Source organism: Cryptomeria japonica, chromosome 2 (genome assembly GCF_030272615.1).
Source record: "Cryptomeria japonica chromosome 2, Sugi_1.0, whole genome shotgun sequence".
NCBI classification, from domain to species: Eukaryota; Viridiplantae; Streptophyta; class Pinopsida; order Cupressales; family Cupressaceae; genus Cryptomeria; species Cryptomeria japonica.
The window spans coordinates 533,594,532-533,666,620 of record NC_081406.1 but is presented as its reverse complement, the minus strand read 5'-3'; the positions used below and the strand labels follow the sequence as shown (position 1 = coordinate 533,666,620).

At 36.1% G+C, this 72,089-nt stretch overlaps 1 protein-coding gene across 3 annotated transcripts; it reads right to left on the bottom strand.

Annotated features, from left to right (window-relative positions):
* Positions 1-15,203: 15,203 nt before the first annotated feature.
* LOC131052163 (exportin-T) lies at positions 15,204-52,786 on the bottom strand. Of its 3 annotated transcripts, XM_057986769.2 has the most exons (15): positions 50,536-52,783; positions 50,313-50,408; positions 50,120-50,209; positions 49,761-49,856; positions 49,556-49,615; positions 47,850-47,912; positions 47,666-47,761; positions 34,516-34,680; positions 24,102-24,275; positions 23,918-23,983; positions 23,586-23,684; positions 16,691-16,837; positions 16,199-16,556; positions 16,035-16,090; positions 15,204-15,909 (listed from the first exon to the last, which is right to left on the bottom strand). In XM_057986769.2, the coding sequence occupies exons 1-13, from the start codon at positions 52,255-52,257 to the stop codon at positions 16,467-16,469; spliced, it is 2,964 nt and encodes a 987-aa protein (XP_057842752.2). In that variant the 5' UTR covers positions 52,258-52,783; the 3' UTR covers positions 15,204-15,909; positions 16,035-16,090; positions 16,199-16,466. The 3 variants fall into 3 exon arrangements, with proteins under 3 accessions (XP_057842752.2, XP_057842753.2, XP_057842751.2); XM_057986770.2 differs by having other exon boundaries at positions 15,204-16,090; positions 16,691-16,804; positions 50,536-52,786; XM_057986768.2 differs by having other exon boundaries at positions 15,204-16,090.
* Between the last annotated feature and the right edge of the window lie 19,303 nt (positions 52,787-72,089).

The following is a 72,089-nucleotide window of genomic DNA, read 5'->3' as shown; positions in this document are numbered from 1 at the left end:
AATTCACTCAATCAAAGTACCCCCCCCCCCAAAGTGATGATTTTGGCACTTTATACTTAGTGCGATTACAATGAGCCACTTGCAAAACAAGGCAAAGTGGACTTATGATGCAAATTTTACAACTTCTCAAATGAGATACAAGAGACTTCAATCAATAGTGCAATGAATCTAACTGAGATTCAAGCAAATATACAAGTATCAAGAGAGCCAAAAATGGCCAAAATCTGAAAGTACAATTTCTACTTACAATGGCATCAATCTGATAGCATCATGTGAAAGTAGACGAAAAAATACGCACTTTCAAAAAAAAACAGCACCTGAAAAGGAGGTCATATGACACTAAACAAAGCCTCTGAAGTTGCAAAAACTGGGATTACTCAGGTACAGTCACCAAAAACTACATTTTCTGAAATATCAGTGCATCAAAATCAAAAAATATCTTCACCACTGCGGAGAGCACGAAATTCTAGCCCATTTCAAAAAAAAATTGCTCGAAAAAAGGAGCAAAAATGAGCAAGATATCATCGTCTGAAGTTGAACTGAAAAATCACAAATGCAAATGAGAGGGGCCTGCAAAAATTTTGAAAAATGATGACGTGGTGCTGACGTCAGCAAGTCACTGTGTTAAATTTGACGGTCGTATGACCATCGCAAAAACTTCGCCTCCCTGCTGACTGGGCGTCTGTACTGTACGGACTGCTGACTGGGCAGATGACTGGTCGTACGGATATGACAGTGTGGCGCAAGTGACATGGCAGTCAACTACGCTGTCGTACGGAGCTGACGTGTCAGACAGAGGTGGCCATGGGCCAGTGGCCTCCTGCCACGTGGCGGACGTGGATCGCCAGTTTAAAATGTTTGTCGGCGGAAGGAGGCGCTGTCGGCGGCGGTAGAGACTGGCGGGCCCAGTGCCAAGAGGGCCGACGGCGGACTGGGAACCGAGGACGGGGGCCGGTGTCGGGAGGAGCCAGCGTGGCGGCGGTGGGTACAGGCGTGGGCGACGACGGGATGATCTGTTGCAGACCTACAAGGTACAGGCGGCGCCTGCAACACCTGCGACACGCAGGTACAGTGTACGGGGGGCTCTACGGACCCCCCAAAAAACCAGATATTCTTTTTTTTTTTTTTTTTGATTTTTTTTTTTCGAAAAGTTTTTTTGATTTTTTTTTTCGAAAAAATTAATAAAAAAAATTCGAAATCCGTACAATAATAGCAAAATTGGCGAAAAAAATTTTCTCACCAAAATAGGCCGACTTTATAACCAAAATTCATGGAAACAGCCTTCTGGACGCAATGGCGGGGTCAAATATGGTCTAGGACGCCTCCAAAAGATGTTGCTCCTCAGATCTGCCTCTTGATGTTGCAATAATGCCTCTTCAAGACGAATCAATGAAGCCCCAATAGCTCTGATACCATGTGAGATTTTGCCAAGATCAAGAGCTCAATGATTTAATGTACAAAATAGAGACACAATATAGGACAAGAATAAACTGTATTCTCATCAATAGAAAATGATCAATAATATCAATTACATACAATGTAGATGAGCTTGCTTATATAGGCAAGGCTAGGGACATGTGAGCACACAAACATGACATGTGGCTCAATAAGGAACAAGGGTAGGTAGGAAATAGGTGTGGGTAGGTAGGAGAAATAATATAATAGTCCACATGAGGTGGATCACCCACTGAATGTGGAGTGTAACAACAAGATCAACACCATAAAAGGTGGAATTTCTCCTACACACTATTCCAATGTGGCACAAATACCCAAGTGTCTCATACCCAAACTACTATGAAATGCATTTCCCAAGTAAACTTAAGTAAGTGTAATAATATCCAAGATGAATAATTATTTACACCAACAATTTGGCGTGGTGGACCCAGAATAGGTCTAGTGCCTATCTAGGTTATGGATCGGTATCATGCTAACGTGTACTTTGCACGTTACCGGGATATCTCGAGATGATTTATAGATTTGTTATTATTGTTTTGGCCCTAAGCCGACATGGCATATCATTGTAATAAGGAATTATGTAATGATCTTATTGTAATATCTTTAGGTGGTTGATCGAATTGGTTTTAGGCCTTGGGGTTTGTATAAATAAGAGGTAGAAACTCTTTGTAGGGTAGAATGGTTATTGGAAAGGTCATGGTCAAGGAATGTAATGTGTGAATATTGTAATCTCATTTAGGTAGAGGAGTTGGTCGATCATTGGTGATCGAATCAGATTCAGAAGAGGATTTATTCCTCTGGCATTAAGCTTAACCGAGACTGTAATCAGGCATGGTAGATGCTATCTCTGGTAGTTCACTCTATTGAATTTTTGTCCATTTATCCTAAGATGGTTGTAGCCTCTCTGTAGTCAGTGAGACTCTTTTGTAATGAGCAGTACGCTCTAGGCAGTGTGCCTTCCTGCAAGTGCGGGCCCCTCATTGTAACACATACTTTCTACAGAAGTATCATCTGACTGTGGGTAGGCTTCCCATTGTGGTTTTTCCCTTTCTGGGTTTTCCACATACAAATCATGGTGTTTTGTGGTATGGTTGCTTTGCATTGATTATCTGGTTAATTGTTAAGTTGTATTGTTTACAGGTATATGTTCCTACTGGCATCTGTATGTGCTTTACCAATACTTGATTTGTTTAAGGTTGTATTGTGGATTAAAAGTTATAATATGTTAGCAACTGATTCACCCCCCCTCTCAGTTGTTCATTGGTTATCCTAATAATTGGTATCATATCTTTGGTCCTCTTTTGTAGAAGTTTAACTGCTTGAGGTAGATCCTATGGCAACTAACACTTCTAATCCACCGGCAACTATTTTCAGAAGAGAAATCCCTAAGCTTGATGGAACAAATTATGGGATATGGGAAATTCGAATGGAGACTCATCTTAGATGTCTTGGCAAGGATATTTAAGAGATCATTGAGAAAGGATACACACCTTATGATCTGGCATCTAGGAATCCTGCTCCTGCAGACTTGGATAAGAATATTGAAAATGATTGCAGAGCTAGAGAAGCCCTCTTGTGTGCCCTTAATGATCAGCAGATCATGGGATTAACTGATAAATCATTAGCTAAGGTTATGTGGGACAAATTGTAAACTCTGAATGAAGGTGACCCTACTGTCAAAATTGTTAAACTTGATGGTTACCAGGTAAGATATGAAAACTTGAAAATGGAAGATAATGAAAGAATTGTTGTGTTTATGGAAAGAGTAAATGAGATTGTTATGGGAATTCAATGTTGTGGAGGATTTCTAGGTGAAGATGAAATAGTTTTCAAAGTCTTGAGAGCCCTTTCACCGGATTACAAGATGAAGGCAACTGCAATTAAAGAGTTAAGAACAATGGCAAACACTTCAGTTAACATAGACATTCTGATCAGGAAATTATCTGCTTTTGAGCTTGAAGAATTTGGATCTTCTGGAGTTGTAAAGTCTGAACCTACCTTTCATGCATCATCATCAACATCTATCGGCAAAATTGATTGGAAAACCCTATATGCAAAAGAATTGGAAGACATGAGAAAAGAAGATGAAGAACTTGAGCAACTTGAAGCCTTATTTGCTAGAAGAGTACCTAAAGGACCAACTGGAAGTACGTATGAAGGAAAAGCACCTTTTAAATGTTTTGCATGTAATAAGATTGGTCATTTTGCATCTAGATGTCCTGAAAGGAATGCAAGGTTTGAGGAAAGAGTCAAGAAATATTTTAAGCCTAACCAAAACAGATATAGATTCAAGAAAAGCAAACAATGCTACATAGCAGATGAGGAAGGAGTAACTGATGACTCTGGAGATGAACTGGCAAAAGACTCTGCTAGTGGATCCAGCAATGGAAAGGAATGGGTGTTCTATGCTTTGAAGGAAGATGAACCAGAACCAGCTATCAAGGATGAAGAGAAGGCCCTATCAACAAAAGTTGAAGATAAGGATGAATGGGTAATTGCTAGTGGATGCTCACATCATATGACTGGAGATAAAGGGAAATTTTTGTCCCTGCAAGAATACAATAGCGGTCAAGTCAGATTTGAAGATGACAAGGCATGTATGATCAAAGGTAGAGGTATTATTTCTTTGGATGGAAAGCTTAATACTGATAATGTCTATTATGTAGAAGGTTTAAATCATAATCTTTTGAGTGTTGGTCAATTGGTTGATAAGGGTTTTAAACTTCAGTTTAAAGATAGAAAATGCAAAATCATTAACAAGATTGGTTTGGAGATTGCAACTGGAATTCAGACAGGAAGTAATATCTTTCACTTGAACACTGGTAATAAGACATGTTTGATTGCTCATATTGATGAGAATTGGCTATGGCATAAGAGGTTGTGTCATGTTAATTTTGATTGTATTGTTAAGATCAGTTCAACTAAGGCAATTAGAGATATACCTAAGATTATGAAGCCTCACAATCTGGTATGTAAGGAATGTCAATTGGGTAAGCAAGTTAGAAGTTCTTATAAGAACATACATGATAAATCTAATGATGTACTTGATTTGATTCACATTGACTTATGTGGTCCAACAAGGGCTAGAAGCTTTCAAGGTGATAGGTATTTCATGCTGATTATTGATGACTATTCTAGAATGATGTGGGTGACTTTTCTAAGGGAGAAGTCTGAAGCATTTGACAAATTCAAAATCTTTAAAGCGAAGGTTGAAATAGAAACTGGATTGAAAATCAAATGTCTAAGATCAAATCATGGCGGTGAGTTCACTTCTCATGAATTTAACAGTTATTGTGAGACAAATGGAATCAGGAAACAAATATCTGCACCTAGGACTCCTCAGCAAAATGGGCTAGTTGAAAGAAAGAATAGAACCATTTTGGATGCAGTTAGATCTATGATGATGGAAGCCAAATTGCCTCATATCTACATGAGAGAAGCAGTGAGTACAGTAGTATGCACATTCAATAGAGTTCACATCAAAGGTGAAACCGGTAAGACCCCTTATGAACTATGGTTTGGACATACACCTACTGTTAAGTATTTCAGAATTTTTGGAAGTAAATTCTATATCAAAAGAGATGATTCAATTGGAAAGTTTTATCCTAAATGTGATGAAGGGATATTTCTTAGTTATTCAATTTAGAGAAAAACATATAGATGTTATAACAAAAGATTGCAAAGAATTGTGGAGAGTGCTAATGTGAAAGTGGATAAACAGTACATAAATCATTCTATATCATATGGCAGGGAACCAGCAATGGAAATGATCATAACTGAACTGGAAATGCCTCAACCGATACAAGAAGCTAAGACAGTTACACTGGCACAATCAGAAAATCAAATTGTGACTAATGATCAGAGCAATGAACCTGAAGTTCAAAAGACACCAAGGTATGTAAGATTAAATCATTCTGAAGATCAAATTATTGGAGATAGAAACAAGGGAGTTATGACAAGAAGAAAACTGGCAAATGAAGAGGTGTGTCTTATTTTTCAAGTTGAACTAGCAACTGTTATTGAAGCTTATAAGGATAAACATTGGTTAAAGGCTATGGAAGATGAATTAGATCAGATAAAGAAGAATGAAACTTGGTCTTTAGTTCCCCGGCCTAAAAATAAGAATGTTATTAGAACTAAATGGGTTTATAGGAATAAACTGAATGAGGATGGTCAAGATGTAAGGAACAAGGCTAGATTGGTTTGTAAAGGATATTCTCAAATGGAAGGAATTGATTATGGTGAGCCATTTGCCCTTGTAGCTAAAATTCAAGTTGTTAGACTATTTCTTGCCTATGCAGCTTATAAGAACTATAAGGTTTATCAAATGGATGTTAAATGTGCATTTTTTAATGGTGAGCTTGAGGAAGAAGTTTACATTGAGCAACCTGATGGATTTTCACTGACAGATGATAAAGATATGGTTTGCAGATTGAAGAAAGCTTTATATGGTTTGAAATAGGCTCCTAGAGCTTCGTATGCAAGGTTGGATAAATATCTTTTGAAGCTTGGTTTTACTAAAGGCAATGTTGATAGTAATCTATATTATAAGATCATTGGTAACGATATTCTGATTATTGAAGCTTTTGTTGATGATATCATTTTTGGAGGAGAAGATAAATTGCGCATGGAATTTGCTAACAACATGAAAAATGAATTTGAAATGTCCATGATTGGTGAGATGAAATTTTTCTTAGGTTTGCAGATTACTCAAACTTACAAAGGGATTTTCATCTGTCAAACTAAGTATCTGAGGGAATTGTTGAAGAAGTTTGGTATGGAGAATTTCAAACCGGTAAGTACTCCTATGGCTACAAGTGAGAAATTATCTATCAAGGATACTTCTACACCGGTAAATCCGACAAGGTATAAGTCTATGATCGGTTTTCTATTATATCTAACTCATACTAGACTTGATATTATGAATGTAGTAAGTATTGTTTCAAAATATCAAATTAATCCTAAAGAAAATCATGAATGTGCATTAAAGAGGATATTTCGGTATTTGCAAGGAACAACAAAATATGGTTTATGGTATTCCAGAAATGATGATTTCACTTTATGTCCATATACTGACTTAGTTGGGCAGGTGATATTGATGATAGGAAGAGCACTTCTAGTGGAGCTTTCTTTCTTGGAAAGAAACTGGTTTCATGGATCAACAAAAAATAGTCATGCATTTCTTTATCTACTGCAGAAGCTGAGTATGTAGCAGCAACAACTAATTGCACTCAAGTCTTGTGGATGAAGCAAATGTTGAAGGATATCAGGGTAAATTGTAGTGAACCGGTAGTTATCTACTATGATAACTCTGTAGCTATTGACATGTCTAAGAATCCGGTATTTCACTCTAAGACTAAGCATATTTCAATAAAGTATAACTTTCTGAAGGATAAGGTAGAAGCAAAGGAAGTCAAATTGGTTTATGTGAACACTAAAGAACAGATTGCAAACATATTCACTAAACTGATGTCTAAGGAATCATTTGAGTATTTAAGAGACAAGTTAGGGGTTTCTGCCCCTCCGACAGAGACTTGATTGATGAAGTTTGTCATCAGTCTGGCATGCATTATCAGAGACATTATTCATTCTGGCATTGATGAGTGGTACTACTACTCAGGGGGAGTAGTCAGCATTGAGATTCAAAGGTTTGTATCATTGCTTTGATATTTTTGTCATATTTATGGCATTGATGTCAAAGGGGGAGTGATAGTAATGTGAAAAATCATTCAAAACCTTATAGAGATATCATTCACAGGGGGAGAGCTATTGATATTCAAGAGATTGTTGGTTGTCTTCCACAAGGGGAGACTTGTTTGGCACTTCTTGGTACTTAGATGTTTTTCACATCTAGTGTTGCTATCAATGCCAAAGGGGGAGATTGTTGGCATTATGGATGAATTGATTATGTGTTGCATTGATGTTTTGTCATTGATGTCGACACTAGTTGTTATGATTGGTTATCGACATACAAGTTTTGGTTACTGGTAGAAGATCTAGTGTTATCGACAGAAGAGACTATATGTTGGACACTTCCAGCATGTTTGGACAGTGAAGCATGTTTGATTTCATGTGTTATATGCTCCATGACCATGTTTTGGTCAGTTGGTATTGGCTTGGTAATCAAATGCTATCTATCATACACTCTGGTAAACCCTTACCGGCACTGGTTTAAGGCTTTACCGATAGAGCTTTCATTGAGGAATCGTGACAGGATGCATAATTGGTGTTGGTGTAGCTTCTTCATGGATTTCAGGATGTTGAAGATGTTCTTTGATCGTACTTCAACTTCTTGAAGACATTGCTTTGGCATGGTGGACCCATAATAGGTCTGGTACCTATCTAGGTTATGGACCGGTATCATGCTAACATGTACTCTACACGTTATTGGGATGTCTCGAGATGATTTATGGATTTGTTATTATTGTTTTGGTCTTAAGCCGACGTGGCATATCATTGTAATAAGGAATTATGTAATGATCTTATTGTAATATCTTTAGGTGGCCGACCTAATTGGTTTTAGGCCTTAGGGTCTGTATAAATAAGAGGTAAAAACTCTTTGTAGGGTAGAATGGTTATTGGAAAGGTCATGGTCAAGGAATGTAATGTACAAATATTGTAATATCATTTAGGCAGAGGAGTTGGTCAATCATTGGTGATCGAATCGGATTCAAAAGAGGATTTAGTCCTTTGGCATTGAGCTTAACAGGGACTGTAATCAGGCATGATAGATGTTATATCTGGCAGTTCACTCTATTGGATTGTTGTCCATTTATCTTGAGATGGTTGTACCCTCTCTGTAGTCAACGAGACTCTTTTGTAATGAGCAGTACGCTTTAGGCAGTGTGCCTTCCTGCAAGTGCAGGCCCCTCATTGTAACATATACTTTCTGCAGAAGTATCATCTAACTATGGGTAGGCTTCCCACTGTGGTTTTTCTCTTTCCGAGTTTTCCACGTACAAATCATGGTGTTTTGTGGTATGGTTTCTTTGCATTGATTATCTAGTTAATTGTTAAGTTTTATTGTTTACCAGTATATGTTCCTACAGGCATCTATATGTGCTTCACCTATAATCAATTTGTTTAAGTTGATTCACCCCCCCTCCCTCTCAGTTGTTCACCGGTTATCCTAACAGATGGAACACAAAAAGTTTGCAGAGATGGTGCTACAGATGATGTTGTCCCTTGGTTTAGTGTGAATCTTGGCAGTGATCCTGATGTTGACACTCATCAGAAGGAGATAGGCAATGAACCTATTGGTAGTGTTTATCAAATTGATGCAGATGCTCGTGATCAAACTGAGTTCAGTTATGATACCAGAAATTCTTGGGGTTGTTAATATTATGGACAATCATATGATGTTTATAACCATTTTTGTATATGTTTCAAAATGTATATGGGTTATAATTGTAAAATGTGACTATAGGTAAGCCAAATCTTATAAATGTAATTAAAGTTGATATGTAAGATGTAATAAGATACCAATGTAGGACTTCAGACTGAGATGTATCCTCTAAGAGTATCTAATTTTACATGTACCAATCTTTTTGAACTATCTTAATAGAAAAAAAGTGATTCCTCCTAATAATTCTATATTATTGATTTGTTCTATATCACACCTCCCTTCCAAGAGAGGCTTTGGTTCTACAAACTCTTATTGAAACATTGAGTGTGGAAAGAGTTTTCCTGCCATCTTCAAGTGTCATGTAGTTCCCCTTTGTATCTTCTCCTTATGTCTAACTTTCTAAGACTCAATGTTTCCTCTAATATTTTTCTATAGCACCACATCTTCTCAAGGTATTTCTTGATCCCTTATTACCAAATTCTTTGTGGAATGCAGTAGTTGTTTTCACCTTCTACATAGTGTACTTGGAAATGAGTTTTATCCAAGTCTTTTAGGTTGGTGGTGATTACCCTCCATGTGGTGTGGGTATGAAGACCTCTGAGATAATTAATAAGTGCATCCTTATCCTCCAATTGCATGCCCAATAACATGGCATGTCTTCTAAACTCTAGGGTGTAATATTGCACATTATGTTGTTTATCTTGGTTGAGATACAACTACTTAATTTTCAAATTGGTCTTGTATGCAATTTCTTATATTCTTCCCACCTACATAACCATTTTCTTTTTAAGAAAAAAAGATGGCAAATTACTCTTCCACCATATAAGAGAATGTCAACATTTTGAGACTACAAAAGTATCTTTTATGTCTCACTAACATTATGTACACTAATATAAAATTCAATTTTCTTGATCCAAGTATCTACCATTTGAGTAAAATTATTCTCTTTTTTGTTTCAATTTTAGATGGGATATATGTTGATTTTATCTAAGTTTTTATTTCTTGTTTTTCCTCCTAGAAGGTTTATTTTTCCTCTACATTCTCATTGGCATCTCTAATGTTAGATGTCTTAGTAGGAATCCTTACTACAAACATGTAGAAGATTGATCTTGACCTATGCCATCATGTTAGTTCATGTATTCTTGTTTTTGCCTCATTCATATTTGTTATCGCTATCTTTATGTTAATCTTAGGGGTACTGCCCACTTCTAACAGGTGGACATGGATACAAAAACACAAATATTTTTTGAAGAATCCACACTGCTAATTTAACAAGGACATATATAGAGGTTACCCAAGATGTAATACTATTGATCACACTACAAATTTGATATCCAAGAAAAGTCAATGTTAAGATTGTAAATCTACCTTCATCTCTTTTCACACTAGCAATGTAAATAAACACTATGAGAAGTAGATGACTATTTTTTTCACAAACCCTTTTAGAGAAATGAATGTATATTACTTTTGATACAAATGCTTATTAATTTATTCCTTACTAAGATACTAATTCTATACATTAATAAGAATTACCCAAGTTTGGATATAATGGTAAATGAAGAGTTGTCCTACCATGCATTTTATTTATTAACAATTATAAAAACTAATATGATTATATTTTATCACGGTTAGACACTTGATAATTAACTAGTACCATGTGTATATGTATATGTTTATACCAAATATAATGTATTATATGTTATCTATTATATTTTAGTGATTAACTAATATGATTGATTATAAGTATGTTTTTTATATTAAAAGCACCAAAGAAAGGGTGTTGAACTTGTATACAAATAGGTCATAGGTAGCATAAAAGAATAGGTAGCAAAACAAGGTTGTTGACCCTATACAAACTCAGGTCAAATAGGCCATTAACAACAGGTCACAAGACCATTGTTAACAGCCAAATAGACCATCAATAGCACACTAGTAGAAAGCTAGGATCCCAACTCAAGGAAGAGTTTGGGAGGGAGAAGAATTACCTTTTTGCCTACGACAAACAATGGTCCAAACAATACTTTTATTAGGAACATCATTACAAGCGAGGTCAAGGGGGAAAACCCACTTAAAAGGCCTGTCAGCAATTGGAGCAAACTGTAGACCAACCGTCAAAGGTTGTTGTAGAACAGGAGCAATAGGAGTAGAGACCTCAGGGCTAGAGGAGGCCATACCAGCAGCAATAGGAGGAGTAGGATCTAGGGGGCAAAGGAGGCCATAATAGTAGGAGGCACAACCTCATCCCAAGAGGAGTCATCATCATCATTTGAAGAGTCATCAAAATTGGGAGCATCGACAATTAAATGATCAGCACTAGCATCTTTCCACTAAGTAGTTGTACCTTTACAGTGTGAGAGAACAATCTAAAGCTAAGTGGCTAGTTGAGAAGCATCTACGACAATGAAAGGGGAGGCCCTCATAATCCAATGATTAAGTCCATGGCCTATCACCAACCATAAAAACCACATCCCCAAGGAGAGGCATAGAGATGTCAATGTCGATTAAAGCCCGAGCAAAAGTAGAATGATCATTTTTCTTCAAGAAGCAGCCAATGGCTTCATAACAAGAATGATCCCAAAAATGAAGAGGGAGATTGGGAAGGCGAACCCACATCGTATGCACATTGAGTGGTTCAATAAGAGGGTTAAAAAAAGCTATTCAGGATTTGACTGAGAGAGAGTTAACTCCCCAGGCCCAGAACTTACCCAGCACTAAGTCGCGATCATTAAAAGAAGCAAAGGAAGTAATGAAAAACCCTTAGCACAAGGGGAAAGCTCAATGTTACCAGCAACCAAAGGCTTCCAAGGATCACTCACCCAATAATGTAGATCAAGGAGAGAAGACTAGAACCCAACAAATCTACAAACCAACCCACAACATTAGTAGAAAGCAACACTTTCTACCACATCGTGGCCATAAACCACAACAGGGGAGCTCTTGACAGAAGGAAGAGGACTAGACTTCCCTTTGGGAGGATGAGTAATAGCAAATTTGGTTGCACAAGAAAATCTCTACCCACTAGCAATAGAAAAAGGTTTGAGAGGGGAGAAACCAACACCCACCTAAGCCCTAATCAAACCACCATCATCAACAACAACAAACCCACGCACAACCAAAGGTGAGGGTGGAGAGGTAAGTGCAGGAGGAGTTGCAGGGCAAGGCAAGCTTGCAAAGTGAGCAATCGTTTCTCCCATTCGATTTTGAAACAAGCGGGATAGTCATTGAACCAGCGATAACAAGGGCAACATAAGCGGCAGCAACAGTCATTGTGGAAGATTGTTAGCCTTAATTATAAGTATGTTAATATATTACTTTGTTTGGTTTATAGATGATTGATAATAATCTATTGGTTTATTTAGAATTATGATTAGCTTGTTTTTTAGGTTATCCATTGTCACTACTTTATTCCACATTCAATTAAAGATATTTGGATTGCAAGGTAATAGTTTTATATTTTTTGTATACCTAATCCATGTCATACAAAAATCACTCTTTTCAACAAAAATTCAAGGTTAGTAAACTACTAAATACCAAATAGATTTGTAATTTTGTCAAAGCATGTAGAAGAAATTAAAGATCAATTTGCCAAAACATGTTGTAGAAATTAAGGATCAATAAAATATAATATGCTATTTATATTCAAAATAAATGATAGTCAAGTAAAAAGAATATTATTCAAGAGAAGTCAACATAAAGATTTTTTCCTAGAAAGCCTTCAAAGAAAAAAGAAAAAAAAACAAAACAAAACTAACTCTTATTACAAATGGAGTTCTACTTTTTAGTTATGTACAATACATCAAATATGCTTCCCATCATGGAATCTAACTTTATTTTGTTTGAAAATAAATGTTGGGATGTCCTTATTGCATTGAGAGGGCCCAAAAGGATAAATGTTGGACTATTCATTGGGATAAAACTAAGTTTTTAATAATCAAGAATTAAAAAATCACTATCTCAATTTTAAAATTGTCCATATTGAAAACCAATGGTTTCAATATCTTATTTTTAAGAGTTTTGACTGCTAAAATGATTAATAAATTTTGATTGTATTATTTGCATTAGGAGCGTGATCTGATTAATAAATTTTGATTGTATTATCCGCATTAAAAGTGTGGTCCCATAAAAGATAGCTTTCTAAAAAATACTAAAAAATAGAGCTAGAGCTACTGAGAGTTTTTTAAGAATATTTTAAGTTGTTGGTCCCTTGAATTTTGTTGTACAATTCATTTTTAAAAAAATTAATGACAAACGGCAAATTGCATTCCCAATTGCCCCTCCCCATTTTCAATTGCTTAAAGCCTAAAAAAATAGGAGCTCCTAATTTTTAGGAACGGATTCCAAATAATCCCATAGCAAATTTTTAGCTCCTAATTTTTAGAAAAAAATTGCAAATAATCCCAAATGTTTTGAAAAAATAGAAGCTTAGGATGTTGGGAGTCTCATCTTAAGTTTAAACTCTTAAATTTAGATTTCTCTATAAAATTATATACCTAAAAAGTAGGGGATCCTGTTTGGAAAAAGATTCCAAATAATCCCACAGCAGAAAAATAATTACTTCATGTCTTAAACCCCTCCATGAAACCACAACCTAAGTCTCACATACCAAGTTTGGAATTTCATAATGCCTTGATGAAAACTTACCACTCTCCCCTCAAAATGAAGTTACTTTGTGTCATCTATCTTTTAAATTTTTTTATTTTTTTTAATCTTCTCTTTTTTTTAAATTTCTTCTATAAATCCTACTCAAGAAGAAAGTTCAGTGACAAAACCCCTCAATACCCAAGTCAAGTACCGACTTGTGTTCCGTTTTGAACTTCCTACCTTATTTTGACTGTCCTTGTCATATAAGCACTTGTTTCTAAATCTTAAATCTTAATTTTCTTCTAATCCCCTCCTTTCACAGCCTAATGAAACTTTCATATTCAATCATTCAACTTCCTTGTATTTTCATAATATTTTGATTCCTGTATTTTACTCTTTCCAGAAGCCCCATTTCTGAATATAATAATGATATAACCTTTTATCTGAACTTACTGGTGAGCCTCTACCCTTTGTTTTTCTATCAAGGGTTTTTTTTATATAGATTTTTCACCATCCCAAGGAAGCGCGCATTATTTATACCTTCTGTGATCGGCCTTGACAAATGGATCATAATATATTCCATCATAAAATAGTTCTCTTTTATATATACTATACTTAGTCTCGTGGACATTAAAATTATTTTTCTTTCTACTAGAAAAAACACATGGAAACACATGGATGAAGAAGCTTTCCTCCCAATAATTTGGCACGAGTTCGAAGAGGCTAATCTCTAACTTCTTGCATTTCCAATATTTCCATGTTTGACTAATGGCGACCAATGTCTAAGATATAGTAACGTGACTCTTGCTCATTTCTTCTACATATAGTAACGTGACGTATAAAATAACTTCAGCCAAAATCTTCCTTCCAATCTCTAGGACGCCTATTCTTAATCATATAAGCACACTAGCGAACAAGCGAGAAAGACAGAAGCGAGAGGAACAAAAGTCAGGTTTACAGTGGAACTATTGCCTTGCCCCTTTCCAGATTACCAGGAAGGGAAGAGAGCTCGATCGATTAAACCGACAGATAACCAAGCAAGGGTGGTCGTAGATCAGAAGAGATTGCCAGCCCATGATTGCATAAAAAGTCCTTACTCTATTCTATTTGAAAAAATCAAGAAGTCCTTCACTCTTAAATGAAAGGAAAGGACAGACCAGACCTTAGCCTCATGAACTCATGAAAGAAGGAAGACCCGAAGCGCCTGCTGCTGCCATCCCTAATACAAACCAAACATCAATTTGTGATTTTCTTTTAGCAACAGTCCGTTTTCACATCCCAATGGTAATTACACTTTTTTGACATTCACAAAATTTCAGAGCAATAATCCACTAGATACAAGAACACTTGCACACTATGTCAAATTTGAAAAGGGCATTCTTTTTAGAGTTTTGAGGTCAAAAATTATTTTTAATGGTTTCAATTTACCCCAATTTTTTTGAACTTGGCTGCTTCTTTCTAATGCTCTAATTCGCTTCCAGCTTTGATTGATTAAAAAGCTTATGCTTTTGCCTTAATTAATTGATCATGCTATCAACTTACCAAAATTGTAGCACCCATGTTTCTAGTTGGCAACTACTAACGAAAGAGCCCACTGTTAATTGTTTTACAATGTAAAAATATGTTGCTGCTCTAGTGTGATTGAAATGGATAAGTAAATGTGCAGTTACTGTTTTAATTTGCATGCTAGTATCTAGTTTTAATCCATTCATCCAATTATCATGAATGCGAATATCATTTTCTAACTATATTCAGACTCGAAAAAAATCATGTATGGCAAATTGTCGATTCATCCCCAACTCAATCCTCAGCAGCCCAAAAATAATGAATAAACAGTTTTACTGAATATTATATTGTTTTCCAGATCAACAAAGTCTGGAGAACTAAACCAAGAAACTGCACCGCCAGCATATATACAAAATGCCACCAAACAGAAAAAGAGAACTCCCCACTACGAGCAGTATAAAAAAACTAGATCTCTCAGAAGCAACATTTTCTGAAGCTCCACACTCATCATACACTCACTGCAATAACTGTAAATACACAAACCGCCTCTATCTCAAGTACTAAGCCACAATTCAGATCAAAGAATATAGACATATCTATAATTTAATACATCCATCCCACTGAATGGGGGCACCTTCGATACAGATAAGTAGGCTAAAACAACTATTAGCTGTTTTGGCCCAAATGCAAAATATCTGGAATGAATTCTCGCCCAAATTCAGGCAGAATTATTAATAAATATTTTAAAAGGGCATATTTGAATTGGTAATAGTCTTGACTGATTCTGGAGCAACCCTCAATGTGAAAAAAATCTGTAACAGATTCGCCACTGTACTGAATACAACTTTGAAAAAACCAAAATTTCAAACTCTGCCCTCCTCGAATTCACTAGGTATTAATGATCCTTGGAATTATTGATATACTGCTTGAACATGATTCCTTCCAAAAAAGATATGTACAGGTATATGCTTTAAACGAAGTGGAGAAACTTGAGCATCTCATTGGATATTGTTTTAATGTACCTGTAGAAAGATCGAAGGGGCATTTTTTAAGGAATAAAAGAACATAGGACAACACTAAAGCTAATTCGTCAAAGAGGCATGCCCATCATACAGCAAAATGGTCTCAAAAAATCGGATGCAGCTACCTCCAGCTAAAAGCCTTGGAAACCATCATCTAGAAGTCTGCTCTTAGCCGTGCTATCTGCAAATGCACAAAATTGGCCTTAGAGCTATAAGTTGCATTGACCACAAGCTTGATTTATATTATCATGAAATTAGCAGCAAATTAAAAGTTGATTTAGACACCTACCATTGGTAATCAGATTCTTTGAACAGATACACAATTGAGTTTCTGTTGTCTCTTCGACCATATCTTTGGGTAAGAAACAGAACACACTCACGATCCTAAATATATTTAGGCAAGAAAAGGTAGTTTGGACCCTCCAGGCATATGTCGATTAGCTAAACAAACATTCATAACAAAGAAGTCAACGCAAAAGCCATCCGATGTCAAAAATTGTGTTAGCTGGATCAGTCCTAAATGTACTTAATCATTTCCCACTTTAGCAATGCCACTGCTATCTAAAGGCCATGCTACCATTCCGCAGCACTCTCAACCTTTCAACAAGCGACTTGTAAATGTCTTTAAGAGCCTTCACATCACTACGCTGCAAAGACAGTTGTGAGAAAAAATCAACATATGTTACCCTTTCGGGCAATTAAAAGTCTACTTGTACACCAAATGACAATAGAAGGCTAAAAATCTTTCAAAATTTTGAAAAGTACAATACTCTCTTGTTACCTGTAGCTCCATGCAGTACTGCTCAGCTAGATCTCGAGGGCATTGAGTAGATGGGAATATATTCATTGCTAGGTGAACCAAAAAATCATTCCCACATTTTTCATAAATTACCTTCTGTGCAACAACAATTTCACCAAATAGAGTCATCTGCCACATTGATAATAGATTAATAAGTAATATAACCTTACCTGAGGCAAATCAGCAAAAAAAAATAAAGATCATACATAAAACTTAAAAACAAAAAAAATGAATATCTGCAAACCAAAGTTTTGGTCACCACAAAAACAAGCTTATAATAAAAACCAGGAGAGTCCATGTGAAGATTGAAAAATGAGCATAATTTGTATTGAATTGGTATTTCATGGACACCTCGCGTCATTTTATCATTTTGAAGGAATTTTATATGTCACTTACATAGTGATAGGATAAATATTAAATTTGAATGAAACCGTATTTCTTAAATGTTATGTCCTTGTCAATTAAATATGTTTAAATATGTTTTTTTCTGAAAAATCCAGAAGGACAAAAATACCATATTCTGAAAGATAAATTGAAGCAGCATTCACAACTGGGTCAAACAGCAGAATGGAAGTAGTTGAAACACTACTCAGGCTAACAGCTTGACGACTAATTATTTTTAGGGCCTATCCCTGCTCAAGTTACTGTCCAGGAGAACAGGAATGGGGATGCACAAAAAAGCCATTTCTTTCTGTTCTTTCTACACACTTTTCAAGATCATACTCATAGCCCATCAAAGAGAATAAATATCAGATTTTGCTAAGCCAAACTGGACAATTAAAGAAGATATTGCAGACGAACATGGAACAATGAAAATCGGAGTTTAGGTTGCTGATTATCAGTTCAATGGTTCTCCAACTTTTTTGGCCCAGGATCAATATGGCTGGGTACAGCCATACTTGACATATTAAATAACTATTATTGCTGATAATTTATAATTTATGTCAAATGTTGAAAGCAAATCAAAAGTGGTTTATGCTAGTGCAAATGCATGTAGAAAACCAATACAAATTATCATTGTGAGTTTCAACATCATCAGCTAGTTCATTTGGACCACGAGCAGTGCTTACGCCATTCCCACTAGCTGTGCTATGCATAGAAACATAAATCATGAGAATATCAAGTGATCATGAACTGCCACTGTCAGGATTTTCACAAAATCGGCCCACACAATTTTTACCTTTTTTCACCAATTTCCACACAATTGACTTTATTGGAAGATCTTTTATCATAAAAAAGGTTTTCAATTTCTTAATTTGTTTGCACTGGCTACTTTTTACGTTTGTTTGCACAGAAGCTATTTTTAGACCTCAACAATTTTGGTGCTAAAGTGATAGTTATGAAGTACAATGTACAAGTGAGCATCCCCTTTTTTTCTAACTTTAATTACCAGTTTACCACCCTCGAGAAGTTTAGGAAATTTTTTTGCATACCCATGCATGTTTTCTGCATAAACCAAGATGTTGAAGATGTCCTCAGTTCTAACTTCTCCAAGGACATCAATGAACATCCCAAACTGCCAAATATGTTATAATGACCCCCCAGATATATAGAGATGTCCCCAGCAGGTTGTGAATTTCCCTAAACCAGTAATTTGACATCTTGAAAAACAGAAAAAGGAATCGATAGATGAAGAGGTAACAAGAGACAGCAATGGAAGAACTTTACAGCAGAGGAGAGTTTGCAGGACATTGGAAGCAACTTTAACAAGCTATGTGCATTTAAAAATATTCCATTTTCATTAGTATTTGTTAAATGTTGTTTTTCATTTCCATTATAGTATTTTGTTTCAATATTTTCAAGCAATAGGCAATGTACAAGATTAATTTTTAGCAATGACGAGTGATAAGAGCAAGCCTAGTTCCACCCCCTCCCAACAAAAACCAGGCATTTTTGAACGGCAATATCTCAGGGACAGGGAGATTTGGAGGAAACAAACCCTGCCATATCACCACCACCACCACGTACCTGGGGATGTTTTTAATGTCTCCCCCAAGGAGGGGGCATATCGCAATTACCGCAATCACAAAAAACTTATAAATAGGTATCCAAATCGCAATTCCAAATCACTCCCAAGTTTTAGAAATAGTAAGGACTTAGTGTTACTGAAAACAAAGTGATAAATTTGTAGTGTGTCGCAAAGGTTTGTGTGATTTTGAAGGCCTTAATTTGTACTTGGTGGACGGCTCCATCACCTACCAACCTTGCAAGGCGCACTGCCCCTCTACCCCCACTAGAGGCTCCATCCCCAATCAGTCACCCACCAACACCTCACCACTGTCCCTTGCCATCTGCTAAGATATTTAAGGGATTTTCTTGCATAAGCTAAGAGATCAAATTTTCTTAGGATTTGTAGAGATGTTCCAACCAGCTAGGTACATCATAACATCCTTCCATTAAAAGTGTGTTGTCTCCAACAGATTGTGAAGATCCCTTAAATAATTAGCAAACGAATCTTAAATTATGTAAAAGCAAATTGGGAGCCCACTAGGGCCCCCTTAATACTACTCCCCCAAACCCTAAAATCGGTAAATTGACAATTTGAATGAAATATGAAAAGGAAGGTATGAAGAAAGAGAAAAGAGATGCAACAGCAGAAAAATATTGCAGTCAAGGAGTGCTTGCAGCATACTGGAAGCAAGTTAGCAAAGCATGTGCATGAAAAATTGTGCCATTTTAGCCTTTTTATCAGTATTTGTTAAATGTTTTCTTCTTGCCATTGGAGCTATTTGTTCCAAAAAAAATTCAATAATAGCCTAAAAACAAGATAAGTTTTCAGCAAGTTCAACTTGTGCTCTTGAAAGAGAGGTCACAAGTTCAAATCCCACAGGGGGTTAAGGTATGTATGCCTTGATTGTAGTGCAGTTAGGTACCTCCCGCAAGGAGTACGGGGTAGTCCCATATTGCTCTAACCTATCTGTAGACCCATATACAGATTGTTGGCATTGTGGACTATAAAAGATCCTTTCCTTTCCTTTCCTTTCCTTTCCAGCAAAAAAAATATGGGGATGGAAATGAGAGAAATGAAATACAGGAGTGAAAAAGGGAAGAAAGAAGGTGGCACTAACACACATTGAAACTTCAGTTGGGATGCTGCACAGCTTGATTCCCACCAAGGAGCATGAAAAAGGGAAGAAAGAAGGTGGCGCTAATACACATTGAAACTTCAGTTGGGATAATGCACGGCATGATTCCCACCAAGGAGCATTCAATGCAAAAAAGTCATTGCTTCAGTTTTGCACAAATTCTTGAAAAAAGGGTCAAGCAATTCAAGAAGAGTTGCCATTGCAAATGTAATTTCTACAGATTGATTAGAAAGGCAGCATCATCAGAGTTAACTTGGTGTTTGCAAAGTTGCATGGACACGGATATAGATACAAATACGAATATGGTATCGGATACAGATACAGCCATTTTTTTAAGACCCCCAATATGGATAGAGCTAGATAGGGCATTCATAAAAAACACACATATATTTAACCCAATTTTCTAAGTTATTAGAGGAGATTTCCATTACTTCAAAAGCAATATAGCCACATAATTGCTACATAAACAATTATAAGTTGATTTAACAATTTACAATATGCAAAAATAGTAGAGTTGCATTGGAAGATAACCCAAAGATATGGGTTGCTGAAATAGAAAAACATTTCAAATGTCTTTCTCATTTGGTGTAGGTTTTGTTTATACCATTTTTTTTTAAATTCCATGGATGAAGTTTTTAATTAAATTTAAGAAGATTTACGTCAAATTTTGAAAAAATCAAATCACATAGTATTTGGCACAGTTGGAAATCAATGTTTTTTGGGCATGCGTGGGTACAGTAGCCGACGTGCATCCGGCCTGTATCAGATACATATCAGTTTCCGATACGAGGATACGCACTCCCAGGGAGGGACATAGGAGTTTTTGGCTACTCTGGGTGTTTGTAATAAACTTACACATAAGCAGAGGACTGAAATACAGAGGTTGCATAGCTTGGACCATTCTACTCACATTGCACTTAGTATCATCACATCATCAGCTTGGACTTCTTCTAAAAATGCTTCTAGGAAATCCTTCCCCACCTCTTAGGGTTTCAACTTTTCAATTTAATTCAATGGAAAGAGCATTCAATGGGGCAAAAAGGCAACAAGTTCAGGCCCAATTATCTAAACCTTTAATGCCATAGTTACCTAGAAACTTAAGGGCACATGCACAGGGACCCCATTCAAATTAGGGTACATGAGTAAATGAACAAGGATACAGCCATATATACATTTAGTCAACAGAAATTGCAGGTACAGGGGCGGGTGGATCCAGTCCTTGTTTCGAATGAAGATTACAGGTAACTATGTTCAATGTGCAGACATTTCTTTTTGGCAGTGTCTTTTTACCAATGTTATCTTAATTCATGTAGTTTGGACTCCATGTCACATGAAGGCATTCTCTAAGAAAAACAAGTTCATTTTATGAGACACAAAATGTTCTTTTAAAAACAACTCAAAACATTAAACTATAGATAGATATGAAGACAACATCTGTGAAATCAGGTTGCTCTATTATGGTAGACGTGTGAACAAACATTAGGTGCCACTCATTCATCAATGTTATCATCATATCCTTGTTTCCTTAGGTTTTGCTGATTGTTATAGAAAGCACACAGATCCTGATTTTCAGCTCCAGTCATTTAGGGAATAGAGGAGGTCAAACCTGTCAATGGTGTGTAGGGAAGTTAGAAATATAGCTTATTTGTGCAAGGCAGCAAGAAAGTAGACTAAGGCAACCTATAGGCAAACCTATTGCACCCCATGTGTGCATGCAATGAAAAAATACACTAATCGATACGACAAAATTGAAAGGGTCAACCGTCAAACAGGCAGTATCAAGTGTGTGTAGACTTTTATCTGCAACCAGCACACCTCATAGGTTCATTGCCATTGATTTGGTCTTTTCCGATGAGAGGATTCCTTGCACCAATTCAGAGTACATTTGCATTTTGTTGCAGAGAAAGCTTCAGTTGAAGAGCCCTTGCAGCTTATGAACATGACATAAGTGGCCTTGGTAATACGAGTACAAGAAGGTATAGAGCAAGAGGATAAAGGACACAGTTGTCAAGTTTTTATTTTAGTAAACATGTAAGATTCATTGTATTCTGGAGAGAGAAGAGAGACAAGAGAGTTCAATATTTAATTAGTGATTTGCAAAAACAACCCCCACTTGGCATATTCTATGGTGATCATACTTAACAAATTGTTCCACGAGGCGAGAGAAGTTGAACCGCACTCTCTAAGCACAATCACATACAATTAATCCTTTAAGGTGAATAGAGAATCTTGGTATTTATTCTTATTCATGATGAGGAGTGGAAGGTTTTCATGAAAGCCCTACGAAAATGTACACTAAAAGGAAGCTGAAAATATTAGGGTTGATTTGACTTCATTTACTAGTCTCACAGGCTATAGTAGGAGGGAATAGGCACACTCTAGAGCAAGAGGACCTAAAAGGATGGTGTCAGCCACATGGGAGTTGATTATGCTAAAAATACTTGCCTTTGTTGCTCAGAAAAAGCAGTCCAATTATAGCTTTGTGCATTATATCGAGAGGAACAAGATTGCCTCTAAGAGAGCAGAAAATTTTGTTAATGAATATAGTGCCTTACAACTCATGAATTGCAAGGCAGCTGAATAAGTACAAGGAAAGACACGGCACCAAAATATCATGTGGAGCCTGCAGGTTGATGTGTATCAGAATGTGCAGCCAGGATTGGTTCAGATCCAGGAATGGGTAAGATCCCATTGGATGAACAAAATCCAATAGAGATGAGGAGTTTTCAGGGATCAATGGATATTCATCTGATGATGAGTTTGATTATTGAGCTTGCTGTTCCATGTGTAGCTAAGCAATTTGACATTTTCACCTGGTGGCTCCAGATAAATCATGATTATATTGAGCTATTTTGTTTTCTGATTTTCATTGTCACATGAGATCATGAAACTTAAAAAAGAAACCTGCCACACATGTTAATACAAACCCACTAAAAATATTTAAGTTATGGTGAATCCCTATTATATAATTTAAATTCCAATCTTCTTTATGAGTTAATTGTTTATATTCATTTATGAACTGGGTTCAAATTGAGTATCTTTAGCCATACTTATCTCTTTTCTGCAAAATGTCATAAATGCATCTTCCTAAGGTTGCCTTTAAACCAGTCTGTTAATAAAACCAGATCATCACATCTGAATTTTTCATAGTATTATGATAACAAATAGCTATTTGTCCAAAAGTGGAAGCATACTAACTTGAAAGCAAACAATAAGACTTTACCATATGAAAACCAATTTTTGTAATAGAACACAAACGAAAGTGATGCTCGATTGATATCAGACATAAACCCAATTTTGTAAAGGATACTATTGTAAGCATACATTATTGTATGAAACTGTATCAGACACAAACATAAAGAATATGCTATTGTAAGCATACATTATGACACTTATGCTGTTGTGCTCTATGATTTGGCTGCATATTATAGCTCAGAAAAAAATCTCCCTTCTACACTGCCCTTGTATGAGACAAGTCTGAAGCTCCCCACTAATGGAATACAAACATGGTAGTACATGGCTGAACTAAAAATTACAGTTCCAGTACTACTACTACTGATTGGTAGCAAATAACAATTCAATCTAATTTTTCAATTTTATGACATTGACAATGTATTAATCTTTTCTTGTTAAGTAAAATATTGAAATTCACAAGCAAGGCTGGCTCTAGCATTTATAACACTATATATATTCAGACAATCAATGGTGTAACTAGATTTACCAGAATTCCAATTAAACATGAATCAGATCTGTATCACTGACACAAAGTTATAGCCAGAAAATAAACTTACAGTATGTGCATCACGGAAGTCAAATGCATTATCAAGAACACTGGAGAAACAACATGTTGCTGCAAAATTTTGTATAATAAAGTTCCGAAAACCAGGTACCTGCCATAGAGAGATGAAGATATCTTGAATAATCAGCAGAACGCTATATTAACATAGCATAATCTAATGTACATCATCATTGTAGATAACAATTGCCAAAAGAAGACCTAGAATATTTTTTATTTTTTATTTTTTTAAGACCTAGAAGTTTGATGATAGAATTTTTTTTATTTTTTATTTTTTAAGACCTAGAAGTTTGATGATACATAAGATAATAAATGGATTTATCTCACCTTCTCTTCCTCGTTAGACTGGGTGCACCAATTCTTAATTAGCTTAATGAAAACCTGTACACAAGACTGCAAGAATGGAAGATTTAGAGAACGTAAATACAATAAATATATTTAAGTATTGCAGAATGAACAAAAAAAAATACAGGCCCTTTTAATGGTATGTTACTTGAACAGTCTTACAAACCTTTCTCACAAGAATGTCCTTGTGACCACAAGCAGCAGATATAAGTAACCGGATTATTACATTCAAATATTCAGAATTTTTTGGGACAAGAAAAACTGCAGATAAGTCATTTGACGTCACTGCATGTAGAAAAGTGAAAAAGGTCCGTTGCAGTTCTTGCAACTCACGTATTTCCTGCAGTCACAACAAGGGTTAATTGGGGTATACCCAAAAAGATTCTACTTCAAAAGAAGACTATGAATATAAACCACCAGCTAATTATCCATATAGACAAAAGTCATTCATCCCAATGGAATCCTATACTCATAAGCATTCAGGAAAAATATCAAAAACAAAAATTATATATACTTGGTGGTAGTATCTAGAGTTTGTAATCTTTCCATTAAATACACATAATTGAGTAATTAATAGTTCATAATCTTGTCAGTATCTAGAATTATATAATTGTCTCCAACCTCACCAAAAGGATTTAATAGTGATTTTACAAGAATAATATATAAAGATAGAAAATATATCAGACTTAAGGGCTGCCTTTATAGCATGTAGCACAATCACCAGAAAATGAAACCAACTTACTTCCATGCATGCATTCCCATTGCATTGGGCACCAGGGATCAAGATGATTAATCACAATAATGGTTATGTTATAGATTCTTTAGAGTCCGGAGAATCCAGATCAAATAAAACAGGAGAAGAGTACAATCAAACTCTAAATCTCTACAATGTATCTTAATAAAATATGTCCAGTTGGAGCATTCACAATAACCAGTGGTGAAATATTCAAGACCACAAGAAATACTTCTGCCAACCATAATGCAATTTTACTTATAAAATTCTTATTTGACGATAATGGTCAGCTTAAATTTCCAGAGATTAGCATCATATCATAGTTATATGCAGAGAAAGGAATTAAAACCTGCATGCTTAGACAGTTGGACAATATGAGCTTAAACTTGAAGTCCAAGGCTTAGGAACCCAGCCTAAAAATTTACCATTTATTATTCCCAAGGATGTTCAAAGATAGAGAGATAAGAGATACTTCCAAGTACATTTTTTTATGTAGATATTATTGTGCATCCTTGGTTAAATTCTGATATTGGTGCAAATTGTTTTGCTACCCTTATTGACACTTGTTGTTGAATATGGGATCAAACAGTAGTTGCCGAGTTTGGTGACAATGAAAGAGGAGATGGCAAGTTTTCTGTTAGGCCTAATTTTACTCTTGCCTTAGAAGATCACATTTGTCCATCCTTCTGTCTCTTGTTCCAAATAAAAGGAGTTGATATCAAGCCTGGATTTGTCTATTGTACGATTAGTGGAAGATGTACAGATTGCTTACACAATCTTTCCACCAAATTTTTTTCCTACAGGTGTATCCTATCCCAAAGGTAACTCTTCTCTATTAGATTATGGCTGCCATATGAACCACACAGGATTCAACATAGGCTTCCCAACTATCACGCAATAGATCACAAGAGAAAACCCAGATACAAAGACTAGATGTTCCAACATCTATAGGGTTTCCTAATACTCCTAGTATATAGACAAGACTTTCAGCAATAGGCATGCTAACAAATCCAGACCAAACACTTGGGGAGCAAGCTCCAAAATGTGAACTTGGTAGAAGATCCCTTAGAGCACCTTCCAAAAACTATTCATAACCAGAAGTTATTCCCATCCATAATTTATCTCTCATTCTGATAAAAAGCCATATATTAATTTCTTCCCTGGTGAAGCATTTAGTTCATAAATAGTTCCTCCCAAGAACACTCAAAGGAGACAATCTTCAGTAAATCCTTATCCTTCAAAAGCCTCAATGGTTACTTTGTCAGATCTTAGCAACAATCCACAACTCACAGAAAGGAGAGTATATCCCAAAGGATATCCAAGCTTTTTGAATCAATTAAGCCAAGATTGACAAATGAACTATTTAAAGGTATGCTCCATATCTGACCCAAGCTGCACATTACTTGCCTAGAGTATAATTCTATCCTATGTTTTCCATAAGTAATTATAGACTAAGTCACAAGGTTTGAATTTGAATTCGAATTCGACAGCCACGAAATTCAGATGAAATTCGAAAAGGGAAAAATTCGAAAAAAAAATTTAGATTAAATTCACCTTATATAATTTTGTTTATTTTTAAATTTATGTAATACTTCTAATAAATTATAACTAATGTAACTAATATAAGTAACGCATTAAAAAATATAACTAACAATGTCTATCGAATGTATTCAAAAATATACATAATAACTTATTACTGTAGCATTCGATATACCTTTTAGCTAATTACTAATTTATTACAATAAAAAAATAAAACTACATTAGACAATATCGAATGCACACAAACAAATGGAAGGCAAACGAAAAAAATTGAGAGCTCAAGAACGATGGTGACGGCAGCGATGGCGACTACGGCAGGCAGCAATGATGGAAGCCATGGGAGTGAATGGGAAGAATTGCGGCCACAGGAGTGAATAGGAAGAATCACGGCCCAGCAGACACGAGATCACCCAGCCGCAGTCTATAGAAGGTTCTCCCGTTCGCAAATCCTCAGAAAATCTTCAGAAAACCCTAAATGCTTTTCTGAGTTGTTTGTTTACAGAGGCGGAACAGCGTTTTATAAAGAAAATCTGCCGAAAATATTCAGAAAACCCTAAACACTTTTCAAAAACCAATGTACGAATTTATGGCCGAATTTGAACGCATTTTTTATATAAGTTTGAAATTCGATTAAATTCGAACTTCGTCCATGAAATTCGCCATATTTTGTGACTTAGATTATAGAGGATGGAGAACTTAGCCTCATAACAGCAAGGCTAGCAAGAAGACCAGAATGGGATTTGGCTTATCCAAAAGAACTCCAAAGGTTAATTTTTAGATATTAGACCTCATCCAAATAATCGAAATGAGTTTTGGTGTTCTATTTTAGACAATTCACTTCCACCTATATCTTTCAATTAAAAAACAACATACAGTGAGCACATGCAATAGAATGTGCCGTGATGTCAACCCATTAAGATATGACAACAGGAAGCAACCCTATCAAAAAAACAAAATCCCTATAGCCACTTACAAGTGTCAAGTAGACTTTTCTCACTATTCAAGTTCCATAAAAGTGATACCATCTAGTAAAATAGTAAATTATTAATATTCCATTCTTATTAATATTAGTAAAAATGGGCAAATAAGACCATGATGATTTTTAATATTCAAAAAGATAGTATTATTAATATTAATATTATGCATCTCCAACTACCAACATCTCCACCCACTAGCATCTCTATCTATCGTCATTTTTTGGCCTCTCAATTCTATAAATAAGGCCTTGCAATCTCATTTGAGCATCACAAGTTCATTCCAAGTTTGAGCAATATGTTGGCTAAACCCCAATGCATATTCCTAGCAAGGTAATAAGCCAACAGGTGCATTTACATATGTTGGCTAAACCCCAAAATGTGCATTCACAAATGTAGACTTCGAAACCTCAAAGTAGTGCCAGCCATCTATGATGCCCAAAGAATCTAGTTCCTTGAGTAATGTCCCTGCTTGACGAAAACCCAATATGTTGGCTAAACGCCAATGCACATTCCTAGCAAGGTAATAACCACTATGCCAAATGCCAAAACTAGTGGTGAATGGAGTCCATTTGCATTAAGAGTGGGTTTTTACTCCCACTAGTGTGCAATTGTAGGCCACCCCCTTGTGGACACGTGGTTGTTGGCCCCACCATCTAGTTCAGTAAACGCACACCAGCATGACGAAAGAACGTTTATTGGAGTATAGCCAACATATTGGGTTTTTGTCTAGCAAGGACATTACAGCCCACCACACTCCACAAGGCTTTGACCTTGAGTCTTCGGCTTTGATACCAAGCAAGGTAACTGTTGTCATTTTATGACACCCTTGGTCCATCAGTGAGAACCAATCAGAGATATGTTCCATGGACCAGCCCTGCCCCAGTTGATCAAGGAGAGAAGAATCATGAAGTGTGAAGTGTCGCCTTGTCCGGAGGAGGTTCCTCCCTTGGCCTTTTCTTCTTCCCCGAAACTCTAAAACCCCAAGGTTCTGAAGTTCTCTCTTTCCCTTCTCTCACTTTTCCTTCTCCGGAACTCCAGAACCCCGAGGTTCCGAAGTTCCTTCCCTTTGCTGCCTCTCCTTTCTTTTTCCAGAAGTCTGGAACCTCAAGGTTCCAAAGTTCCTGTCCTTCTCTCCCTTTCTTTTCTTCTCTCCGAAACTCCTGAACCCCGAGGTTCCAAAGTCCCTTTCTTTTTCCCTTCCCCGGAACTCCGAAACCCCGAGGTTTCGAAGTTCCCTCCTAGCCCTTCTTCCTTCTTTTCTTCGAAACTCCAAAACCTCGAGGTTCCAAAGTTCTCTGCCTCGTTTCCCCTTCTTCTCTTCGGAACTCCAGAACCCTAAGGTTCCGAAGTTCCTTCCCCCTTTGCCTTCTCTCTCTAGTTCCTCCGGAACTCGGGGTTCCGAAGTTCCTTTTCTTCTCTTCCTCTCTCTATCCCAGAACTCCAAAACCCCGAGGTACTGAGGTTCTTTCCTTAGCCTTTTGAAGTTCTCCGGAACTTCAGAACCCCGAGGTTCCAAAGTTCCTAGCTCCTTCCCTTGTCTTCCTCACTTCGGGAGTCCAAGTTTCCAAAGTCTCCAGACTTCCTTCCGACTGGCGACACTTCCGAATGGCATGATCAGCACTCAAGACTTTTAATGCTCCGACAGTTTTGGTGACTTGTGCACTTTCTTTTGTGGAGCCACAAGGGTACATTAAATGTTTTTGGCAGGATTTCCATCAAGGGAGGTACGGGGCCATGCTTGGTTGCTTGCATGTACAAGTCAAGTGCATGCACTTCCTTGCACTTCCAGACTGACATGCAGGGGTCATGATCACCCTTGTAACCATTTTTTCTACATAAAGGTTGTTAAGCCTCATTGTAAAGCTCTCCCTGCTGGCTTGAGCTAACCCATGCTCTCCCACTTTTCTTGTATTTATCTTGCATTTATGCAACTGTAAGTTTGGCCATTGGCCTTATAATTAATTGAAAATCAACATTCTTGCCTTCTTTCAACCTATGCATGTTGTGTATATTTTCTTACCTTCATCATAAGATTTTCTCTCCATATATGTTGTGTTAACTTGTTTTCTGAGTGTGACTTGTGGGAATCCTTCTCCCCTCTTGACACTCAGCGAATTCTAACCTCCATACATGCATTGGAATCACTCATGCAACTGGTGTTTGTGCATCCCCTGGGTGTTTCAGTTAATTCTTTGTGTCATCTCAGTGGGGAGAGGAACAATCTCTCCTTGGTGCATCACCTCCTTCTATTTCAAGCATTCCCTCTTCCCTTTACCTCTGCAACTTGTTAGGATAGGCTTAGGATTGAGAAGGAAGCCGGCCTTCTCCAGAGATTCAACCCCCCTTGCGCAAGGTCCCACACTTTGGGGTTGTTTCCATGTTTCAGAAGGTTGCTGAGTTGATAGCTCGGCAACGGTGCAAGCTTTTGTGATAACAATAACCATTGCACCAAAAGCTCAAATTGGTGGTGAATGGCATCCATCAAGATTAAGAGTGGAATCTCATCCCACTAGAATGCCAATGTAGGCCCCACCATCTAGTTCAAGTACACGCCCACCAACATGTCAGAAGAACATCCATAACGGTTTAGCCAACATACTAGGTTTTCATCCAACAGGGACATTACACTTCGCCTGTTAAAAAATATTTCTTTTTGCCAAAATTTATTGTCCATAATATTTTTATGTGCCCTTTTAAATTTGTTCATCATTCTAAATGAATATTTGTCCCTTGAAAGAAAAGATATGCATACCTCACCATACCATAACTGCAAGCTGAGAACAAGTCATGCCCCACTGAAACAGCACTTGAATTTCTACCCAACTCAGGGATATGACAATTGAAATACTCTAAAATGCTCTGAAATACCCATCATCAACATAATGGAACAGTAGCTGCAAAAATAAAACCTCCTTGTATAAACAAGAAATGTGATCATGTTAATAGTTTAAAAACACTTCTTGCAAGGACTGGGAGTCCTTTTCCAGCAATCACCAATAAGAAAATGTTCCTTTAATTATCTGAAATAGCCTGCCAATTCATGTTTATGAATGTAAATATAATAATGTGGTGATTGATTAGAATTATGACAACATCATTCCAACATTCATACTAGTCCTTCATGGAACATTACTTCTATCACTATCAACCCTTGACAAACTCTATCGGCTATGAAGTATCTCGTGCTTATGTTACAGGTCCATTAAACTAAATAATGAAGTTGCTTTGTTATGGTTCTATCCAATATGTGCTACCAATTCTGCCCTGATTCATCTTAGTAGATGCCCATGCTAAAAGGCAAAACTGAACCAATACTGAGAGAACTGCTACTATACAAACTAGAAAACTGCAAACTCTAAATGGATGACAATCCTTATTTCTTTATACTAGGTTACAAGATATCCATTGTCACATTCATAAAAGATGCACCATCTTCCAATATCAGGTACAAGATGGATGTCAAGTATGTTGTAGAGATTCTCAAAATTGACTACATAACCGGATGTGTAGCAATGAATTATTCTTTTGGCAGCAAGCCTGCACGTACCAGGAAGATACCATTCTCTCAGAAGCTGAGATTCATCATGCATGATAATCCATTCTAGTTGGCTGTCAGAGAAATAAACTACAAAATTCAACATAAGCCGTATGGAGTTAATTGGAATAACAAGACTTTCATGATGTGTTGAATATATTAATACGACTATCTAAGGTATAAGATCTATAAGGATCATGTATTCTATCATACCAATAAGGAAAATGGCTAGCAATATCTCTACAACAAAAGATGATATGGTACTAACCCACCAAGTGTTTAAAGACTATCAGTTGTCCTTTTGTCGATTCTAGAGATAAACTAGAGATAAAAAATGAATTCTCAGTGCCTAGTAGGCTACTATTATCTGGATATAACCGTCCATCATTTTGAAATATCAAAAATGTATTATAAAAGAAATATTCTTCTAAAATCTTCGCCATTCTTCTAGAAGCTCCTTGATTTTGCATAAGGTCAAAGATTGCAGATCTTCGGGAAGAAGATTTCCATCAACATCAAATCTCCCAATGAGATGGATAGAATCTGTGTTTTGAGGAAGAAGGAGGAATTTAATCTCCTTATGGCTTCCCAAAATAATACCAGTATGGAAGAGAGAAAGAGGCTAAAACTAACTTAAAAAACCCAACCTAATATAATATCAATTTCAATGCTGTCATCTTGCAAAAACTAGCAAAGAGAACTGGATTTACAATGATACTACAAGCTTTTTCTTTCTTAGTCTTCATAACACCAAGGTCTTTTATGAGGATTTTTTTGAGGATTGCAATGTACAGGAGACAAAACATGATGCTTGGCTATACTAATTGTAGAACTTGTATCAAAAAGGGTTGAAAACCTTTGACTAAAACCCTGTAATTTCACAAAAACTATTGGCTTGTTTGAAACTTCAGGACTCAAATAAGACAGTTGATAACATAATAAAGGATCTAAACTAAACTGACTATATGTTATAGTAGTATCATTCTTGTCATTAGAAAGAATTTGATCATTAAGATTTACTTATTAAAATAAAACATGATCTATTTCTTCTAAAGGAAATTGCTCATCATTATCTATTTCTTCAAATTCAGTATCACACTTAGCTTCAGAAAGACTTTTTTATTTAGCATCAGTATCAAACCTAGATTCAATTTCCAAACTTTGATTAAAGATAATTTTTTATTGGAGGAAATTCCAACCTCATCTTATAAGTTATCTGGATCTTGGATTTTGCTTTGGGTGTGCTCTTTCTCTTTCTGTTACTCCTCGTGCTGCTGAAAATTATTACTCCCTTATAACCTTTCTTTCCTTCTAGTTGCATTCTGTTTTTGTGCTTATCTTTAGATTCACAATCTTTATTACTAAGATCTTACTTTCTTAAACTCTCCACAGATATTTTCTAATATAGCCTTATCATTCTCTAACTTAACTTTCTTCTTAGAAAGCTATTAACTTCAAAAGACCTTAAATTACACTTCTTATCAAGAATTTCATTATCCTTTTTTATCCTTCTTGTCATTATTTTCACAAAAATCATGCATTGAAATTCTTTATGCTTGTATCCATAGTATGTCTATTTTCCATTGAAACTATTTTATGAATGCTAATAGTGCCTGATGTGCTTTCATCCATAGTGCTTGATGTATTTGCATCCATAGTATGTCTACTTGCCATTGACATTAAAAACAAAGTTAGATGCATGATTCTTACTTGAAATTTCAGAATTCCTTTCTTGAGTACACCTCTGCCGACCTACTACTGTCCTAACATGCCCTCCTGGCTTAAGACAAGCCTTATCTCTGCAGTCTCCACGGATACTTTGGAGACTCACTCAATCTTTGAGAATATTTTAATCTCTCAGAATATTAACAACAAAATGAAAAAACAACAACCATTTTATAGTCAATGTTTCTAAAAAGAAAGCAAAGTTAGAGGATGATAAGGCTATATTAGAAAATGTCTCTAGAAAGCTTAATAAAGTAATATCTTATGTAAGAAAGATAAAAGCTTCTGAATCTAATGTTGAGCACAAGAACAGAGTATTACAATATTTCTAGACTAGAAAAATACAAAATTCTGATTAGCTAGATCACTCGACGCAAACAAAGAGCATACATTTGATTGTAATTACAAGACTCTAGACTAAAAACAAACAGAATTTTAATTATCCAGATCGCACAAAGCGCAGGATAAGAGCGTACATCTGTCTTGTAATACAACACCTCTACAAGGCTATGGCACTAGACTCTCTACAATGCTACAAGAAATTGGTATGGAAGTAAATAATCAGGATATAATTACTACCCTGAGAGATTGTGAATCAAGTAATGAGAACCCTACAACCATATATGGGTGCAGGAGTGTATGATGCAGCCCAGGATTTGTCTACAATCACAATGGTGGCAACAGCGGAAACCCACATCAAACAAATGGAAACAGTGTCATGCTAGATGGGAATCGCAGAATTAGTTATGGAAGAATCAGACAGGATCACGGAGAATAATAGTAGTCATGAGTATCAACAAAATTGTGTTTTCAATTTCTAATGACTTTGAAATTCCACTTCTCCCTCCACCATTGTTTGATTCTGTGGACTTCGATGCTGAAGATAAAAATGAAGTTGGTCCGATTGAGACAATAACAACTGACTGAAAGGAATATGTAGTGTATTTTGATATAAACTGTCACAATGATAGTACCGTCATCCGTAAAAGGACTGATTATTGTTTTCAGTCACTGAGAATTAACCTCAAACAATCATTCTCATACTTCTTCATCCAACCTGGAGACAACCTTTTTTATTTTCATTTTTTCCATCTCTCAAAACATGTCAAATATCCAAACTTATAATGGTTCTTATGGGGCATTAAGGATGATGTACCTTTCAATTATGAGCATATCTTTGCTTGATCATGGTGAGTGATAGGTTGGAGAGGACAGGAGTATGAATGCATGTGATCTTTCTCTATTTTGTTTCATTAAAAAAAAGTAAGAATATTGTGTGTTCTTCAATTGCTGTGTTACATCTGCATGATGATCCAAAGAGAGGGGAAAGTAGGCACCATGTACGAGTGCAAAATCTGTTTATTTCACTGATTGTTCATGTATTCAAGAGTGGAACGTGCTTGTACACTGCTCCCTCATCTGTATCATTGCAGTAGATAGCTTGCAAGTTCAATGTAAGGGGGGGGGAGCAGGGGGCGGGGAAGATAATGTGAAAACTCAAACTGTTGAGAAGCTCTCTAGCATCCTATACACAGCATGCTTAGAGAGTATGCTAAACTTCTGTTTTAAAAAGAAAGTGCACTTGCCTCTGCATCATATCCTGCTATCTATAGAAAGTGTGAAAGAAATCAATTCAATTAAAATGATCCTCTCTGAAAGGGAGAAGGATCAGGGTAGACAGAACAAATAAATACAGGGGGAAAGGGAGATGGGAAAGAAAAGTGAAAAAGAGATGCAAAAGAAAGTCCAAGTATATTAAATGCTTGAATTGAATATTATTGTATCTTCAATGGTACTGCTACAGTTTGAGACAATATAGTGAGTGTTGTTTCTGCTAGTTTTTCCCCAAACTGTCCGCTAGGATAGATTTCCTTGCTATACCATGAGTGTGCCGTAATTTCTTTCTGCTATATTTAAGATTCTGTTGATGTTGTCTCTCTTTGCATATAGGTTGATTGGTATTATTTCTCTTCAGGTCCCTAACCCTAGGCATCTTTGGCAAAAAAATGATATCAAACTTGTAGGTACAAGAAACCTAATTTTTAGGGCAAGTAAATCAATGTATACAAACCTCAGTATTGCTGCCAGGTCCTGTTGGTATGCTATCCTTGGGAAAAATGGAAAACACCCGATTCACAATAAATGGAAATACTTCTTCCAGAATACTAGTCATTGCAGACTTGAATTTGCAAATAAGTTGATTCGCCAAGACAAGAAATTCCATCATTTCCTTTGGCTGCATTAACCAATTCAAAGCAATATAAAATTAGACAACAATAATGGAATTATTAACGTGCGATAATTTTACTAGCATACACAAACACTCAAAAGTAAAAGCAAATTAAATTTGACAATTAATCAGATTTTTCCAAGCAAATGTTTGCAAGTTACATATCATCAATCACTCAAGGAGCAAAACCTGCAAACAGGTGTAAGTAACTAGATATGAAGACATGCACTTTTTTTAAATTTGTAGAAGTATAATAATTCAGCATGCACTGTTATATTATCTAAGTGAAAAAATCTCTAAAAAAGCAACATGTGAAGTTTCTGTGTTCATAAATAAAAACTAAAACTTACATAGTTTGAAAGCTCAGTCACCACGAGGTCAAATGGAATGAGCACAAAAGGTAAAAGCTTGAAACTCCAAAACCAGAATCACCATGAGACAAAATTGGGTGAAATACATCATCCAACCCATTTCATGCAGTATCTGCCAATTATTAATAGTTGGTACAGGTCCTAACCACATTTAATGGAAAGAGATACCCCTCTGTCATGGCAAATATCCAAATGTACAGGAATTTATAAATATAACAACACATCCATTCTTATATCACTTCCACCAAGTTTTTAACTTCTTGCATCTTGATTCTTGAAACTTCTAGTGTCGGGTTGTTATTTTTACAAGTTGCTGTTATTTACTAATATTTTGTTGATAACAAATTTTAGAATAATAACTATATGCACCTCCAACTTTTATTAGTCATCTTTCTTATCCAGCTTTTACTATGCAATTTGAATGGAAACAGAAGGCAAGGAGAATAACTACAATTGATTTTACAATAAAATTAATGAAAAGAAGAAACGGAAGTAGAAAGAAGAGTTGACACATTTGATTCTTATGATTATTTGTTTTTGAATTTTTTTGGTGTTCTGTATTCAATTGTGAGGTGTTTTTTCTTTGGGGTTTATCTTTTTTCTCTCAGATGATAGAATGCCTTTTCTCTCAACCTTTCTTTTATCTTCAACTGTAAGAGAACTTTTGGCTTTTTTTCCCGAAGTTACTCTTACTAATAATGTTGTCTTAACTAGGCCACAGGCCAAAGTAATTAAACTGAACCACAGATTCAAGGTTGGAGAGGTTCTAATACCACTTGTCATGTACCTACTACATACATCAGAAATATAAATAACATTTTGAATATAAAATAGAATATATAATTATCAAATAGATGATATTATAAAACATTATATATATGAGTTCAGGAGCACTATGATAAGTCGTGACCCTGTCAAAATAGGTGAAAGAATAGAGTTCAGTTGTACAATAGTGGCAGTAATATCTAACAAAATTTATTTAAGCATAAAAACAAACATAAAATTAAGCAAAATCAAACACAACTACAAACATAAAACTAAGCAAAATCAAATGTACAGGAAACAAGAAAGTGCATTTGGACATACTAAGACTCTTAAACAGGTAATCCAAGGATATATATAGAGAAACCAAAGGCAGGGGATTGCAAGTGTTCTTGGAAAATTTGGAATACATACTAATAACTAGGTTAATTTAAAGAAACCTTCTTTGCAAAGCTCCACCTGTGCATGGCATTTTTTGTTGAAATGGAAAACACATGGTACCACACTTATCACAAATATTTTATTAAACTCCCAACTCAAATTTCTCTTAAAACTACCCCACGCGTTGACCCTGAATTAGCATGTAAAAGACTCAAAAACATTACCAAATGTTCTTTTATATTTTATTATTTCACAAAAGACACTACCTATTTGTTGGAATCAGACAATAGAGCCAAATTCCTAGTGGCAAAAAAAAGCAAAAAACACTAAGCATAGGATTTACTCCCTTACGGAAGGTTTGATGATGGTCATCTTCTTATAGTGCTTGAAAATGAATGGTCATCTTCTTATAGTGCTTGAAAATGAACTAAGTTGCCAGTTCTGGTATAGGATAAGATCCATGTGGGCATGGGGTTTTGGAATGCCATGCTGGCAAAAAAAAATCTTGAGTACAGTACATTTGGGTATGGATGCATATATATGCAAAAAAATTTAAAAATATACAAAATAGTAAATGCATTTGATAGTATAATACTTCATCATTGATCAATAATAGTGATAAAGATAAATGCCAATTGATAGTTCAAAGTTTCAATATTATGTCTTATATCATGTATGTCTAGGACGATTCAAATGAAAATGGTTTAAAATTACAAAATTTGAAATAAATATAATCAAAAATTTGTATAATTGTCTTCAATCTTCATCAAAAGGATCAAGATCAAGGTCACTGTTTGGTTCAACATCATTTGAACCACAATTAAATGGAGTGCCACTCCCACTAGGTGCATCATGTGTAAGAGTCCCATCATCATCATCTATATTGATGGCAAGTTCTGCAATAGATGCATCCATATTGGTACACTCAAGGGTTATGTCTCAATGCCTCTTGTAGTGATCTTGCTTATTTGACAGAAGACGCAATTATAAATGGACATAAACCAAGTCTTATGCTTTTTGCAGCCAACCGGTTACACTTCACTTAGTGGATAGAGTATGTTCTCCAATTCCGTTCAGCCAAAAAAGAGCATGCAACCTATTGAAATTGGAGAAAAAACCAACACAACTTAAAAATAAAAAATGCAAAATATATTATAGAATGATATGTACTAAAGTCTACGATACAAATCTTAAAAATAAAATATAGTTGCTTGGATCTACTGCCCAAATCCAACATCAAAGGAAAATAATAAGGAATTCACAATATGAAGTAGGCACCAACCTACCTAAAACACCAAACTCCAATTACATTTGCAAGCACCGACCTACATTTGACACCAATGCCCTGATCCAAGATCTGAACACCAACTCAGCATCTGAGACACCAATCTCATACAAAATATAAGATATGTAATGCGGATCTTCAAGGTTGAATATTCAACTTCTTCCTGATCTGATCAACTTTGAAACCTTCTCATACTGTGCAAAAGATCTTCAAATGAAACCACACACAATGATAGAGATGCTACTCATACAGCATCACCCACATACTTGCACATCAAATCACACCTTTTGAACATGCACGTCAACAATCCCACATATCTGTATTACAATGATAACTACATTCACAAGTCAGCATAGAACATAACTATACTATCCGCAAGTCAGCCACAAGAATAAACCTTAAAACAAACGTGTAATAGGCTCAGTCCAAAAACCCACACGTTAATCTAGTAGTAGGGACATGCTATGTGTTACCCGACATGAAATCTATTGATCCCAAATAACCTTCACACGCTTCCTCCAAAAAGCACACGTTATCTTTCCCTAGCGAATCAATCTAGCACAATGAACGCTATGTCACTTATAACTTTCTAACAACTCAAGCTCAGCCATTGAAACTCCGAAATATGATACTTCATATGTAGTAGCTATGCTCTACTTCCAAACTGCAAGACATAACTCTCAACTACGATAGGATGCGAAGCCAAACAAACACCATGACAATGCAACAGAGTGCACCTATTGTTTTTGAGAAAAAAACATCAACATCATATCGCAAATACTTCCAAACAACATCACAAGTGATACACAAATAAGAACTACAAAAACCGGAGCATTCTGATAACATTAAAAGAGCTATCAAACATAGCTTGTCTCTTGTTGTAGCTACCGAACACATGAGATCACGAACAATTGCATTTAATTCTCACTGATATTTTGACTCCATAGACATCAATGACAACACAATATTCAACAATCTCCCCCTTTATCATTAATGGCAAACAATAAAATGTTGCCAACACACCAACACAAGACAGTCAGAAACTCCCTGTATGAAGTGTAATTGATACTGTAAAAACACACCAAAAGACCAACTAGTCTACTTGCAATAGGAGTCAACACTCCCCCTCAACCTGTACTTCCTCTTAAATCAAGAGGGACCAACCACTCCCAACTTCTATCAGAGATTCTCAAAAGTCTTCTTTGGAAGAGGTTTTGTGAAAATATCTACAATTTGCTCCTTTGTCTCAACATATTCTAGCTTCATTTCTTTATCTACAACCTTCTCTCTTAGGAATGATACTTAATTGAAATATATGTTTTGTCCTTGTGTATTAACAGATTCTTCGAAATGTTTATGGCACTTGTATTCTCATAAAAAAAAGAAATGTGCTCATCAAACTCTATTTTCATTTCCTTCAAGTTTTGTTTCATGCATAAAACCTAGGTGCAAGAGGAGACTTACAATATACTCCAATTATGTTGTTTTTTACTTAAACAAGATACAAGACTATCACCAAGAAAGAAAGCTTGGCCACTTGTACTCTACCAATCATCTACACTTCCTGCCCAATCTGCATTTGTGTATGCAGTCTATGTGAACTTTTTACTCTTAAAATACCACAAACCAAAATCCGATGTGGACTTCAAATACCTAAATATCCGCCATGGGTTTCCTTAGGCACTACTTGAAGCCTAGATACCATACCCATTGCTTGCATTATACATAGTCTACAAGCAGTTATAACAAACTACCAATCATTGACCTATACAAGGTGCAAACTCATAATATTCTCTCAATTTACACCTAGTAAGTAGTAACCATAAACATACTTACTGGTTTGCAATCTTCCTCTTAAATTTGTTTAATATTTATTTTATATTCTGAGTTTGAGATATGAATATACCCTTCTCATTGAGAAATTTGTAAACCAAGAAAGAAAGACAACTCATCAAGCATTGACATTTCAAATTCTTTTCGCATAGCATCCTAGAACTCTTTGCACATTGCATCACTACTACCTCCAAGGATAATGTCATCCACATAAACACCGACAATCAACAATTGGTTACCTTTAGTTTTAATGTACAGATTGTGTTCATGCTAACTCTCTTGAAACCTTGTTGTAATAGATACTTGTCCAATCTTGAATATCATTCTCTGGCTTGCTTGAGTACGTAGAGGGTCTTCCTTAATCTACATAAAATTCGATTTGTCTAAAACCCTTCTGATTGTTCTGATTGTTCATTGTAGACTTCTTGTAACACTCCATTTAGAAATGTTGATTTATACTTTGAAGTTATTGAATGTTGATAGTGACAAAACACTCCATTTAGAAATGTTGATTTATACTTTGAAGTTATTGAATGTTGATAGTGACAAAAACATTTTGATTGCATCCAACCTTGCTACAGAAAAAAAAAAGGTCTCCTCAAAATCAACTTGCTCAACTTGAACATATCCTTTGCATACAAATTTGGCCTAATTCTGAATCACTTTTCCATCTTCATTCAGCTTGATTCTAAAGACCCATTTGGTACCCCTATGACATTCTTGTCCTTAGGTCTTGGAACCTTGCATACAAATCTGCCCTTATTCTAAATCACTTTTCCATCTTCATTCAACTTCAATCTAAAGACCCATTTGGTACGTATGACATTCTTGCCCTTAGGTCTTATAACCAACTCCCAAGTTTCATTCTTCTCAATTTGAATTTAGTTCTTCCTCCATAGCCTCTAACCAACCTTTATCTTTGCTAGCTTCTACATAGGTACTTGGTCCAATTTTTGACAATAAGACAAAGTGAACTTGTTTATTTGCTTTCTCAACTAACCAACCTTTATCTTTGCTAGCTTCTACATAGGTACTTGGTTCAATTTTTGACAATAAGACAGTGAACTTGTTTATTTGCATTCTCAATTCTTTTTTGACGAAATGATTCATCACTGAAACTTCAATTGACCATATTGTCTCACCACCAACACTCACATTAACACTTTTTGCTATTCTTCACATTTTTTTTAGATCTAGAATCAAACTTACCAAATCGTTCTAGAATAATCGTCAATAAACATTCATAAAATAAATATCACCTTGTAGAATTTTGTCCTCATTGGTGCGCACACATCTGTATGAATCAGATCCAATGGTTTTGTAGTGGAATACTCCTGGGTTGGAAATTTGGTACTTGTCTACTTTCCTTAGTAATCCAAGTCATTCTAGAATAGTCATCAATAAACATTCATAAAATACCAGTGTTCCACAGGGACGCGTTCCCCCCCTTTTTGGGCGCGTCCCCCCGTCAGAAACGTCTCGAGGACGGGGGGACGAGGACGCGACGTCCCCCGCCGTCCCACCACCGCCACCCAAACGCCACCGGGACGCGGAGACGTCTCCGCATCTCCCAGGGAGACGTCTGGGCATCTCCCCATCTCTCAAGGCGTCTCCTGCGTTCCCACGCCAATTCAACCCAAAAAAAGCATTTTTTAAAAAACATGTGACTTTTGGGGGGGTTAAGGGGTAACCCTAATTGGATGTGGGCCCCACCCTACCCCCCAAAACAACACAAGAGCATGTTTCTTGTAGATTTCACTCTCATTTTGTAAAACTGATTTTTTTTCCAGCAAGCTGAAGAGGAGGAAAAACTTGAAGAAGGCTGATTGAAGGGGTGAGAAAAGTGATTCCAAGCGTGATAAGAGCTAGAAGAAGCAAGAAGAAGAGGAAGAAGAAGATTTTCTACATTTTGGAGAGATTTTTCAAGCACAAGGTAGGGTTTTTCAACTTTTTCTTGTTTTTTTTGTCTGATTTTCATTGTTCTATGTCATTTTTGGATTTTTTTTCCCTATTCATCTCAAGACTCAAAATGAGATTTGATGTTTAATCTTGAGGGCCTCATCATTTTGCCCTCAAGATTCAACATCAAATCTCATTTTGAGATGAATAGGAAAAAAAATTAAAAATATATTGTTAAACTAGGCTGATTTTCATTTTATTTTTATTTTTATTTTGTGAAATGCAGTGTCAATTTCACAATGAACTCCCAAGGCATGAGTGAAGATGACATGGGAATCCATTATCATAGTGAGAATGATTCAAAATATGAACCTGAAAATGAGGGGGGTGACCATGGGGCTAATCCTGGAGCCCAATCTAGTTCTATGGCGAGTGCACCAGCTAGTACAGGTTGCCCTTTAGAGTTGTTGGCACCATATGCTAGGGGTCATTTTGATCCTAAGTCTCCTCTAAAACAGTTTGCTTCACGAATATCAATACAAGGCACATCACATTCAAGTGGGGGAACAAGGAAGTGGAAATGCAATATTTGTGACACAGAATGGTTCAGTAGCATTAGTAGGGTGAATGCACACTTTCTATTTTGGAGAGGAAAAGGCGTGAAACGTTGTAAGTTTTTGGAGTAAGCCAAAAATATACAGTACAGAATTGAGTTTAACAAGCTTTGGGGGGTTCCAGATGACACAAATATTTCAATGCCTACTACTTTGTTTGCTAGGGCAGCACTTCAGGGCAACTAGAATGTGCCACATACTTCTCATGCTTCGCAAACGGGAGGAATGATGTTTGGATCTCCATCCACTTCCACTTCTACTGCCGCCAAGCCTGGGAAACATAGGTTGCAAACACCACAAAGCAACCCCATTGCTGATATATTTAATGTGTAGCTGAGAGATGAGATAGATGAATCCATTGGCAAGTTCTTCTTTGCCAATGGCATTCCATTTCATGTTACACGGTCTTTCTTATTATAGGGAGATGATGGCTATGGTGGCCAAGGGAGGACCATCTTATGTGCCACCAGGGGAGACAAAAATGAGGACCTCGATCTTGGATAAATGCTATTCCAAGATCAATATTTTGATGGAGAAGATGAAGGCATGTTGGGTTGCATCGGGGTGCAGCATAGTTATGGATGGGTGGACGGACATTAGCCATCATCCACTCATCAACGTCATGGTCACATGTGCAGAGGGCCCATACTTCCTTAGAGCAGTTGATTGTACAAGGCATCGTAAAGATGTTGATTTCCAGTAGTGACAGATGCAACCCATGTGTGTAGAGCAACAAGGAGACTCAATGAGGCAGCCTATAGACACATTTGGTGGACCCCATGTTGTATGCATGCCATGAACAATGCACTCAAGGACATGGGGAAGATAGACTGGATTAGAGGAGTGGTCACCGATGCGAGAGATGTGCAGATGTTTATCTGCAACCACCAAACTTCACATGCACTCTTTAGGACCTTCGCGAAGGAGTTCTTGAAACCAATTGAGACTAGATATGCATCCTATTTCATTCTCTTAGAGAGAATGATTGAGTTGCAAGAGGCATTGCAACTCATGGTTATGACTAATGAGTGGAATAGGTGCGCTAAGGCCAAGACAGAGCGGGGGAGAAGGGTGAAGGAGATAGTGAAGAGTGATGTGTTTTGGACTGATGCGAAATACATTGTCTCCATCATTTCTCCAGTATTCCAGGTGATCAGCTATGGGGATGGGGATGCACCTAACCTTGGACAGGTGTATGAGTGCATTAACTCTATGCTTGACCAGATGAGGGCTGCTGTGCGAGTGAAGGACCCCTCTTTAGCATTCTACAATGAGCAAATCCAGCCTATCATTCAGTGTAGATGGGACAAGTTGAACACTCCTTTGCATATGGTTGCCTTTGCCTTGAATCCTAAATGGTACAAGGCTAGAGCGGGTAGACTGACACCGATTCAAGATGATGAGGTGAAGGCGAGTTTCTTTAGGTGCATAGAGAAGATGTTTGATGACAGAGATACTGGCACAATGCACACTGAGTGGGGAAGATTTGCCACTCTTAGAGGTTATTCAGATGCAGCAAAGATGGATATAGACACTATGGCACAGGAGGACCCACTTTTATGGTGGAATTGTCATGGCCCGAAATCTTTGACCACCACTCTAGCCATCCGTCTGCTATCCCAGGTTTCCAATTCTTCAGCTGCTAAGAGGAACTGGTCTACATATAGCTTCATCCACTCTCTTAAGAGAAGCAGACTTACCTCTAAGAGAGCAGAGAAGCTTGTGGCTGTACACAGTGCTTTGCGTCTCATGGACCGCAAGACACTTGTGTACAAGGAGAGTCCAGCGGCACGATGGGATGTAGAGCCAGAGGAGCCTTCACAGATTGATGAGGATGATCCTACCACTTCAGATGCAGGGCTAGTTGGTGTGAGCTTTAGGGACCTTGATCTTTAGGAGTCCAGCAGTTCTAGTGAGGAGGAGTTCGCAGATGATTAGAGGCCTCCATTAGCTACATTTTGAGTTTTGTCATTTTGTCTTTGACTCTAGTCTCTTTTGTAATGCTATTGCTACACGTATTTGTATTTGGCTACTCATTGTAATGATGAATCATGTAATCATCTTTATTATTATAGACTTTGCAATGGCATCAGATATTCGTATTTTGTTTTCCTTTTTCGATATTCATATGATAGAAATGAGAAATCTCCAATTTGACAGTTTCATTTGTCAAATTTTATTTAGCATTTAGCAAATAGTATTACTAATCTAAGTAATCTTGGTATTTCCTATAGTTTCATTTGGAATCTAATTCTTATTATACTGTTATACATCTTTTCAAAACTAGTTTATCAAGTACCATATGTATATGTATAAGTATATGAGCACCACCACCCTGCCACCCCCCACCACCATCTCGTCGTCGTCCCCCCGCCGTCCCCAAATTTAGGCCCTTGGTCCTCCCATCCCGGAAATGCGTCCCCCGTGCCCAACGCCCGTGGAACACTGTAAAATATCTATCACCTTGTAGACTTTTTGTCCTCATTGGTCCACACAGATCTGTATGAATCAAATCAGATCCAATGGATTTGTAGTGGAATACTCCTTGGTTCAAAATCTGGTCCTTGTCTACTTTCCTTTATGACATGGTTTGTAGCTAGTAGATGGAGGCTTCTTGATCTTAGGTATGTCTCTTAATGCGCCTTTTGAGCTAATCCTCACAAGATCATCAAAATTGATTTCACATCCTTGGCATTGAATGAAAGATTTTAGCCTTTATGACACATCTGATTCACACTTGGAAGATTATGCTTCAAATCCTTCTACATACAAGACATCATAGGTTTACTTTCTACAATTCATTACCTTATGACCAGATTAATATTGTATGCTTGCCCTCTTGAAATTTGTCTTTTCATTTCCTATTCTATAGGTGCACTTGAATGAAGCAATCATCTACTTGCTTTCTTTGCTTTCTTTGATATGTAGCGACCTTTGGCTGCATATGCTCTTATTTAAGTTCTTGGTTCTTTTTCTAAACTTCAATTTTAGTTGGTTGTTTGCTTTCTCAAGATCCTTTCTTGATGTCACAATTTCTACATCCAAGTCTTTCACAATCCTTATCTCTTGTCAAAAACCTTTCTATCATAACTTCATCTATCCTCTTTACTTCTTCCATTTGTATCTTCAAGTCAACCCTACAATATGCATAAACTACTGAATGAAAAAGTTATTTTAAAACTATAAAAAAAATCATCAAAAACTTTTAAACAAAGAAACTATCAAAACTTCAAAAAAAAAATGGTTAAAAAACTAAAGAATCAATTAAAATGCTTACCTTAGATAAGATAGTTAGATCTCCTTTGTGAAATCAATAACATAGACAATGAACAATGAGTGTAAGCAGAAGAGCGTGCTAATTTGGGAAGACCTTACAAAAAAACTTCATTGGCCAATATGGGTGAAAATCACAAACACATCATCAAATTGAAAAGTAACAAGCCATTTTCACTTGGATTAAAAAAAAAATTGCAAAAGAAATTTCTACTACACTCAAACATCAAACATAGGGTATACCTTAGTCCAACTGCCTGTGATAGAAATCTAAATCAAATGGTAATCCTGTAAACTAAGATAACTAAGAAATGGCTAAGTAATACAGGATCTAGAGCAAACATAAAAATAAATGCAAGCCCTTGAGAATTGGGATGACATAAAAGATGTTATATTTTAAGATTCTCCTGAGAAATTAGATGCAGAAAAAAGCATCAGATTAGGGATGCTAAAGAGCCAAGCAGGGACCTGAAAATCAAGATTACAATTGGTTACAAGACAAAAGAAGGTAAAGAACCAAAATAACAGACATAAAGACCACTGGGACAATGTCCTTGGGCAAGCAGGTCTCAACAAGTCAGGTCCCTAGGTCTAGGTCCTTTATGGTTTTTATGTTTTTAATCGTTGGTTACTCTAGACTTACAGGTTGTATCCCCTGCTGCTACTTTTACTGTTTTGTTGCTACTTATTTACTGTTTTGTTGTTTGGACTCTCTGGTTTGGTTTTGATTATCTTTTTGGTGCAAATGTGCTACTGATAGCCCTTGGGATGTGTTAAGGGTCAGCACCCTAGTTCTCGCTGCTTTTAATATCAAAAACAAACATAAAACGCAAAAAAATATACAAATGCCTAAAAACATTCTTTGACTGAAATATCAAACCCTCTTTGCAAAAAGAATTAGTGGAAAAGAAGAAAATTTTATTGGACCCCTATAAAAAAGAGTGGATAAAGTACAACTTTGAGAAGTATTCAAAGCAATTCTTCGGTAAAGAAGCAAAATAACAAACATAAAGCACAAAAATATATACAAAAGCCTAAAAACATTTCTTTGACTGAAATATCAAACCCTCTCTGCAAAAAGAATTAGTGGAAAAGTCCAAAATTTTATTGGACCCCCATGAAAAACGGTGGCTCAAGTACAACTTTGAGAAGCATTCAAAGCAACTCTTTGCTTCTTCAAGAACAGAATCAAGCTTTAACCAGTTCTAGAGGTCAACCACAAGACACTTAATGTTTTGAATATGTGTCCAGTTGCATCCTAGACAGAAATTGCAATTTATACACATCTATTGTGTTTTTGCTAAAAGCCAATAAAAGTTTCCCTCAGTCATTAAGTACAATCTTTGAGAAGCATTCAAAGCAACTATACGCCTCTTTAAGAAAAGAATCAAGATTTAGCTACTTCCAGAAGTCAACCCCAAGGCACTTAATGCTTTGAAGATACATCCTAAACGGAGATTGCAATTTAGATGCATCTGTATGATTTTGCTAAAAGACAATAAAAGTTTCCCTCAATCATAAAAATATATCAAACAAAAAAGACAGTAGAAAGCTAATATTGCCAATATATTATAAACTGATGTAATAGAATTAGTACAAGAGAAGAGATCGAACTAAATTTTATAGCACAACATTGTGACTTTTATAGAAATTATTTCCCAGCGAGAAGAAACCAGAGCTGAGTTGAATGGCTTAATTGCCTCTGAAGTAAACTTGTATGAATGAGCCATATTCAGCGAGAGCAGAGAACAAGGAAATATGTCAACATACACAACAAATAATAACCAAAATAAACAAATCTATTTAGGTTGATACTACAGTGTTTAGCAACTAAATGAAAGCAGTAAACACACTGAGCCTGACTACAACAAAGTAGCCATATGAGATTTAAGTTAGAGCCGCAGTAAGTGGAAAAGGCTAGGGACTATAGACTCATAAAGATAAATATGGTGAAGCAGGCCTATGTTTCCAATGAGATAACGACATGCCTCTTTTTTATCCATATTGAATGTTCTGATTTTTGACGCTTTTGAAGTTTGTAATCTTGGAAATATAACTTTCCACCGACTCAATGTTAATTTTGCTATAAACCATGTCAAACAATTAAGCAGATATAATTGTTGACCTGAAACTCTACAGCATTTTGTGAGAATTTTCCATTTAGTGAAAGAGATTTGATTATATCTATTAAGTTATTAACAGAAAAAAGTTAAAAGACATCTAGACAAAATGGTAAAATGGATACTCAGAGAAAGAGCTGATTTGGCTATATTCAACGCTCATGTGCAGCCTTCTTGCATGATATCATGTTCAAGGGTTTTGTAACTACTAAACTTGTTTTCCAATTAAACTCTGGAGAAACTAACCACTTTTTGAGGATGCATGTAATGTTTTCCACAATATGACTTTCAAATAAAACTACCACTTTGTATTTTCAATGGCATCAATACATGAAAATTATGTTCAGCATTGCCATCCAACAAATAAGGAAAATGTAGATACAAATGATTCACATCATATGACACTCACTCATATCAAAATAGATTTATATGAACCGGACAAATCGTACTTACCTCACTTTCAACAAGTAGTTGCTCCATTGCTTTTGGAAGATGAGGAAACACGGCAATTCCTAAGGTGTCAACCATTCTATGAAGAAATGAAATGACCTGACACGGTGTGTTAAAAGAATGTCATCATACATATCATACAAATGTCAAATATTTACTAGGAATCTGATTAGAGGACATTTTATACCTTGCTCCTTAAAAGATTATTTTTTGGAAATGCCAATAGCACTTGAAGTAGAACATTCAATGTCTGTAAATCAAACAAATAGAGAATATCAAGTTTACTTGCTACAGACAAAAAGAGAAACAGGAGTTACTCTACACCCAACGCTGACATTCACATTGAAATAAGAAAACTTTAGAATCAGACATCCTCAACTCTGACAGTAGAGTTTATAGTCCAGTACTCTACTCACAAATAATTGCATATATATTTGATCTCTTGAAAATAAATACACAGACTTCTAGTTCAATTTGTCATCCGAATATTTGAGTATGTATAAATGTATGGGTAATCATTTTAGTCACAGGACTCCTTTCAATTTCAAAATTTCATGTCATATCATGTTGTCATTGCAGTATGTATCACACAATTGTGTTGCAACATATTCACCATTATAAGGGTTTTCTATACTAATATGACAGATGATTGATAAGACATACAGATTATGGAGTCATATGACCATAATATGGGAAGGAATTTGAGGTTAATTTGTTAGCAGTTGTCTAACAATTCATCAGTTATATTATTATTGATATTATGTAAGCACATTGTTAAGTTAATACTTAATATTCAGAGCACCAAAATATCATGCCACAACATATTCGCCATTATAAATGTTTGTAATCTAATGTGAAAGATGAAAGATAAGACAATCAGATTATGGAGTCACATTACCATAATATGGGACGGAATTTGAGGTTAATTTATTAGCAGTTGTCTTACAATTCATCAATTGACTTGACATTATGTAAGCACATCGTTGAGTTGATATGAGAGAGTGGACCCAAATCTTCTGCCTAGTCATTCCACATAAGCTGTATTGATATTATGTAAGCACATCATTGAGTTGATAATTAGAGCAGTGGGCCCAAATCTTCTGCCTAGACATTCCACATAAGCTGCAAGGCCACCATATGCTATGCAATCTCTGACAAGTGACAGAAGCAAGCTCATTTTCTATTCTAATAAAATCCTAGCATCATTTTATTGTTGTGCATTATCACTTTCTCTTCTTGCTGGATACCTTTGCAGCATTAACTATCATTACATAAAACCAACTATGATAATTTCATAAGGTTGTAATTTCATGGAGATAAGTTTTGAGTAAAATTTCTTACTTCTGGACGCTAGATGTACAGAAGGCCCTCTCACATGCCATTTACTGATTATGCCATTTTCTTATTTAGCACTTAATATTTCTTCAATTTTAACCTAGTTGTACAAACCAAGACTAAGGTCAAACTCACTCTACAATTGTATTATTTACTTATACTTTTAATCTTGTGGAATTTTATAGTTTAGCCCTTAATTGCCTACAGCAAATGGCCTTTCCACATGTTCAGTAATACTACCATTTGCATTAGTAACACTTGATATTTTGCAATTTTAACCTTAGGTATGTCATCTTGAAGTATAACAGAAGTCTAAAGATCATTTTATATAGCACTTTTTCGATTGTGTTTATTTTACTTTTTTAGTATCAACATTTATAGTTTCAACTAAAGCCAATGAATAATCAAATATTTCAAGTATCAATATATAACATCTAAACTCACTATATTTCTGGATTATTTCCTTTTTCTGTATGACTGATAGACATAACTTGTTGTACAGAGATAAGTTATAAGATGTTATATAGAGATTATAATATCCAGCTTCTTGAAGTGTACCTGTTCAAACATATTGCCAACTGTAGGACGGCTGGTAGTAACTAGGCGTTCGCCAAACCCCTGAATAAGAAAAGGTTAGATTTGTTAGAACACGCAACAGTCAACAAAACAGTGTATAAGATGGTTAAGAAACTTGACTGCAAGCATTTTGTAGATGCTCAGAAGTTAAAATTGTACTTGGACCGCCTAAAAGCTAAACGGCAACCTTGCTTAATGAATTGATAGCAGAGATAACTTGTTGTAAGCATGCTGCAGAACCTGCTGGATCCTGCACTTGAGCATCTGCAAGCAAAACAGTAACCTAGATCCAAGAACATTATATCAGCTTACAAAGAAATAAACCAGACCAGACTGCAAAAAAAAATTGCACACAATGTGTTTCTTCAGAGATACTCTTTCACAGCAAGGACTATCATGTATTGCTGAAATATATTTGGGAACAGCCTGTAATCGTCATTAAAAAAATCATATTTCCCCTACAGCATATTAGTTTATCCAAGAAAGCTTGTCCTTCTCTCTCTAATAAATTATTGCAGTCAAACAGTAATCATAATAAATAATTACCTGCTGACAAAGTGGTGCCAATAAAGCTGAAAGATATTCAGACTGCTTGTCTAATGGCACCTCCTCCATTCCGATCAACAAACCAACAGCCTGCAAATGAGCAGTATACATTGAAAATGGTTACAATTCAACCGACTGTGACATGTGCTCTTTTACCTATCATAAACAAGAGAAAAACCATATACCATCCCACCTCAAATATGTGACTCCCATCTTCAAAGCCTTGAGTATTTGATTTTCTTGATTGCACACTAACTGGCGCAAAGCTGGGCAGTTTATCTTGCAGACTCTTTGGATTCAAAGCAAATAGAATATACATCAATGCATAAACATCTAACTATTGAGGAAATTATTAAATGAAAAAAGTGAAACCCAAAACTAAATGTAGAGGAGATGATGATGCGCTAGACTCAAACCTGCAAAATATCCTGTATGAAAGGTACCAACTGTGCCCTCAGGGCCTTAACAATTCGCATGAACAAATAGCTTGCTCGGCCACTGACATTTGGATTGGGATGGTGAATACCCCTGCGATCCAGAAAAGCAGCAAGCACCAAAGGAATATACTTAACATGCTGTTGAATAAAGCGCACATAGCGATTGATCGTTTCCATATATATCAGGGAAACAAGTCGATGTGAATGGAAGGGAACTTGAGCTGATAGAAGCATTCTAAGGGTCTCACCAATATGCCCACTATCATTTTTTAATGTATCCTCACTTACTCCTTCCGCAAGGGCATGAAACAGTGAAATAGCACTCTCAACGTCTTGGAATGATGTCTCTGAACTCCCAAGGACTGTAGACAGTGTATTTTTAGTGAAACTTTGAACTACGTCTGGTGCCAAGCGACTAATATTTCTGAACAAAACAAAAAAATCATGGCGCTCTTCATGCATTCTGTCTTCCTCTTCTCTACCAATTCTGTCAGGGATGTCTAAAGGATCCCGATACATAGGATCATACCGAATCCGAACTCGAATTACTTCCAAGATCTGCCCAATGTGACCCATATACTTTGCATTTAATTGAGGATAAGACTTCATTCTGGATACATAATTGGATAAAAACTGCAAAGCATTAGATTCTTCATCCCCATCCCCATTCTGCAAAAAGTAAATTACAGAGGGAAAAACAGTATCGAGCATTTCTGTAATAACCTCCTTCGCTGCAAGACTTTCAGAAGAAGGCTCAACAGAATCAAGTTTGCGTGCACATTCCAAAACTTCTTGTGCAAAACCTGTAAGAAGAGCATTAATCTTCACTGCAAACTCAGTATCTTGCTTGTCAAGCACCAAACCACAGACCCTACGAATTTGCAGCTGTCTAAGAAGTGCAATCTTAGATTGTGGATCCATCCGCTTGGAAACTATTGCTAAAACACAAGTGGCAGCAGAACCTCTAAGCTCTGAAGCCCGTTCCTCAGCCAAAAGAAACTCAAATAACATAGATAAAAACCTGTCATTTGCCACTAGACCGATATCAATCCAGGTCACATACCTCTGCATTGTATCCAAGACAGTGGCAGCTAACTCTGGCCTCAAATCCCTATAATATACAACCATATCATACCAGGAATTTACAATCTGAGTCACACATTGTTCTCTCATAGCATCCTTGATTCTTCCTGCTATGGTAATTTCCTCAGAATTGCGAGGATAATCTAAACTAATCAGCTCATCGTCAAGCGCATTAAATATACGGCAAAACATATCTACAACAAAGGGACTGTTACCCACAGAGGACAGCAAATCCAGGAAAACCGAGGGCCAGCGAGAGGGATACTCCATAAAAATAAGAATGACGAGAATCTGAGCAAGCTTATTTCTAACAAAAACCGGTCTCTCTAACCCTAAAGGATTTTCAATTGCTAGCGACATAACAGAATTTCTAATAAACATTTGTTCTTGCAAAGCAAGAGATGCATACCGGAGCCTCACAATTTCTTCCAAGGTCTGCAAGCACCAGAATTGCACCTCTGCATAATTGCTGGCACCAAATCTTTCTAGGCAAACCTGTGAGATTATAGACTCTTGTTTTATTCGTTCGCAATAGGCCGCAGCCTGAGCTTTCAATTCGGGCCCGATGGCGCCGCTCTGATCAAAACTGATAATTATAGCTCTCTCAAAGTCATCCATGGATAGAAACCAAACAAAAACAATCAACACCAGCAGGATCCTAAGGGTTTTGAAACCTTTGTGGCAGCTATTTCTTTTCAAATGTAAACCCTACCAGGCTTCCCAAATGTCCTTTATTTTAGCGTATTAGGGATCCAACCTGAGATCTTTTTCCTATATAAACCAAAAATGATTTAAAATCCCTATAGTTTCTTTAAAGGGCATGAGGTTTTGTTGCCTCAAAACCCTAACCTGTGCTTTCTACACTGATCGCAAAACTATCTGAAAATAGAGGCTGCTGTGCAAAGTTCTTGAACCCCGCAAAGAAGGAATACCTGGCAATGTCAGTTGTGTTAACTGAATGCTTTTATTAACCCTAAAAAACCGAATTAATTAAACCTCTGTTAAACCCCAATGTTGCAGAGGGAAGGTTAGGGATTTATCGAATAGCACTAAATTTATCGCAATTTAGTTAGCGCTGGATACGACGCTTTTCTGTCGGCAGAAAGAACCTGTAGGAAGAGGAGGTAAAGGATTCACTGGGCACCGCATGAAATTATATGGTACAGAAAAGGGATCTTCCAATGAGAACATAGCTGACGTGGATGCGGAGTGGGCGACAAAGATTAGGCTTAAACGGTGGAACATTTCAAGATCGTGTTGCCACGTCATTGGCAATCTATCGGAATTTTCTTTTTCAATTCATATATTTAGTAAAATTTACGTACTGTAATCGACAAGATTCTAACTTTTAATCTCGCTTTTAAAAAGAGAAATTCTTTTATGCTCTCGTTTTTTTTTTCAAATTTAAAAAAATAAGTTCACGTTTATGCCGAGGGGCAAACCTTCGGCAAGATGCTTAATGTAGCATCGTTGATTATTCTTTTCTTTCCATGTAATGTGAATTGTTCCACAAGTTATTGGAAGTGTCAGATTATTTCTTATTCGTACTTGATGTGCTTAAATGGTTATTAAAAAAAAATAATTAGATCAATTGTAAACAAGTATTTTTTATTTTTTTAAAACTTTGTTACTTTTCTTAAAGTCTACATTTTTCAGAGGTTTGCTAATTTCGTGGACACTTCCGTTTTTTATGCTGCCACTAATATTTTATTAAGGTTTATTGTTGTTTAAGTTTTTTAATTATAAATTTTAATATACAAATAATAATTTCAACCGTTAAAACAACATTGTGGAGAAAGGTACATCGTTATGTGACAATTAATTTGAGAACTGTATACTTCAATGATTTACCCATAACTAAGAGAGTCTATATTTTTTTATTTAATTATTAAAAATACCATCCTCTATTTTATAATAATATCATCATAAGATTAATATCAATATTTAAATTATAAATACTAACATGGAAATATTGTAATAATTGTTCAACTAAAAATCATATTTATATTAAAAAATATTTCTTATTAATATTATGTAATTATAATTGATAATTCCATCTATATATTAATTTGTTAATAATCAATTGAAATTGACATATTTGTTATTTATATAATATCTATTATATATTAATAAATTTATTATATAATTATATTTATTATTTATTATTGAGATATATTCTTAATTATTAAATATTAAATTAATGAATAATTAATTAGATTTATTTATTTTATTATTAATGCTAAATTATTATTTTTTAAATTTTCAAATATTAATGTTAATAATTATCATATTATATCAATGTTATATCATAATATTAAATCAATTCTATAATAATTAACTAGATTGATTTAGTTATGATTAATGCTAATTTTTTTATATTTTTATATTAATATATAAAATTTATATTCACAATTATTCTTATATCAATATTATAAGACAAGTACTCGCCACTACGTGGCACTTGTTTCTTATAATGTGGAGTGTTCTACAAGTTATTACACTTGTTGATTATTAGTCATGTGTTTAATTATAGATTTATGTTTTTGTTTTATTTTAAAAATTTTATTTTTTTTTGTTTTTTTAAATTGTTTGAAAAATTAGTATGTGTATTTATAGAAGGTTCAAGAGATGTGTTGATTGAAAATTAAAGGTAAAATTTAGATTAAATTTTGGATCCATTGTATAAATGAAGTTAGATTAACATATCTATCTTTAGAAAATATAGATAAAGTATGCCAAAAGATATCGTATTTGTTCATTATTTCACTTAAAAAATATTATAATATTATATTATTATATTGTAATTAACATTAAGTTACTATTATTATATTATTATGAAGATATTATTATACTAATATATTTTTTATATTTCTATTAAACTTTTGACCAAAGCAAAAAAAATTATTAAACTGTGTTGCCTCAATTTTTGAATTTTTTTCGTTTTTTCTCGCCTTAAGTCTAAAATCTAAGTTCATATGTCACTCATTGCCCCGACAAGTTCACTTAACATTGTCAAGTCCTATTTACGGTCGGGCTTTCATCGAACCTTTGTACCTAGCCGACAGACTAACATGTCCCCGAACCTTTCCTTTGGATTCACAAGTTCAAGAAATCCCCTATTGTCCGACCCTCCTTAAAACGTTATCGGTCTTCATGATGTATGAATTCTTATAGTTGACCAATCGAGAAATATTGGAACCCATGTATCCTTCACTAGCCTAGTTCAGCAAATCAAAATTTTGTCAACTGCCCAACTCAAAGCATTTCAACTCTCAAGGTGCTGTCTTTCCATGATGTCAACCAATTCAATTCATTCATGACTAGTAGATGATAGAAGAAATGAGAAGCATGTAAGCACAATTTTCAAGAGAATTTACATTACCTTATCCGCTATAATTAAATGCATTTAATGTCTTGATCCTTGAAAATGGCCTCCATCTTTCTAACTTCTTTTTCATCCTGAACACGCAACAACAAAGCTCAAGATTTTTCCACATCGTGAAGGAGATTGTAGAGAAGGAAAGAGATAGGTTAGAATCAATTTATCCCACTTCGTTACCCTCACCTCTTTAGGGTGTCCTCTTCAAATGTGTTGTCTTGAAGACCTTAAATGTTCCTCTCATGGTCATGTGCAATGTATTTCTCCTGAGCCTTTACAAACTCACTTGTTGAATTCCAGTACTACGAAATTCTTATGGTTGATTGCTTATTATGCTTGAAATTTTGGTCCTTTTTTATGCCATCAAGAGAAGGTATGACCTCGACAGCGTGAAGAATGTAAATGAGGAAGACAATGTATTTCTCCCTGAATGTTCGGAGAAGAATGCGACATGGCTCTACTAGGGTCATTTTCTTGAAGTCATGCGTAACTATCTTTATAATAGTTGTCCTCAAGAAGCCATTGCCTCTTATGATAGTTATTAAGACTTGGCTATAAATAAGAATGAGAGGGATAGAAAACGAGAGGATGTAATACAATTATTGAAGGAGCAATTAATAAAAATTATCTAAATTGATTCCTAAGAGTCGTAAACTTCGAGTTATGATGGTCTAATGGTTTATTCTTTTTATGTGGAATGCATCTATGTTTAGATAATTTCTTATTGTTTTCAAAATTGAGTAAAAATTTATATTTGAGTATCTGTTGTGAATAACTCGTCTTTGAATGGATATTATAACAGTCATTTAAGTAGAGTTTGTTGTGATTTGGTTATCCAATATAAAATCTTTGTATTCTATCATGTTCCAAATTTAGTTATTAATTAGTTCCTTTTGAAACTATATGGTTAAAAGCTCTACCTTTCCTTTGCTTTCTGGTTAAAAGCATGCATGGTTTTCATTTATTATGTTCTATTTGAAGGTAGTTGTGCCTTGTTAAATAAGCAAAGAGTAGGTGTAAAATATCATTACTCCCGACTCAACTGATGGTTTCAATTGCCACTTGTTTGGGCGTGAGAAAACAGAGTTAAGTGGTAATTTTGTTAACCAACAGATTTTTGGTGACTTTGCTAGAGAAATATTAAAGACTCTCACATGGTAATTTTGACAAATTCCTTGTTTATGATGAACCAAAAATGGTGTTACCTCACAAAGATATATTTCCAATCCTTCAATCGAATTTGGGCTGGCAAGATGAGCAAGAAGACCTAATTACACAATTGAGAACTTTGGCTTGGAGGTGTTGAAGAAACATTGAGGATTACAGATGTGTTGGACAAGTTTTACGAGAAGAAGAGCAATTAGCCCAACTTCTTAGACTAGTAAGACATAGAGCAAGGAGATTCCCTATTGTAGCTATTTTGGGGAATCAAGTTCGTAAAAAAAATCAAGAGCCATCTCGAGACCAACCGAATAATCAAACAAACCCTCTTCCAAATAATTAGAGGAAGGTTGGCGACTCTATATTCTTTCGTTGATTTAAAATATGGCTTTTAAAAGATATACTAGAGGTGATCAGAAAAAAGGCATTTTGGATCCCTATTTTTATTTGCTCCAATTCGTAAACTTTTATGCATTTCCACCCACTAGGAGAACTTAATCACTAAGTGAACCACCCTCTCCTCATTCAAAAGCTCTACCTAGCTTGTCCTGCCAAGCATTGTTTCTAGTAGGGACTACCCTAACCTTACAAGTCAATTTTCCCAGTATTAATCTTATCAATATGGCCCTACTCGTTCCTTGGGGAGCTGCAATCAAACCTCTTAATTTGGGGGCACAATTTACGCGATTTACCCAGAGGCTCAAGAAAAATAATACCCAAATTCAGAGGAGATGGAAAGATCACTACTGAAGAACATATTGATGCTTTCTTTGAAGCATGCTCAATTTTGGGGGTCCAACATGAAGACGTTGTCCTCATATTATTTGTGGAATCCCTCACTGATGATATTGTTGAATGGTTTTATCATCTACCCAATGCAACAATTAATACTTGGGCCACTATGAGAACTAAGTTTGAAGATAGATTTCAATCTACTAATAATTAACACACTCTAATGGCTCAATTATCTTCAATGAAGAAAGAAGTGCATGAACCCATGCATGATTTTGTGGCAAAGTTCAATGAGGTAGCTAATCGAATCCCAAATAACCTAATACCTAGGGATCCTCTTCAAAAGTAGTTTTTTTCTATTAGTGCATTCTCTTTTAATGTTAGTTTTACTATCAAGTGAGAAGGTGCAACTAATTTAGCAGTAGCGCAAGTGTTGTCTATATTCGTAGAAGATGATCTAATAACGTCCAAAAGGTAAAAAAAGAATTACAAACTAGTGAACCTCAAGCAACCAATTCTACGGATCTAGTGATTTAGAGATTGGCTAATGATATAATTACTTTGAAAATATAGATGCCTAAAAGTTCCTATCAACCATCATATCAAGAGATGTAAAGTAATGACTATGGTCAGCAAGGGACTTTCCCTAAGAAATTGTCTCTAACTAGACCTACGCAAAAATTAGCCATAAAAGCTCCTCTCTAAACAAGCAAGGGAAACCACATGACATGTAATTTTCATCTAACGACATATCATGATGGATTCTCTTGTCCTGAAATGACAAGGTTTATGCAAATGATCAACAAGATGAATATCAAGTAGAGGAAGAGCTCTCACAGGGTGTTGATGTTACTATACATTTCCATGAATATGAGTCTGATTTTGAAAATGAGGAAGATATATATACCCGAGTAGATGGTTCCAATTGTGTCGTATTTATCAAATGAAAATACACTCAAAGAAAGGAAAAGGAGTATGAAGGGCAGAGCAGTGACATCTCAGCCAGTCCAAAATTCATCCTGTAAAGGGATGCTACTTGGAATCGTAAAGACAAAGAGCTAGAAGAAATCAAAACTACCTCTGCCAAGGTATCTCCCAACTCTTGTTCCAATAAAACCCTTTCATCTTTTGATATTGTGGAACCATGCAAAATACTAAAATCCAAATTTCCCAAGCTGAATATCTTAAACTCAACCCCACCAAATTGGATAGGCTTGGCAGGTTTATTAAAGAGGAACCTTTACCCTCTCCTTTAAACACCCAAGTGTTTAATGAAAGCCCTAACACCTTTGAGACATGAAAATTCTCAAGCTCTCAATTGACTTCTTCTAATCTCAAAAGCCCTCCTGAAAAGCCAGAGCTTTTCTTCATATCTCTATATATAAATAGGTATAGATTTAGCAATGGTGTGATAGACTCAGGAGCTTCTGATAATGTTATGTTTGCTCAAGTAGCCAAAGCCCTTGGTTTAACAATCACTTCTTCTAATGGAAAATGCTACTCCATGGACTCTTCCGAGGTACCCATCTTGGGCCAAATTAAAGATACTCAAGCTGCTTTAGCCCTATTCCCTAAAAGGAGATTGAAGTTCACCATCCTAGTGGTTTACATTCTTGTAAGCTATGGGATGCTACTAAGTTAAAAAAATGCAAAGACATAGGGGTAGATATTCAAATGGACCGGTCTTATGCTACCATACCCATAGATGGGAAAAAGGTTCACCTAGAGCTGGAACCCAATGAAAAATTCATAGTATTGAAATCTAGAGACCCAAGGTCTAAGATTCTATGTATTGATATAGGCCCTGATGCTTATATGTTCACTTCCACTACCGAAAATAGTATTGAGACAGTCAATTTTGGTTTCTCAAACGAGTTGCGGACCTTAGAGTTTGATGGAAGTTGTTCCTCTTTTGGATCCAATGTTGTATCTACTAGTGAAGATGACCAAATGGTAGAAATAATTTTTGGTAAGGCTGTGAAGGGGCTTTTGAATCATATCTCAACTTTGGAGGCTTTTATCTTTGATGATATTGTTTCAATGATTGATGAAGTTGATATAAAATAAATAAAAGAGTCAAACCCTTACATTTTTCCAAATATCTACCATTCAAGTTTCTTAGTGAAAAAGATAGAAGGAAAGAGTCACAAGAGGACATAGCATATCCTTCCACTTTCAAAAATCCCCTTCCTGAAGGAGACGTTATCCAAGCTCATTTTAATTCCCTATTACCAGTGATGTTGGTTCAATAAAATAAATATAGGTAAGTGAAGATAAAACTAAAGAATCTAATGATCAGGTAATGGAGTTTGATGAAAGTGGGTAAATTGCCTTTCTAATTTACTTGTATCCCTAGTGATGATTTTCTCAATTCTGGAGTTGAAGAAATTACTACATTCAGACTAGATCCTATGCTTTTAGAATGTTGTATTCCAAAATCAGGGTAAAAATACGCATGTCCTGAGATTGCCTCAACTTGCACTTTGTAGAAAGTATGTTTGAGTCTTGATACTTCCTTGCATTTATTGAAGTTGTGATTGATATAGAAACATATTATTTCACAAATGTTGCATATGTAGTCATTAAGGAAGTGAAGTATAATGAAATATGGTTATTCAGGCTTGAATGTGCACCGGAAAGGCTCCTACACTCCATCATTCTAAAATTGGACATTAAAGTGACTGCATTATGGCAGTTATGTACAACCTCACATTTTGGCCATAGTCCATTGTTTCGTAGAGAATCATATTTTTCTCAACCTATTGATGGGTTCATTGAGTAGTTTTGGACACCTTTGGAGGTGGGATCCGCCTACCATGTTCTTTTGTTTTCCTGATTTGGCTTGCTCATTTTGATGTTGTATTCGGTTTCCCCCATCTTCTTACTTCTATTTTGAATTTGTTGCTCAATGGATAAGGCCTTTAGCTGAGTGTTTTGGATTCTTTGCATCCTATATTGTCTTTGTCCCCCTTCAGAGCCTGTTGTTGCCTCAATTTTATTTTATTTTTAAATCTAGCCTTAAGACTAAAATTTGAGTTCATATATCACTCTTTTCCCTAACATGTTCACTTAGCATTGCTAAGTCCTATTTGTAGTCGGGCTTTTGTCGAACCTTTGTACCTAGTCGACAAACTAACATGTCTCCTGACCTTTCCTTTGGGTTCAAAAGTTCAAGAAATCGCCAACCATCTGACCCTCCTTAAAACACTATCAATCTTCATGATGATGAATTCTTATAGTCTATCAACCAGAAAATATTATAACCTGTGTATCCTTCGCTAACTTGGTTCAACAGTTCAATATTTTGTTGACTTCCTGACTCAAAGCAATTCTACCTCTCAAGGCACTATCTTTTCATAATGTTAACCAATTCAGTTCATTCATGCATAGCGGATGATAAAAGACATGACAAGCATGTTAGCACAAATTTCAAGAGAAGTTGCAGTACCTTAGCCACCATAATTAAAGACATTTAATGTCTTAATCCTTGAAAATGGTTGTCATCTTTCTAACTTTTTTTTTTCGTCTTGAACATGTAACGACAAAGCTTAGGATTTTTCTACATCGCAAAGGAGGTTGCAAAGAAGCAAAGAGGCGGGTTAGAATCAATTTATCCCACTTCTTTACCCTCACCTATCTAGGGTGTTCTCTTCAAGACCTTAAATGTTCCTCTTGTGGTCTTGTGCAATGTATTTCTCTTGAGCCTTTACAAACTCACTTGTTGTTTCAAATTCCAGTATTACAAAAAATTTCTAGTTGATTGCTTATTAAGCTTGAAATTTTGGTCCTTTTTTATGCCATCAAGAGAAGGGTATGACCTTAATAGTATACAGGATGTAAATGAGGAAGACACATGCCTCCTCGGATGTTCGAAGAAGAATGTGGCATGGCTTTGCTAGGGTCATTTTTCTTGAAGTCATGTGCAACAATCTTTGTAATGGATGTCCTCAAGAAGTTGTTACCTCTGATGATAGTGATTAAGACTTAGCTATAAATAAGAATGAGAGGGATAGAAAATGAGAGGATGTAATACAATTATTGAAGAAGCAATTAATGGAAATTATCTAAATTGATTCTCGAGACTCGTAAACTTTGAGTTACAATGATTTAATGGTTTATTCTTCTTATGTGGAATGCATCTCTATTTAGATAATTTCTTATTGTTTTTAGAAGTGATTAAAATTTTATATATGAGTATATGTTGTGAATAATTAGATTTGAATGGATATTATAAAAATCATTTAATTAGCATTTGTTGTGATTTAGTTATCCAATATAGAGTCTTTGTATTCTATCTTGTTCCAAATTTAGTTATTACTTAGTCCCTTTTAAAGCTTTTTGGTTAAAAACTTTACCTTTTCTTTGCCTTTTGGTTAAAATCATGCATGTTTTTTGTTTATTATGTTCTATTTGAATGTAGTTGTGCCTTATTAAATAACCAAAGTGTAGGTGTAGATTATCATTATACCTGACTCAATTGATAGTTTCAATTGCCACTTGTTTGGGAGTGAGAAAACAAAGTTAAGTGATAATTTTGTTAACCAACAAATTACATTATTATTATTATAGTATCATATCATTATATTATTATTATAATATTAAATTAGATAATTACGAATTTAACTGATTTCACGATGGAAATAGACAAAATTAATTGATCAACTTAGAGTGAGTGGTAATCGAGAGCAGTTTTTTTTGTTTTTTTGTGGGGGGGGGGGGGGGGGGTTTATGCATTTAAGTATTCAAACATGTTAAACTAAATGCTTCTAGTTTTTATTAAAGATTTTTTTTGCATCCATTATGTTAAAATCTAAAAAAAACATATTTAAACCTTAAATGAATTGAAGGTATTAGAACAAAAATCTGGAAATAAAATGGACATAATAACAATGTTAGAAAAACTTGATGTGAATGCTCAGTGACAAAATAATATCAAGAGAAATCTCTATATCTCCTATATCCAATATGAAAATACAAGCAAGGTAGCGTGTTTATATAGACTCAAGTGAGGGGTGGAGGTGGCAATACCGGCCAATGAGGAGAGACCACCATGATTGTCTAAACATAGTAAATGTTGGTATTTTGGTATGGTTTTGTCATTGATGTCAACACCTACTAACACTTATCGACTTTGGCACTTTGAAGAATTGGAAATGTTCACCGACAAGCAAGTGACTTATGCACAGTCACTGGTATCTGGTACATCGACGGGATATAATGTTCACCGGCACTTGGAATGATATGGAGAACACTTGGTTATGTCTAAGACATCGTTTGGACACTTTGTCTTGGAAATTTGTTCATTGGAATATTCGTATTTACATATTTTTTGTTACTGGTAAATAGGTCCAGGATATACACCGACAGGCTCATCTATTCCAGATCAGCATGACACACTATGGAGAGGATATATTAATGTTGTAATTGCATTGAGCCGACATGTTGAATCGGTTATTGCATCGGACATTGTTTTATTTGTAAAATGATTTTATTGTAATATCCTTTAGAGCCAACCTACTAAAATTGGTCTTAGGTTATGGTATAAATGTAAGATCTTATTTGTAAGGTCGAATGAAAAAAAAATGTGAAAAGGAATTGTGTGAAGGTATATGCGAGAATAAGCAGAGCTATACACGCAGACATCATTTGAAGGTTGAAGGAGAGTTTTTGTGAAGACAATCAAAACTACACCGGTACTGAATCCAACATAGAAAGATGCTAATTTGAGCAATACATCCTCATTGGATTTAACAATCCAATTGTAGTTAGTGTGACTCCTATTTGTGTTTGAGCAGTGAGCTCTAGGTGCTTGACCTTTTTGCATGTGCAGACCCTATTTGTATACACATACTATCTGCAGTAGTATCATCTGATTGTGGGTAAGGTTTCCCACTGTGGTTTTTCCCCTTACATGGTTTCCACATACAAATATTGGTGTTATGTGTTGTGGATGTTATTGTGTTTCTATTTCATGCATTAATCTTTACCGGTGCTATAATTAACTGATAAAACTGTCTATCGGCATAAAAAACTAGTTTATCGGTATTAAGCATTAAAGTTGGTTAAGTTGTTTTGGTTTGAATTTATTTGACAACTGATTCACCCCCCCTCCCCACCTCTCAGTTGTCCTTGGGACCTAACAATTGGTATCAGAGCCTAGTCCTCTTTTGCAGAATTTTAACAGCTTGAGGAGATCCAATGTCTACTAACTATTTTAGGAAGGACAGTCCTAAACTTGATGGAACCAACTATGGCATATGGAAGATCAGAATGGAGACACATTTAAATTGCATTGGAAAACAAATCTGGGAAGTTACAAAGAATGGCTATACTGCTCCTACTCCCAGTCAGCCTAATCCACCTACCTTAGGAAAAGATGAGGAAAATGATTGCAAAGCTAGAGAAGCACTTTTGAGCGCATTATCAGATCAACAAATCATGGGATTATCAGATAGGTCTACTGCTAAAGATATTTGGGATCATTTGGAAACACTTAATGAAGGATATTCCACAGTCAAAATTGTAAAACTTGAAAGCTTCCGGGTTAGGTATGAAAATCTAAAAAATGGAAGAAGATGAAAGGATTTCTGCTTCTATGGAAAGAGTTAATGAAATTGTTTTGGGTATTAAATGTTGTGGAGGAACCTTAAGTGAAGATGAAATTATTTTAAAAGTTTTAAGAGGATTGCCACCGGCATATAAAATGAAGGTTACTGCTATAAATGAGTTAAGAACAATGCCTAATACATCAGTAACCAGGGATACATTGATTGGAAAACTTTCAGCTTTTGAAATTGAGGAATTTGGTCCTGTTGCTACTATAAAGACAGATTTAGCTTTTAAAGCATCAACATCATTTGCACCATCATTTGACAAGTCTGATAGGAAAGCCTTTTATGCAAGAGAACTTGAAGAAAGCAAGAGACAAAATGAAGAACTTGAAGCACTATTTTCAAGGAAAATGCCTAAAGGTCCAGTTGGAAGTAAGTATGAAGGTAAAGCACCCTTTAAATGATTTAACTGTAATAAGATTGGTCATATGGCTTCAAGATGCCCTGATAGACATGCTAGACTAAGAGAAGAAGCTAGGAGAACATACAAGCCTAACCCTGAATATCAGAGATACAAATTTAAGAAGAATAAAGATAAATCTTGTTATCTCGTTGATGAAGGAGTGACTGATGATTCTGATGAGGATCTGACAGACAATGGATGGGTTTTTGTTTCTATAACAAAAGATCAACCGACACCTACTGTTCAACCGATAGAACAAGCCTTGACAGCTAAAATTGAAGTTAAGGATGAATGGATCATTGATTCAGGATGCTCACATCATATGACTAGTGATAAAGGTAAATTCTTGAACTTTCAGGAATATAATGGAGGTCTGGTAAGATTTGGAGATGATAAAGCTTGCCTGATCAAAGGTAAAGGTACAATATCTCTTGATGGTAAGCATAATACTAACAATGTTTACTACGTGGAAGGTTTAAAGCATAATCTTTTGAGTGTTGGTCAATTAGTTGAGAAAGGATTTCAGTTACAATTCAAGAATGGAAAATGCAAAATCATGAACAGAACTGGTTTGGAAATTGCAACCGGTAATCAAACTAGAGGTAATATCTTTCATTTGAATAACAGTGAAATGACATGCTTGATTGCACATATTGATGAAAGTTGGCTATGGCATAAGAGACTCTGTCATGTAAATTTTGATTGCATGGTAAAAATCAGTACTACTAAGGCAGTTAGAGATTTACCTAAGATTGTCAAACCTCACAATCTGGTATGTAAGGAATGTCAATTTGGAAAACAAGTTAGAGCTACTTTTAAAATTATTCCAAAAAAATCCAATAATGCTCTTGACCTAATTCATACTGATTTATGTGGTCCAGCTAGAACTAAAAGTTTACAAGGTGATAGATATTTCATGTCAATCATTGATGACTACTCGAGAATGTGTTGGGTTACTTTTCTCAGAGAAAAATCAGAAGCACTTGGGAAGTTCAAACTATTAAAAGCAATGGTAGAGAATGAAACCGGTAAGAAAATCAAATGTTTGAGATCAGATCAAGGAGGAGAATTTACATCTAAGGAATTTAATGCATTCTGTGAAGTGAATGGAATCAGAAGATAGTTATCAGCACCCCGGACACCATAGCAAAATGGAGTTGTTGAAAAGGAAAACAAAACTATCTTGGATGTAGCTCGAAGTATGTTATCTCAAGCAAATCTACCACATGTATATTGGAGAGAGGTAGTAAGCACAATGGTCTACACATTCAACAAAGTTCACATCAAAGGAGAAACCAGTAAGACCCCTCATGAACTATGGTTTGGTATTACTCCTACTCTTAAATATTTCAGAATATTTGGAAGTAAATGCTATATTAGAAGAGATGAGTATATTGGCAAATTTGTTCCTAGAAGTGATGAAGGAATATTTCTTGGTTATTCATCTAAGAGCAAGGCATATAGATGTTTTAACAAAAGATTACAAAAAATTGTTGAGAGTACAAATGTAAAGATTGATGAACAATTCAGAGGAACTTCAAGGTATATAGACTCTGAACCGACAACAGAGATTCTAACAAATGAACCTACATTGAACCCACCGGTACAGGATGAAGATCCAGTTACACCGATATCATCTGAAAATTTCACAGTAACTGAGGAACAATAGCAAACGAAGACACCTCGGTATGTAAGACTGAATCACTCTGAAGATCATATAATTGGGAACAAGTATAAAGGAGTTATGACAAGAGGAAGACTAGAAAATGAAGAGGTATGTCTTATTTATCAAATTGAACCATCATCAATTAATGAGGCATGTGAAGATAAACACTGGATTAAAGCTATGGAAGAGGAACTAGAACAAATTGAGAAAAACAACACATCGACATTAGTTCCCCGACTTAAAGACAAAAATGTGATTGGAACAAAATGGGTATTCAGAAACAAACTTAATGAAGATGGTAAAATAATCTGAAATAAAGAAAGACTAGTGTGTAAGGGATATTCTCAGAAAGAAAGAATTGATTATAATGAAACCTTTGCACCGGTAGCTAGAATTGAGGCAGTCGGATTATTCTTGGCTTTTGCAGCACACAAGAACTACAAAGTATATCAAATGGATATTAAATGTGCATTTCTGAATGGAAATCTTGAAGAAGAAGTTTACATTGAACAACCTAATGGATTTTCTTTGACAGATAACAAAGATATGGTTTGCAGGTTAAGGAAAGATTTGTATGGGTTGAAACAAGCTCCAAGAGCTTGGTATGCAAGATTGGATAAGTATCCTTTGAAGATTGGTTTTTCTAAAGGTAATGCTGACATCAACAAATACTATAAAGTGACCAATGATGACATCTTGGTTATAGAAGTTTTTGTTGATGATATAATCTTTGGAGGAAAAGATGGATTATGTAAAGACTTTTCTATTGAAATGCAGCAAGAATTTTAAATGTCTATGATTGGAGAAATAAAAAAAAATTTAGGATTGCAGATTTCATAGACTGATAAAGGTATATTCTTGAGTCAATCCAAGTACTTGAAGGAGTTACTAAAAAAATTTGGGATGGAGAACTCTAAACCGGTAAGCACAGCTATGACTACAAATGACAAATTATCACTAAGAGATGAATCTACACCTGTTAATCCGACTAGGTACAAATCTATGATAGGAGGCCTTCTGCATTTAACACAAACAAGACCTGATATTATGAATGTAGTATGTATTTGTAGATAGGAATTTGGAATTCATCAAAGCAATAGACATTAAACTAGCTCAATCACAAAAAATAGATTGCAATGATAAGAAATCCTAATTACAATCAATAAAGGCATGAAGATGAAATACTGCAATAAAAAGCAAACCAAAGCCTGTATCTCCTTCATTGTTCCTCCATTGTTCTTCTTTCACCTTCCAATTTGATGTTGTTCTCACCTACAAAGTGCATTTGCAAGTGGAAAGCAAGTTGTTGATGAAATTTGTAGCACAAGGTTACTCAAAAATGTGATTGATTGATCCCCTGGACTGAAGAAAATCATCCAATTTATAGACAAATTGGAGAGATGACAAGATTAGCATGAAGAGATTTGAAAGGAAATTTCAAATCAAGAATGACAAATATGACAAATTATGACAAAATTGGCATGCAAGATTGATTGATTGACAAATTATGACAAATTATGACAAAATTGAAATGCCATTCCCATGAAATTAGGGGAAATATTAGAAAAATTGAAAAAAATAGGAGAAATAGAAAATTAGGAATTAGGAGCAATTAGTAAATAAGGTTAGAAATGATGAATTGGAAATTAGGAAATTAGAAATTGATGAAATTAGAAAATTAGGTGAATTAATTAATAATTTTTCATTCATTAATTAATTCACAAAAAGAGGGGGAATTAATTAGCCAATTAAATAAATATTTAATTGTGACAAGAAGACTTAGGATAAATAAATAAATTATTTAACCTAGAGGGAAAATGACAATCAAGATTAAATGAATAAATCATAAAATCCTAGAAACAAGAGGACAAGGAATTAGGTCAAGACAACAAGAAATTAATGTTGATTCGATCATGATTTTGATTGACAAAGGACCAATGCTGATAAACGATTGAGATTGGTTGACAAATTGACCAAGATTGACAAAGAGATCAAATTGATAGGCGCCAATTGATGAGGAACAATGACTAGTTGATCCAAATTGACATGATTGAAAAAAGACAACGATCGATGACAAATCGATCGTAAAATGACAAGATTGACTAGGACAAGGATCGATGATGAATCGATCGCAAAATGACAAGATTGACAAGGACAAGGATCGATGATGAATCGATCGCAAAATGACAAGATTGACAAGAACAAGGATCGATGACGAATCGATCGCAAAATGACAAGATTGACAAGGACAAGGATCGATGACGAATCGATCGCCAAATGACAAGATTGACAAGGACAAGACCCTAATTCTATCATCGATTAGGATTGACGATGTCCAAAATGATGATAAATGAGCACGCACATTGATGCAACAGGATAAGATCGACCAAAATCATGACTAAAGATTGCTATCGACAAGACCTAATTCGAAAGCGATAAAAATGAGGAATGCAGAATAAGGACTCGATGCTCGCAAATGATAAAGACTAGGTGTGCAACATAGGAGAAATGTTAATGCGACTCAAAAACCCTAAAATAAGGCAATGCGCAAATGTTAAAGTATGACTCCGCAAGCGTTGACCATTTTTAGATGTCTACATTTTGCCCCTCTTTGAGACAATGCAATTCTAAGCATTGTTTCAAAGAACAATAATGAAAATGCCCCAGACAATAATAATGACATATGCATGCTGTAGCGTCGTAAATTGTACGCACTCGCTAGGGTGGTACAATTTCACACCTAGTTTAGCACTCGCCTTGGCGCATTTTGCATTTTGCATTGCATTTCCCCTTTAGCACTTAATTAATTAAATTAATTAGGTCTAAGGTTCTATTTTATCATCTCCTATATCATAAAATTGGGCCCTTTTCATTAAAGTGTGCCCCTTTCATTTTATTCCTCCAATACATCATTTAATCAAAAACCCTAATTAGGTCCTATTTTGAACTTGGGGGCTTGGTTTCGGGGGTCAAAACATCTTGAAATCACCTGTAACTTCGGGATTCTCTCTAAAATCATCATATCCGACAGTCCTGAAAATTTGGTGAGAAGTTGTCGGGACCATGGCGCCCGGAGTGCAACATGGTCCCGGACATTTTTCCTGAAATTTTAGGAGCACGATCCAATCATAAAATAAAGCTTAACCCCAAGAAATTGGCAGGAGATTCAATCTCTAGGTCGGCCAAAAGTTGAAATTAAGACCTAGGGTTTCATACATAAGAGCTCTCTTTCTTCATTTGAAAGGATCCGATTTTTGATTTCCAGGACCTTCTATGCAGCGAAAGAGCAGATCTTTGAAGACTTCAACAACATTCAACATCCATCCATCAAGCATTCATCAATTTCATTCATCCATTTAGGGCTTGGAAGACATTGAAGAACAATAGGAGATTACCGACTGAAGATTGGCTTGTACTCCTCCCTTGAGGGTTGGGTATGATTTCATGTTGTTTTCATGTCTTTGCATAAGCTTCAATATATCCTTTATTCATGCTTTAGATCACTTTGCATCTTGATTTAGAGCATTTACATTATCATTTACAAGCAATTAGGGTTTACTTTCTAGGTTGCTCTAGTTTGCTTTCTTGCATTTTAGGACCTTGCACACACACTAGGTCTGCACACACATTACTTTTACAAATACAACTTGGCTATTCGTGGAGGTGGAAATCACCGAAGCGGGGGTTTGACTAAGGCAAAACCTTATATAGCCGCCCAAACACCTTTTCAGATATAAGTGCAGATTTCGGGATTCAGACGACGCCACAAGTTACAGATCCGGAAGAAGCAGACTGAGACCGACCTTCCCACCAAATCTCAGAGCAAAAGACCAGGACAGGGGCATGGGGCGCCCTGGTCCTGCCAGGACAGGGGCGCTGGGCGCCCTGGTCCCTGGGACAGGGGTGCTGGGCGCCCTGGTCCTTCTGTTAGATAGCAACTTTCAACAACTTTCTAACAGCTTTTCAGGTTGCAAAACAGCAGTTTCAGGGGCAGAATCAGGACAGTGGCGCCCGCGCCCCCGTCCTGAACATTTTCACTCAGATTTTAACACCGGGTACGCATTTACATTCTTGTCTTATCCTTGTATTTACAGCTTTCCATTATTTAAGTTCAATTCTGCAATCTTGTTAGTAGTTCATACTTGCACTTTGGGGTTAGGAATTGAACTTGCATTATTTTATCTTTCAATTACAACAAAGGAATAGAAATCCTAATAGGTAGCCCGTGGCTCTCTCTTCCACAAAAAGAAGTAGCCAATTGTGTGATACCTCTAGGCTCTTTCGTATTCCACAAGTGTGTGGTTGAAAGTGAGATTAGGGCATGTTTGCTTAGTGTCACTTTTTCTCCCACACACATGCCCCCTCGAGGAATTGGCTAGAAAAATCCAGAAAAGAGGCCAATTGATCGATAAGAATGATAGAAAATGATAGGATCAAACGGATGAAAGATCAGAGGTTGGATACACAAATGACAAGCAGTGGAAGGTGCAAAAGACCGCGACTAGCATAAGATGGAGAGGATGCACGTCCATCTAGGGACTGACAAAGAGCTATAAATGAGACAAGGAGAAGGAAAAGAGTTCATTTGCACTGGCCAAAGTGGAGGAATTGTTGCTCTGGAAAAGGACCCTTGCATAGAGATGGTGAACATTCCAATGGTAGATCACCTCGGGGAACATGTACGCACCTATAGACAACCGGACAACGCGGGAGTAGCGATATGTAGCTCAAAAACCCATATGTCAAATTTCATGAATTTTGCTTGCTTGCAGGACATTGCGGGGCCCATAGAGGAAGGAAAAAGAGAGTTATGCGCCTGTGTAAGGTACACAGGCGTAGCTTGATACTGCACAGGCGCAGGACAGGGTACACAGGCGCAGTTGTGCACTTAGGACTCGAATTTGACTGAAAACAGTGCGCGGATGATCCCGAAAAGAGGGATAAGGGTAGGATAGGTTAAAATAGATAAGAAAAATCCTGATTGGTGCATGAAACAAGGAAATGCAGCCCTTGGGAGAAAACCCTAAAAATGACAAATTTGTACCCCAATTGTGATGCAGAGTCGACAGTATCCATTGATTACGCGGGAGAACAGACCCGACTGCTTCATGTTGCGACATAGACTCAGGAGCACAGATAGAGATACGTTAGCAGGACTGGGATTATACTACGTCACATACATGCCCGAGATTAGGGCAAACACAGGACTGCTCACCGCATTGGCAGAGTGATGGCATTCAGAGACCTCCTCATTTCATCTGTCGACTGGAGAGGCGACGGTGAGACTAGAGGACGTGTGGCGTATCCTCCGCATTCTGATTCATGGGGAGATGGTGGTATATGACCCAGCGAGAGGGAGAGACTCATTGTGCAGATTATTTGAGTGAGATGTAGATGACCTTGATATCGTAGAGAGGGAGATCCGCTGGGAGACCATGGCAGCAGAGTACGATCAACATTATGTGGTGATAGCAGTGGTTATAGCATGCCTATTAGCAGGGGACAGACGAGGACATGGATTCCCTATTGGATGGGGAAAAGTGCTAGAGTGGATGGTGACAGAGGGGACTGTATATGCATGGGGACCATGTGTGCTTGCCATGCTATATTTTCAGTTGCATCAGATAACATATTAGAGGGTTCAGACTTTGAGCTGTGGGGTTACACTGTTACAGGTATGGGCATTTGAGCACATAGCCATATGTCGACTGATTGCAAAGAGACAGGTAGTACCACATCGGCCATATGTGTACTGTTATGGGGGTACGCTGAGACATGGTCCATTTAGATACATATTGTATTGGCAACATGAGCTAGACAGATTGAGAGAGTTCACATGGAGGCCATATCATGATTGCCCTGGATGGTCAATAGTGATGAGCTACCATATTACAGATAGGAGAGATACCTGATTGGGTGACCAGTGAACCGCCAGAGAGTGATTGAGATGTATCTGCCAGAGAGAGTCAGACCATAGTTTGGAGAGAGGCAGGATGTACTGATAGGGACTGCACACTTTGCCCGATCTCACAGAGAGACGAGTCAGTGGGGGAGGATGATTCAACCACACATAGCATATACTGACTTTACACAGCTACAACAGACACAGTGGGATTGGAGATCAGATGTTGTAGATGTCAGGATGACAGAGGCATATGAGTGATGGTTTGCACGACGGTGGCCAGTGCCATTGACGGATCCTGATATTCTGGTACCTGGGAGACAGGAGGACTTCCCACTCGCTAGAGAGGAGGAGAGAGATGATGAGGATGGAGATGAGGATGAGGAAGATGATGAGGATGAGGAGGATGAGGAGGAGAGAGGGGATGAGGAGGAGGAGGATGAGAGGGATGGTGACGATGATGAGGAAGAAGAGGAGGAGGACGAGAGGGAGGAGCCAGATCCAGCCGATCACGAGGCATTGCAGGATATACCCATAGGGCAGGAGACAGCGAGCATAGAGGAGATGCAGACATGTAGGGCCACCATAGCGAGTCA

What these genes read in the sequence shown, in the direction of transcription:
- LOC131052163 (XM_057986768.2), bottom strand. Translation starts at nt 52,257, where the DNA reads ATGGATGACTTTGAGAGAGCTATAATTATCAGTTTTGATCAGAGCGGC. An exon ending in GACCTGGCAGCAATACTGAG is followed by an intron (nt 24,276 to 34,515) that starts GTTTGTATACAT and finishes TTGTGACTGCAG; the next exon opens with GAAATACGTGAGTTGCAAGA. An exon ending in AGTCTAACGAGGAAGAGAAG is followed by an intron (nt 23,685 to 23,917) that starts GTGAGATAAATC and finishes TCTCTATGGCAG; the next exon opens with GTACCTGGTTTTCGGAACTT.